The 60,948-nt window shown below is 42.2% G+C and overlaps 4 protein-coding genes across 5 annotated transcripts in view; 2 read left to right on the top strand and 2 right to left on the bottom strand.

Annotated features, from left to right (window-relative positions):
* Positions 1–776: 776 nt before the first annotated feature.
* On the top strand, positions 777–38,531 carry NMT2 (N-myristoyltransferase 2). Of its 2 annotated transcripts, XM_074157046.1 has the most exons (13): positions 777–977; positions 1,065–1,123; positions 14,596–14,731; positions 20,559–20,703; positions 24,170–24,288; positions 24,390–24,481; positions 24,588–24,704; positions 25,359–25,529; positions 26,694–26,802; positions 30,378–30,548; positions 32,363–32,530; positions 36,715–36,852; positions 37,064–38,531. In XM_074157046.1, exons 1-13 carry the CDS (start codon positions 972–974, stop codon positions 37,082–37,084), a joined length of 1,452 nt encoding a protein of 483 aa, XP_074013147.1. In that variant the 5' UTR covers positions 777–971; the 3' UTR covers positions 37,085–38,531. The 2 variants fall into 2 exon arrangements, with proteins under 2 accessions (XP_074013147.1, XP_074013146.1); XM_074157045.1 differs by lacking the exons at positions 777–977; positions 1,065–1,123 and adding an exon at positions 6,504–6,621.
* Positions 38,532–41,685: 3,154 nt separating this feature from the next.
* RPP38 (ribonuclease P/MRP subunit p38) lies at positions 41,686–42,701 on the bottom strand. The gene has a single exon (XM_074157521.1). It carries the CDS (start codon positions 42,699–42,701, stop codon positions 41,853–41,855), a length of 849 nt encoding a protein of 282 aa, XP_074013622.1. The 3' UTR covers positions 41,686–41,852.
* Positions 42,702–47,574: 4,873 nt separating this feature from the next.
* Positions 47,575–55,035, top strand: ACBD7 (acyl-CoA binding domain containing 7). The gene is made up of 4 exons (XM_074157306.1): positions 47,575–47,783; positions 54,374–54,491; positions 54,594–54,656; positions 54,745–55,035. The coding sequence occupies exons 1-4, from the start codon at positions 47,772–47,774 to the stop codon at positions 54,816–54,818; spliced, it is 267 nt and encodes an 88-aa protein (XP_074013407.1). The 5' UTR covers positions 47,575–47,771; the 3' UTR covers positions 54,819–55,035.
* Positions 55,036–55,398: 363 nt separating this feature from the next.
* The window catches only part of OLAH (oleoyl-ACP hydrolase), a 14,889-nt gene continuing 9,339 nt past the window's right edge, over positions 55,399–60,948 (bottom strand). Inside the window, exons 3-7 of the mRNA XM_074157523.1 lie at positions 59,319–59,457; positions 57,907–58,006; positions 56,720–56,895; positions 55,733–55,818; positions 55,399–55,532 (exon numbers count right to left, since the gene is read on the bottom strand). Coding sequence (XP_074013624.1) covers positions 55,399–55,532; positions 55,733–55,818; positions 56,720–56,895; positions 57,907–58,006; positions 59,319–59,457 — 635 coding nt within the window. The remainder of the gene's footprint in view (positions 55,533–55,732; positions 55,819–56,719; positions 56,896–57,906; positions 58,007–59,318; positions 59,458–60,948) is intronic.

Here is a 60,948-nt window from a genome sequence, read left to right as displayed (position 1 = left end):
GTTTCCTTCTCTGGACTAGAACTTTGAGAACTACCCTGGTCAATTTTCTTAAGGTTTCCAGGCTCTAGTCTCCATTTCAGGGTACCTAACAGTGCTAAATACCTCAGGGCAAACCAGACATGTGGGAGCACCCTAATAGTTCTAGTCTGTTACATATGCTCTGATCTGAGACTTAAAAGTCAGGCTGTAGCCTCTTTGCTCTAGCAGGAAAAGGTGTACATTTATCACGGGATAGAGACCCTTTCTGTCTAGGGATAAAGAGCTATCAAAAACAGACAAGAAGAAAACTCTGAAAAATTTCATTTTGGAAAAATACGGAAATGGTCAAGAGTTCAAGACTAATTCCTGTATCTACCACTCCCTCAAATCCAGAATCAGGGAAAGAAAGCATCTTGGGCTGTTCCTGCAGCCTCCCTGCAAAGAGGAGGAAACAGCAGGTGCATTGATATGGGGAGACTGGAAAAGGCTGATGGGAGAACTGATTTAGGAGATGATAGGAGTAAATTGGATTGATTTTGGATATTGGATGTGCAGAAGTAATTCCCAAGTATTGGTCAGAGCTCGTGCAGCACCAGTATCAACACCATCTTTGACAATAAATCTGTCACCACTAATCCTTATTCATATATATAGTTTGAGGAGGGTTTGAAAGAGCAAATAAATAGACATAGAAATGCAAAATATGTATATATTTGTAATAATCATTATTTAAGAGTCAGTTCTGTTTATTAAATATCTTTCTATGTAAAACGTGATTTATTTATTTTTTGCCTTTTGGGGCTAGAGACCCTAGTAACAGAGGAATCGCAGTGCTGGAACCAGTTTGAACCTGTGATTGATCAAGTCTTGTGTCCTGCTTCCAACAATCATCAAAAACAGATGCTTCAGAAAAATGGGGAAGAAATCTCTATCAGTGACAATAATCCCACAGGCTAGAAGTCTTCCTATCCTTATCACTTACACCCTTAAGCATGAGGGTTTGTATTTATCATACACATTTTTTAATGCTACAAAATGTTTTCACTATGCATGTAAATGTCTAACCACTTTTTAATGCTCTTTAGCCCACAGCCCTTGCCAACGCAGACACCAGCATGGAGAATCAGCTGCTTCAGTGCAAAAGGTAAGATGTAAATTAGAAGAGGTTCAGTGTCATTTGAATCTGTATCCTCTTACCCTTGCATCTCACTCAGGATTGAAGAAGGCAGTATTCAAGTTCTCAGCATAAAGAGCAGTCAGTTAAAAAAATCGTTGTGAGGTAGCACTAGTACTACCTCAAAGTCTAAGCGTGTTTGTTTGCTCCGTAACTTTTTTTTTTAATATTTATTAGGAGAATAGATAAAACACTAAACAATTAGCTAATTTTCAAATCGGATCAGTTTTGCTTCCAATTTACAAGATGACAGAAAGCTCACAGCAATTTGTTTATTATTATTATTACTTGCAATATCAAATCCATTTTAAATTATAAATGCCATGAATATTTCAATGGGATGTGTGAAGGTGGGAGCAGTGCTAAGGCTCCATGAATACTTCAGGCACTTTTCTTCTGCAGTGTTTAATACTCAGAACACACACTAATCAGATGATGCCAATAATCTGAATGCTGTATTATATATCACTAGCTCAGTGGGATGTAATTAATACATAGCGCTAGGCAGGTAAACAAGTCTGGATGATGGTTGGCTGCTTGAGGGAAATTGTTTCTGTGACTGGCTGGCTTTATTCAGTCGCGGAAGAGCAAAGAGAAGGTTATGACCCTGACCACGTACTAGACAGTCTCACTTGATGGTTAATCCAACAGGCGAGATCTGACAAACCCCTGTACAGGGGTGGGGGTGAAGGCTTCCCAGTCCTTGGTATTTCTTACCACCAAGCTTAGGTGGCTCCTCCCTCCCTAGCCTAGGCTGCTTCTGAAATCGGGCTTCGTTTTGAGTCCTGTATTTTGCTGTGGGAGTCAACTAGGGAAAAAGTTGAGCGTGGCAACAGCAAAGTGCATTTGTGGATCTAGTCCTGTACTCACAGGCTTACGTTCGAGCTGGCTCAAAGCCTCTCAGAACTGCAGGCACAGGTTCATTTTGTGCAGGCCCCCGACTGCATGTGTTACAGAGAGCAGAGAGACAGAACCTGGAAAAAGAAGTGGGATGGGGAAAGATCCAGCAAGCTGGAATGTGTGGTAGTGCAGAGGGTCCCATACACGCTGGTCTGTTTCTTGGTGGCTGACGGTGGTGGGAGCAGCTAGGCAGAGCTACGTCTGTAGAGTTTTATTGACCTACCTTTCTTCCTTTCTCCCAATTTGTTGCCATAAGCAACTGAGTATTTTGGCTACGTGTAGCAGCAAGCCTAGACTTATTACTAAAGCTTTAAGGAGACCTGTGAAAATAATCAACCAACAAATGAGTAATTCATCAGATTCTGGTATTATTTTAATTCATTTCATCATATGCTGTTTAGTATTAAGTGAAGTGTATCTCCTGATTAGGAAGCCTATTTTCCTTTATTATTCATATTTTAGCTTTTGTGTAAAATGACTATGCTTTCTTCTTTTTAATCTTCATTTTAAAAAAGGCTTTTATCTTCTGCATAATCTATGAAAAGGTCTTTTTAATCAATTAAAAACAGTAAATTCACACCTTCACAAACACAGGCTCTTCACCCAGTAAGTTTAAAATGAAACCTTTCTGGTAGCTTTGACAGTCTGCTTAGACTGGCATGAGTGTGTGGGTTGTATCTGCATCACTCCTATGCATCAGTTTGGGGAATTCCTGGACGTACCCCCCTGTGAAAACAGAGGTCTCGAAAGTACAGATGTCCCCAGGTAGCCTGTTCAGGCACATCAGGTGCCATCCATGCTGCTTAGTGTCCTAATGGCACATACTCCAACAACTCACTGTGGCTGAGCGTGTGGGATCCTGAAATTCCGGGGTATGCTTCTTCACCTTGTTGCCGTGTTTTGGGAAGATACCTATACGCGTGAGAGCCAACATCTACCAAGTGGCACAACTGCTGAGCAGTGTCTGTAGAGCAAATTTAAACACTCTGGCAACCTGCCTGGTAAATTCAGAAATGAGAAGCTACATCAGAAATACTGGGCACAGGACAAATGCTTCTGGGCAGCTTCTCTACTTGTGGTATAAACAAAAGTAGCACATTAGGTGCTGGAGCGGGTCCAGAGAAGGGCAACGGAGCCGGTGAGGGGTCAAGAGAACAAGTCTTATGAGGAGAGGCTGAGGGAGCTGGGGGTGTTCAGCCTGGAGAAAAGGAGGCTGAGGGGAGACCTTCTCGCTCTCTACAACTCCCTGAAAGGAGGGTGTAGCCGGGGGGGGGTCAGTCTCTTCTCCCAAGTCACAGGCAATGGGACAAGAGGAAATGGTCTCAAGTTGCTTCAGGGGAGGTTCAGATTGGATATTAGGAAAAATTTTTACACAGAAAGGGTTATTAAGGATTGGAATGGGCTGCCCAGGGAAGTGGTTGAGGCACCATCCCCGGAGGTTTTCAAAAGACGGGTTGACATGGTGCTTAGAGACATGGTTTAGTGATGTGGGGGTTCTTTTGTATGGTTTTGTTTTTTTATCAGAGCTAGGCTGATGGTTGGACTAGATGATCTTAAAGGTCCCTAGATGATTCTATGATTCATGAAACGCAAAGCACAGTGTTGTCATTTGGCCTTGTAATAGTCAAATCTGGAGTATAAATCTCAGTTGTGCTTTTCAGGAGGTAAACTGAATATCCACAAGGATATTCTTCACCCATGCTATGAAGTCGAAATAGCAGCTGTTCTGCAGCTATACTCCTCCTGATCCAGGGAGACTTTCTAGTAGGGGACAGCAAGTGGGAGCTTGCTGGGAGAGATTCATATTGCCTCCTTTATCATCACTGTGAACTGCAAAAAGAGTTAGGATCCAGGCTTCCTGCACTCCATTTGTCTCAACGAAGTGAAGAAAATTGTGCTAAAGGACAGAAGATGGTTAAACCCGTTTTCTCCAACACAATGATTCAATATTGCTGTTTAGTCATTGACATACTGTTCTTCACTTTCTCCTACACGTTATTACGAGGGGGAAAAATCATTAGTAATCACTGGATTAACTTCGCTACAGGCTGGGGCAGCTGTTTACAGCAATTGGGTTTTGTTGTTGAAAACTATGGGGTATTGTGCCTTTGTTTTGTAATTTCCCTTCTCTCATACACAGTACAACTTACTGAAGATTATACGTATACATGTACATATACATACACGGTACAACTGCCTGAAGGTTTGCTTCTAAAGGTCATTTCAAACTGTGGTAACATGGTAGGCACATTTCCCCTCTGAACTACAGCCATGGCTTGATAGTGGGAGGTCGGACTTGATCAAGCATTAATTACAGACTCCTTCAATTTTGCAATAGTTGAGGGTGGGTAGGCCACCTGTCTAGATTTTATTTTTTCTCCCTTTGGTCATTTCTGGAAGATCAACACCACCTTAACAATTTAGACATAATCAGGAACAACTGCTTGTTTTAAAGAATCATAGAATCATAGAATAGAGTTGGAAGGGACCTTAAAGATCATCCAGTTCCAACTCCCCTGCCATGGGCAGGGACACCTCCCACCAGACCAGGTTGCTCAAAGCCTCATCCAACCTCACCTTGAACACTTCCAGGGATGGGGCATCCTCAACTTCTCTGGGCAACCTGTTCCAGTGCCTCACCACCCTCACAGTAAAGAATTTCCTCCTAATATCTAATCTAAATCTCCCCTCTTCCGATTTAAAACCATTACCCCTTGTCCTGTCATAGACACATATGCTGTCAGGGTATATTTTATTTGGAATGTGCTGGTTGAATATTTTCCAGCCTTCTCAATTTAGTACCCGTGAATTTTCCAGTCACCACAGCTAGTATTTCAAAACTGTGGAGAGAGAAAACACCTGTCAAATGATGGAAGTCCAGCACAGATTGTAGTCACTGAAGATTTAAATGTAGTCATGAGACACCCGAGTGTACTGTGATAGACCACACATCTGATAAACCCATACTCCATTACCCGTTCACAATCATCTTTGCCTCCGACCTCTCAACAACAAAGGAGAAGGAACTCCCACAAGCCCACTTGCGGCAGGAAACAATTATTCAATGATTATTTGGTAGCACCAGGGTGGCACTTCCTGTGTGATACAACTGACTGCTTGGTTCTGCTGACCAAGAGAAGCCGGGAGACAGTTTAGGAGAACCTTTATAGATGAAGTACAGCTGGCAGGGTGACTTGAGCCTTTGATTTTTTTACCGTTGCGTTGTCTGCCAGTGACCTGTTGAGAATCTGATGCATTTGAATTACTAGCCCCTGTGGCAACTCGCGTGTTGTAAAGGACCAAGCACAGTAGGACCGAGTGGCCCAGAGCTGGTGCTTCATACATGGAGGTTCAGAGTTTGACAGGGGGCACAGCCGGAGGCACATCTAGCTGTCTTCTGCTTGGCCACTGAGATCTTTCACTTGACACGTCACCTGCAACATCTGATAAACATCACACCACCTTACATCAAAAATAGGAAAAAGTGATCAAAATCACCACCTTAAATTGAAATGGGAGGGAGTAATATCTTCCTCTCATTAAACGACTTTCAAGAGGGTGGTGGGAATAAAAAGAAATTACAACTGAGGCATACTATTCTTATATTTTAATGTGATGTTTGGCAGCTCTGCTAAACCAAGCACTCAGAAATTCTGAATCTCGTCCAGAAATCTTGATAGGACCCTGGAAAAGAGTTCAAACATTCAACGCTAGTTTCTTTTTTTTTTTTTTTTTTATTTACTGGGTTTGAATCATGATGGCTCCGACTCCCGTTTTTCTAGATCTAGATCTTGTGGAAACAAAAAGGTGCTGCCAGAGCCGGTGGCCACTGTCCCGCGGGGGTGTGTGTGTGTGTGTGTGTGTGGCCACGGTGGCCTCGGCAGCGCCTGACAGCAGCAACTTGGGCGTCTAAGTGTTTATGGTGCGAGAAGAGAACAGGGGGATCCGGCAGAACGGGCTCCCAGGCCGCTGAGGCCCGGCAGCCTCCGCCCCGCCCAGCGGCCCTGCAGGCCCCGACCCCGCGGCGCGGGGAAGCCCCCGCCGGGCCTGCGCCTCGGGCCTCCCCCGGCGGCGGGGGGACAGGGCCCCGGGCTGCGGGACCTCGCAGACCCGGTGCGGGGACCTGAGGCCCTGGGGAAGGCAGGGCAGGCGGGGTGGATGTCGGCTGTCGGGGGTCAGACGGCGGCCGGGCGCGGGGGAGGCGCCACCCGGGTGTGAGGGGCAGGGTGGGGCACGGCACCCAGATCCCTCCGGCCCAGCCGGGTTCGGTCCCCCGCGGGGCGGCGGGGGGCGGCGGCGAGCGGCTGAGCAGCGCCGGCGGCCTCCGCCGCCGGCGCGGGGGAGTACGGCAGCTAGAGGGAGCTCCTCCGCACTGCATCTACCCGTGCGCTCCGGTTCCTTTCATAGGCGCCCCCGCCTCCTCCCCTCCCCTTCCCTCCCCTCCCTCCTTCCCCCGTGATGGCGGAGGACAGCGAGTCTGCGGCCAGCCAGCAGAGCCTGGAGCTGGATGACCAGGACACCTGCGGCATAGACGGCGACAATGAAGAGGAGGCCGAGCACGCCAAGGGGTAGGGGAGCGCCGCGGGCCGGGCGGGCTGGCACAGCCCCGGGGAGGCAGCCTCCGCCTTTGCCGCCGCGGCAGCAGCGGGGCTGAAGGTGTCGCGGCGGCCGCTGCGTGGGCCGGGCCGGGCCGGGCTCCCCTCGCCCCCGCGGTGGGGGGCGGCGGAGCGGGGGGCGTGCGAGGGGGACTTCTGTCAGCCGGCGGGCGGCCTGCACGGCCCGGCCCGGCGCTCCTCAGCGGCGCCTGCGCCTGTGCCGCCCGCGGCCGAGGGGGCCCCGCCGGCGGCACCCCGCTCCCTCCTCCCGGGCCGCCTTCCTGCTGCAAGTCGGCAGCGGGCGAGCCTGGGAGGACCCCGCCGCCCCGCTGCGCGTGGGCTCGGCTCCCCTCGCCCCTTCCGGGAGCCGCCTCCGCCGAAGCGAGAGGCGGGGGACCGGGCCCCTGGCCTGGGGAGAGGGGGGTAGGGGGGCCGAGGCTTCCCCGGCGGTCACCGGCCTTGAAAGCGGGCCTTAAGAGGGAGGGTAAATCCTGTTTCGTTGTCCGTGCTTTTCCAGGATTTGGGGGCTTTTCTTGTTTGTTTTTTTTTAGTTGTTAGGAAGGCCCTGTAGCGGCTCACGGCGCTCTGGGGAAATGCCCCCGTGCTCCGGTACTTGTTTGGGCTGGTTCCAGCCCAGCGGGTCCCCGGGGTCACCTCCCGTGGCGGGCGCCTCGGCTCCTCTCCCCTCCCCGGCCTGGGGACTGCTCCAGGCACGGCCAGTGTCCCTCTGTCCTGCGGACGCTCCTCCCCATCACCTATTGTCCAAAAGGAAATATTAGCGCTCGATCCACACGCTGCGGAGAGCGGAGCACGCGTTTTACCAGAAGGCATTGGCCGGAGCGAAGGCTGTTGTTCTGGTTGTAGGTCCTTCTCCTCTAATCTCGCGTCTCAAGCCTTCCCACGCTGCGGATCGGTCTCCGGTGGCTCGGGGAGGTGACGGGGGAGGCAGTGGGGTAAATGCGGCCCCTTGCACCCGTCCGGTGTTGGACAGCCTGGCTCTCTCCGGGCACAAGGTGCCAACGGTCTGGCTTGCTCTGCAGCTGGGAGCTTTTGGGGCAGGGAAGTGGGAGGAACGCATTTTAAAAATCAACTTCATTTAAATTTACTTTTTTGGCTTTTTTGGGGGGAGGTTAGAAAACGTGATTGCAGAGAAAAAGCTTTGTTGTTGTAACTAGGAGTGGCTGGAGTAACCTAAAATAGAAATAGGTTAATCTGTACGCTGCTACAGAGATACCTTCCTCATGAATTTCTGATTCATCTGGTTGAGAGCGTTTCTGTAGGTGATTGATGTCTGGGGATGTATTCTGTTTGTCTTCTCCTGCCCCTAGGATTAGCTTGGCAACAAGCAGCTCTGCATCTTAAACAGGGCGAGAGACGTCTAAGAGACTTCGGCGACTGACTTTTCTAAAAGGCAGGAAAGGGGAGAACTTCCATGCTTGCTGCTCTGTTAGTGAATTCATGGTATGCATGCTAAAATTGTTGTGTCAAAAATAGTTGTAGCAATATAAATCTGGGGTATTAAAAAGGGACAAAATAGCTTTTAATTACCATGGAGCTTTTGTTACGTTTGTTTGCGCAAATATGCCACCATTGACGATTCCCGAATATGTAAAAGTAACACCGCTAAGATCAGAGAATCATTATTTATTGCTTTTTGCAGGAGCCGACCTGACGTGCCAGGCCAGATTGTTTGATGCCTGTCTAGAACTCATTCATACCTTATTCCTACTCCAGTTCCCTCTTCTGTTTGTGTGTGTGACCAAGCTGTAGCTGCCCTCTGCAGAGTAGCTAGGCTTGCGGCTATGTGCGCGGGCTGCTGTGACAGCAAGTGCAGAAGCAGCGTGTAAGAAACAGCTGGGGAACAAAGAATTGTGTTTTGGTGTGTTCTGAATCAAGCTCGCTGCTCTACTCCAACTTGGATCTCGCTGAGCTCTGAGGGACAACTGCTGTGGCTGCAGGCTGTATGCCATTCTCCCCAAAGCTTGTTTTTGTTGAATATCTCTGATGTATTTTAATGAATATTTCAAAGAAGCTGCTTTATTCGTCTTTGAATAAGAAAGCAAATGCTTCCAAGTTCTATTAAGTTTAATTAAATTAGTCATAGATCATTCCAGTAGAAAAATCTTCTAAATATTAGTATCAGTTTTCTGTCATTTTTCTGATGCATGAAGTCTAATATTGACTTTTGAATTTATTTTCCTATAATCTTTGAGAGTCTTGTTTGCTACTATTTGTCTGCAGGCTGAAGTATTCAAACAAATTCCGTCAAATGAAAAGAAAAATCTTACGTTAAACAAACACGAAGATCTACCCCTGATCTGGTAGACTGACCCATGGTAAAAGGAGCCTAATTATTCCCTGTTTTCTCCCTATCACAGTCTATTACATTTTGAGGTAGCTTTAAAGTTTGCTTTGAGCTGTGTCCCTCTGTCCTGCAGGTGCAGGATTTTGTATACCTAAGCAATTTATGAGCAGTCTTACTGAGACTATGACTCTGTCAACTGACTTGCTGAATTCTGAATGGTCTCCGTTGCTGCCGACCAGTATTTAATCTCATGCTATTTTAACCTTCACTTTTTTAGAGGGACGTAGAGTATGTGTTGCATCTCAATCCCTAGTAGGATTGCTGTGTAGATGAAGTTACTTTCAAGCTATTTCTAGGCATTTGAAAACAGGTCCTTGTAATACTGACCACAAAACCCCATGTTTTGTATATATATGACTTCAAATATATATATTTTAAATTTGCTATTTTTTTATGTGCTTGAGCACTGAATGACTGCTGCAGAAAATACCATTTCATAGCTCTTAACTGTGCAAATGTCTTTGTCCTCTGTTTCTGCTCCTGTTTTTTAGATGCAGGATTATGTATGTTGTGTGACTCATTGCTGTTCTCCTATTCTGTGTCTGCAGCTTGCTCCTGCTAGATGCATTATGCTGTACTTGTTCTGTTTCATAATAAAGTGTTGTTTACAAAATAGCTTTGTTAGTGTGTATGTAGAAAAAAATGTGTTTATTGCACCTGAATCCACCCTGCTGAGCCTAACTTTGTAAGGTCTTTCGGTTCATCCAAAATAGCTTCTTATGCTCCATGGGAGAAAGGCTTTGGCCACAGAACATTTAGTAAACAGATGAGGAAAAAGTATGACCTTTAAACAACTCCCCCTAGCCCTCACAAATTATTTGCTTTGCACGTTTTAGTAGTATATCCCTTTGATTATTGCTAAATGGCAGCTTTATAACCAGCACTAAATACTTCTAGATTTAAAATAAATATTTTAAGGTACAGGAGGCAGCACTTAGTTTTAGCAGGTGAGATTTACATCCTGCAGTACAGCCTCACAGACTTGAAGGGGGAGGCAGAGGAAACTCCGAGAACGTTGAGGAATGTCTGTTGGATTAGATTTTAAGGCATTACTGTAAGGTATTCATGCTCCAAAAACTTGCACTTCCAGGTACTGAAATGCATGCAAATGAAATCTTCATCCAAAGAGGTTGTAAGTAATGGCAGTTTGTTAGGAAGTGAAATTTGAAGGACATAAGCCCTTCTGGTCAGGACCTTCTTACTCTTGAAGTGGTGGTAGCTTAATACAGCAATGGAAAAGCCCTTTGCAGCTAAACCTCCATTTTCTTTATGAATCAAGGACAGCCTTAGTGTAAATAATACTACTTTGAAATTTTTTTGAGTCTTGCCCATATACATGACATCTGTTTTTTGTGATTAAAAAAGATCTATATAACATCTTCAGAAATGTAGTTTTACAACCTCACTTACTCACAGAGAGAGAAAAAATACTGTGAAGGCAAAAACCCGACACAGGCCTAGGCCTTTGCAGTTTAAAAATAAACATCTGAAGTACATGTTTGGTTTTAAAGTTGAGAAATTGCTAACTTAAAATTACCATTCCATGTAATTTAAAACAGATGTTGATCTTACAAAAAACTGTTTCTACTAAAGCAGAAATTAGTGCCCCAAAAGGCAATTAAAATAACAGTGACTAATATTCAGTGGGAAGGATAATCTCAAATTAAAACCAAGGGAGCTAAAACAGTTTCACCACCTGAGTAGGGTAACTGTCACGCTCTTCCTGATTCTTCCATCTCAGCTTTTCATGGTTTTGCTCAGAGCTCCACAAAGTAAGTTTCTCTGCCACACTCCTCCCCAAATGCAGTAAGTATCCCTATTTTTCAGTTAAAAAAAAAAACCAAAAAAAACCCCACAACATACGCAGGGAGAAGCAAAAGTCTTTTTTCACATTTATGCAAAACACCAGATGTGTGTACATAAGTGGAAAGGTATGTGGGTGGGATCATGGGCTTGCATTTGTAACTTGCAGACAGAATCATAAAACTGGGCCTAAGTGACCATCTCAGAGTCATATCCACAGCCTGTTTCTGTGGCAAGGCTAAGTCTTCTGGGGGGCAGAACAAGGTCTTTTGACTCTTCTTTTGCCTCAACCCAGTTTTGATTTGCACATCACTTTTGTGCTGGCCTTGCTCCATTCTTATTCATCAGACTGAAAAAACCGTCATTGTGGATGCAGTTAAAAATATCTTAGACCGCATCCACGCTTAGGTACGCCTCAGCCTCCGTGTGTAGGCTCGCCCTCCTGTCATTGAAGTGCTCCTGGTATAAGCTTGTCTCTATTCGACTGACACAGTCAAAATCTTCCCAAAGTCTAACGTTGACTGTTTTTCGTTGTCTAACCATCTGTGGTCTGTTTGGTGGGCTGGCCTGGGGCAGGTGTGTTGATCTGATGTGTGAAAAAGTTAACGTTTCCTGACCTGGCAGCTAGGCATAGCATCAACCTCAGTTGCGTATCCTTTTCCTGCTGCCTGTGTGGGACCTGTGCTCTGAGTTGTATTGCTTCACCAGCAGCAGGGTAGTTCAGAAAAAGAGATTTCACACTTAAAAGTCAGCGTTCACAGAAGTGGGAAACTTATGCCCCTCCGTCCCCTCCCCCCCAAAAAAAATTTCTAAGAATGAGATACATCTATGTGATGACGCCACAAAATGTGTCTGACCAGACAAAGAAGAACTTAGATCTTAGTCAGCATGCAAGATTGTTTAATTAAAACAAAAGCTTTTAATAGGAGCCTTTGCTTTTAATCTTGTTACCTTTGCATATCCTTTGTGCTGCTGTGTCCAGCGTGACTACTACAGGTTGGGCAACAGAGTTCCTCCCCTCCCAGTCATTCTCAATCCCAGCTTTGGAACGGTTCTTTTCAAGGCAGAGTACGAGAAGGACTACAAATCCTGAGATGTTTGGGTTTAGCTTTTGCCCTAATTTGCTTGGTATCTCCGGTTGTAACTTGCGTTGGACGAACCTGTTTACTCAGTAGAAATTTCTGCATACTGCCTGCTGCCAAATCTCTGGGTTGCAGGAGCGCCTAAGGAGTTGAAGGACAAGTGGTTCTCTCTTTAAATCCTCTTTCTGCATTCTGTAGACTGTAACAGTAAAAAAAGACTGACCCAGGCAGGAGACTGTGCATTAATAACTGCTCTTGAACAGTCCCTGGATAACCTGTCAGACAAAGATACCAGTATTTATTTTTTAAGAGGCAGTGTGAAAACTCTAAAATTGAAGGTCATAAGCCAAGGACTGGGATTTCGGAAGGTTTTAATAAAATAAGTGGTTTAAAACACCATCTGTATTTTACAGCAATTTAGTCCTGTTTTTCCTCTTTCCCAGCTAAAAAATAAGCATTTATATATGAAAAAGACCTTGAGCTGGTCAAAGAACAAATTAAGATTATCCTGGTAAAAGTACAGTTTAACTGGGGATAACATTAGTAAAGCTTGGCAAAACTACTTTTTCCCCCCTCGCTGCCAAGCTTTTTTTTGTTGTTTTTTGAGAACAGTCGTTCATTATTTCACCAAACTAAATAAAACATTGACCCTCAGGTAATCCCAGCGAGCAGAATTCCGCTGTGGTGTTAGTGGGGCCAGCTACTGTTGAAAGGCAAGAAGAGGAATGAGCTGCGCTGCCTCGGTACCTGCTGAAGGCATCTGCTGGGCAACGGTGTTTGCTGAAACTCTCTGTAGACTTAATGTTCAACAGAAAAGCCTTTGGGAGTCAGCACAAGGTCATAGTGGCATCATTGGGTTGCTGTATGTGAGATGGTAGAGGAAAGGTGGAAGCTTGTGGATAGTTCAAGGAAGCAGGAGAGTACCTCATTAAACGAATCTCGTCAGAGTTGAAATGGCTCTCCCTAGTATTTTTACCTCAGTTTTGCCAGAGGTGGCGAAGTCCTAGGTCTTGTACCTGTTTGGTTTTTTCACACTCTCGTATTCATAACCTCTTGCCAGGCCTCTGGGTCTGTTCTGTGTTTGGATTCTGTGCAAAGTGTCGGCTTGGTATACAGGCCTTCAAATAGATTTAAATTTGATGATTTTAAACAAGAGTATAGAAATTGTTAACAGAATTGTCTAGGTAACCTAGGTAATCAGGCAGTTTCTCCATTCTGCAACAGAAAATTTTCTCCCTGCCTCCCTTACACAGCTCTGTCTTTTGTTTCTGCAGACTTCTGGGAAGTACTACAAATTCTTTTCTCTCCCCCTGTGTGTTTGATCTGCCATGCTGTTATCCTTTGAGCATCCCAGAGAGTGCCGCGCTTATAACTCTCTGCCGTCTTTCTGGGAGCGTAACTTAACCCGATATACCTGTGAATGTTAAGGACTTCTTTGGGTTGATCTTTCAGTACTGGCTGTTGTAGAGAACAGTAATGATCTCGCCAAAGTGAGTCTCTGTTTAGTTGCATGTTTGATTAATTGCAGGCTTTTGCCCTCCCAGTTGGACATTTGGGTGTTTTCTTGCTGACTTCAGCTTGGACAATGTATAGATGCTGAGACTGGGCATCATAATCTTGAAAGTGAGCATGTTACAGTGAATAACATGGCCCTTGCAAACTTCTTAATATCTTTAGTATTGTTCTTACGAGGTTTTCTTTTGGTTTGCTGATATCATATCTGATTATTTTTTTCCCTTCCAGAATTAAAATAAACAATTGTTTGTTGCATTGACTTTTTTCCTTTCCAGTGAAAAATACCCAAGCCCCCCAAATCCTAACATCTGTCTTGAGCTCCATTATATATGTATGGTTTTGCTGGGAGATGAACCTGTTGAAGAGGATTCAGCATTAACTGACCCATTGCCTGCTTCTTTGCCTTCTGTCTGAGGGTTGCCAACACCTCCCACACTTCGCAAATTGTATTCTAATCTTAATTCTATATCTCGATTATTGGTAAAATTAGAATCTACTTAAAGAGGAATGACGTTGTATTATCAATAGCCAAAATATGTCAGAATCTGCAAGTGTAATATATACCTTGTTTTTTGGTTTTTTTTTAAATTAAAGTTGACTTATTGTTTTAGAGCACAAATATTTGGTTAGTGATGTGTTTTTTCTTGCTGAATTTTCAGCAAGACTTTAATCATTACTTAAGTTAGAAACAAAATTCCCTGAAAACTGAACATTTTTGTTTGGATTTTTCTCAAATTCAGAGGTGCCTGATGGGTGAGCAGGAAGGGAGAAAGTATTGGGCCACTAATAGTTGCTGAATTTCCAAGGAGGTTACTTTCCTCAGTTCCTGCACTTTCCTGAGTTCCTCCGAACTCTGTTGAATTTGGTCCTTTCATGTTTGTGCCAGGTAGTAGCCTGGAGAAGAGCACTGGCTGTTATACAGTGTCACAATTTGACATTGGTGTGTCAAAATGCCTGGTTGTGCTGGGGTCTGAGTATAACACAAATTAGAAAGCACTTGCAGGATTTTTCACCAATGCTGTCAGTTCCCCCCGCTTTCCTTTCCCCTGCCTTTTCTTCACATTCAAACTGTTGTTAGATTTTTCATACTAAAATGCTGGTTTTTCCATATTTAACTTTTTCTGAATTTTAAGCTCAGTGGTATTGATTTTTCTCATTGCACATTCTCTGAATCTCTGGCAGAAGTCCTGGAGGGGATTTGGGAGCGAAGAAAAAGAAAAAGAAGCAGAAGAGAAAAAAGGAGAAACCAAATTCTGGAGGCACCAAATCAGACTCTGCGTCTGACTCCCAGGAGATTAAAATTCAACAGCCTTCAAAAGTGAGAGCCTGGTTCTGTTTTAATTTGTGCTTGCTTTCTAATTTAATTTTGTGTTTTGCTTTTTTTGTAAAAGTGAGTTGTTAGTTCTGCCTTAACACGTCAGAATTAAGTAAATGGCTACTGTCCTGAATAGAGACAGAGGCAAGGTAAGACCTGGTGTTTGCAGACTGTGTGAAGTTAGCTGGGGAGTCCTCATCACCACCCTGCTGGTGTACTGCGAGAAAAGCAGAGGAGGAGGTGTTTTGCCTTTCTTTTCCAGCAGTTAGAACTCAGCCTAAGGACAGTTGGTTGCAGGGAGTCTTAATCTGCAGTGGTGATGCTTTTAAATAGATTTTGTATTTGATGAATTGCCTTTAGTTTAGCCACCATCTACCTTGGCTTAGTGCAGTTTCAGTAACTCATACGGCTTCCTGTTCTCTGATGGCACCCATGGGCAGTAGGAGGGAAGGTATACCTGCTGTGCTAACCAGCGTCCCGTTTGGGCAAACAAGCAGCATGTCATCTTAAATAAGATGCGATAATCTCTAGCATGGAGATACAGACTAAAGAAACTTTTTGCCATCTGAAGGGCCTCTGCTGTAAATAAGAATGCAAAATTACGTGACCGGATATACAATCTTTGTGGCCTTTGTGATAAAATAGCATTGTCTATCTGCTTTTGACTACCATGTTCTGAATGAATGGTGAATAATATGACATGGTGGCTTTTTAACAGCTTTTACCTCAAGAGAAATCTGAGCCTTAGAACTGAGGTTTACAACATGATGATAAGAAAGTTTATGGGCCATTGAGCATATTGAAGTAGTTATATTTGCTTTATCAGATTAACGTGGAGAAAGTTACACTGTTGTACCAGTAGTACTATTCATCCTGTAAGATTTGTCAAGTACGTTGGAGCTACCAAGTAGTATTGGGGAAAAAAATTGTGTTTCAGCTCATTAACACACTGATGGATTTTGTGTTGTCCCTTTAGATCTTCTTTGTGTCACCCCCATTGCTTTGAATGGGTACGTTTGGGACAGGGGACACTTTAAAATACGTAAGGAAATTAAAGCATTTTCTGATCTCGCCACACGTTTAGATCCTGTGTTTCTATAAAGCATGTGGCATGAATTGCTAATACAAGAGGACTTTGCAAACAATAACCAAGTAACCTCAAACTCTTTTGCAATCGGAGTGAGTTCAATTTTAATGTTAACATAAAGACATAGTTCACTGCTGCGGTATCCTGGGAGTTCCTTGGTTCCCTGCTGACCAAACTTACTGTTCCATATCTTGCCTCTAATTGCATTAAAAGGAAGCTGCTTCACTTGTTTTTCTCATGTGCAAGATTTTAGTCCTCAGCACCTGGCAGTTTTGCACACTGTTTCTCTGGCATGATGTGCTTTGCCAATGTGGAAGCCTATCCTTGTTCTAAGTTGTGTAGTTAGAGTGGCACTCTTTGTGATTATTTTACTGTCACAAGAAGTTTAGCCAGTTTTTTAGCAATGTTACGAAATTTTCTCTTTTATTGGCGTGAAAGAGAAGCTCTTCTTTAAGTCTTTCTCTTGAGCTCTAGGCAGCTAAACCATTTTACTATTCTTAGATGGCTTCCACTTTTCTCCAGTTGCAAATGCATCAGCATTGGTTGGGGTTCTCTTCGCTTTCTCTGCTGCGTTCCAGGGGTACACACTGAGAAGCAGATGAGTTTTTCTTGGACAACTTTCCTGTTTTAGATTTTTGAAAGCATCTTAGACTGCCTATCTGAATCAGTGTGGAGCAGTGTATTTATTTTCACTGTTACTCAAGTGATACTTAGATTTTATATTCCTTGTACTATGTGCCATATATTATAGAAAGAAGGCTTTTAGCGTTTGCTTGCTCTTGGTTGAAGAGAGGTTTACAAAATATTTCAGAGGAAAGTGCCAGTACACCTTACCTCTCAGAGAATGTATGCAGGATCACAGGGTATTACTCAGTGGGGCTTCTGAATTGATTGAAAATGATTTTGAAAAAAGATTTTGAGGTCAAGTGAGTTTGTAACAGCTGTACCAGTCTGTAGATGAGAAAAGCAGAACAGTAAGCCCCCGTGTCTTCTCCCTCTCTTATTTGTAATATTGGCCTTTTTGAACACTGGCATGAGTGTAACCACAGCAATAAATGCTTCTTAGCATTGCATGGTTATGATGATCTTTAGGGCACTTCACTGCCCATCTCACAAGATTTTAGTCTCTGCCCATTACAAGTCCTAATGATGTAGACTGTCCACATTGACGCAAATGAAACTTGCCAGATCTGCAATATTGTCAGTCATTATTGTAACCACCAACAGCCTACATAACATCTTCACAATGTAACTTAGATTGGAAGGGACCTCTGGAGGTGTTTTGACAAACCTCCTGCTTAGAGCAGAACCAACTAGGTCAGGTGGTTTGGTCTCAAGGATGGAAACTTAAAAACCTCTGCGGTTTGACTACACTTGTGGGTAAAAAAATAGTCATTCCTTATATCTAAATGGATTTTGCTGATTTGCAACTTGTGTCCGTGGTTTCGTGTCCTATCATTGTGTTCCTCTGAAAAGACTTGACTCAGTTTTCTGTACATCCTCCCATTAGGCAGCAGTAAGATTTCTCCTACTCCCTTAACCTTCTCTTCTTAAGGCTGAACTAACCAAGATCTCTCATCTTCTCCTTGTTTGTCATGTGCTTCAGCTCCCCCAGTCATCTTGGTGGCCCTCCATTGGACTCAGTCCACTATGTCAACGTTTTCCTTGGAATGGGGAACCCAAATTGTGAGATTTGATCTTGGGGTTCCATATAAAGGGGAAGGCTTGCTGGCCAGTGTTACTGGTACAACCCAGTATGCAGCTGTCCTTTGCTGGCCACCAAACTGCTGGCTCACATTCGGCTCTCTGCTTGCTATGACCTCCAAGTTCTTTTCTGCAAACCTGCTTCCTAGCCAGTCCGTGCTGGCCTCTGCCATTGTGGGGGCTTTTTATGTCCCAGATGCAGGACTTTGCATTTGCCTTTGTCAAACTCCATGAAGTTTGTTTGCAACCTGTCAAAGTAGCTTTGAATAGCAACTCTGTGGTCCAGCGTATCAGCCATTCTTCACAACTAGGTATCATCTGTGAACTTGCAGAGAAAGCACTCTTTGTCACGTTCAGATCATTAAACAGTATTGACTCCTGAGTTCTCAAAATCCTCCTCCTTGTCTTCTTGAAGATGAATGTGACGTTTCTCTTTTTCCAGGCATAAGAAACCTCCACTAATTGCTATAACCTTTTAAACTTGATAGATGCTAGTTGTAGTAACATCAGCCAGCTCCTTCAGCACCCTCAGGTGGGGAGGGGCGATCTGATCAATGCTTATAAATACTTAAAGGGAGGGTGTCAAGAGGATGGGGCCGGTCTTTTTTCAGTGGTGCCCAGCGATAGGACAAGAGGAAATGGGCACAAACTTGAATGTAAGAAGCTCCACCTAAACATGAGGAGGAACTTCTTTCCTGTGAGGGTGGCAGAGCCCTGGAACAGGCTGCCCAGGGGGGTGGTGGAGTCTCCTTCTCTGGAGACATTCGAAACCCACCTGGACACGTTCCTGTGCAACCTGCTCTGGGTGGGCCTGCTTTGGCAGGGGGATTGGACTAGATGATCTCCAGAGGTCCCTTCCAACCCCATAGCATTCTGTGATCTGGTCTGTTCTTAAGGTCACGTGCATGATTAGTTTGCTAAGTGATACCTAACTTTCTCTCCACTGTGGGTAGTGGGAGTCCCACAGACTCAGCTGCAAGGCTCAGGGACGTCAAAGGTCTGAGGTCAGATCTTGTCACCAAAACTGAGGCAAAAAAGCATTGTGTCCCTCAGCTCTGTTGCACAACAGTGCCGTCTTTATCTCCCCTAAACCTAAATGAAACAAAATCACTTTTTCTAAGTCCCGTGAAGTTCTGTGTAGGTTTTTCTTGCTTTCCTTTAAAGGAAAACAAAAAGGGTTGAAAGTAAACTTCTTAGCCAAGCTGATCTCTGAATGTGTTGAAAGGAAAGGAGGTTCCTCCTGATGTCCCTAACCATGTTGTGTTTGGTACCAGAACACGAACATTTTACTTTACATATGCTAGTAAGATCTTTTTAGAACCTAGTATCTTTTTTTTTTTTTTACATTTTCTGTTTTCTTCTTCTCCATGTAGAAAAAACATTAGACTTAAAATAAACATACAAAATAAAGTACTGTGTTAAAATATTTATGTATGATTTCATAATCTACTGATAAGATTTCAGAATTATCTAGTGGCATTAGAAGTATTTGTATGAGGCCAGTGTGTAATAGACATAGTGATTTTTTTAGTTGAGAAAAGTAAGTTATGTCACTGTAATCTGAATTTAGAAATAGGGTAGGTTTTTTACGCTGCAGTAGTGTTGTTCTAAAGTGTGTAAATGTGTTAATTCACGACTACTCAGATGACAGGTGTTTAAAGCGTGCTCACAGGTAAAATTTCGCAATATTTAAAATAACGAAAGAAATTGCATAATGTTTGGAGAGTACAAGTTTTTATTATAAATAGAAAATGATGGCCTGTGTGAGCTACAGGCAGGGAGATTTATTCCTTTTGTGATTGAGGGTATCTAAATGGAGCTTTACATCATTATTACGTGTATATATAGTGGTTTTTCAGCACATGAATCCTAGAAAGAGAATGAAATACAGAAGTAGTAATCCATTGATATTCAATAAAAAAACTATCTGGCTTGAAATCTCTATGCAGAATTGCTTAAAATTTTCCAATCCATTTGAGACTATTCCTTCAAATGTTTTCCAGGACTGCAGTGCAATAAATACCTGAGCACAAGTGTGCTGTTAGTATGCCTCAGAACAGGGCTTACCATTTGGGAGATAAAAAACCAAATAAATAGATTAAAAAGAGAGGGAGACAAAAGTCCCTGTAGATTTAGAAGTCTGTTACCGTTACTCCTCTGCACTTTGCTACGCAGGTAAAAATCTCGTTCCAGTTACACTTACTCAGAAAGATCAAAAGTGAGGGTTTAAGGTCTCAGTTAAGAAACACTTAGCCTTAGTTTTTATGCTTTTCAAATAAATTTTCTATAAAGATTTTTCAAGTTTTAAGTGGAGGGTTTGGGGTTTTTTATGTCTGTCTGCTTCTGTCAGTTAAAATTTTCCTTTGCTGTGAGCGTTGGCACACTTGGTGTTAGTGGCAAGATGGTCAACACACAGTTACAGAAAGGTACCTACTATAATATGTATAATATATATATACTATACAACGCGGAAAGGTACTTACTATAATAATTGCAAGCTAGTAGAAGGCAGATATAATATAACTAAGGTTAAAAAGTGGATATTTGTAGCAATACAATGTACCTGAAATACTGAACCACAGTGAATTTGTATATTATCTTATATTGTATGTGTTAAGCACAACTTCAAACATCTCCGTGTGTACCAGTGGTTATCTTTAGATTGTTAGATATCTAAACTGATCTGCTTTTTGCTGGTTTATTGTATTTTACTGGGGCTTGGGGCAGAGAATATAAGAAGCTTTTTATTTTGATACTGGTACCCTGCCTTAATGCTGCAGTATTTGTGTTAAAAACACAAATTGACTGAAGTCTCATGGTTAAGTGCAAGTGCTACTCAAAACTATTAAGTATTTTGTGAATCTGCTTGTCTGTTGCCCACCTAACTTTCCACCCTCCTGCCTCTGAAGGTTATACTTAAAGTGACCGTGATGAGAAGAGCACATGAATGAATACATAACAGTAAAATAAATGAACATGTTTGTACAACTAGTTGAAAGTAAATGTACTCAATGAGCTTCCTCTTCTGTTTGTGTGCAGAATCCGGCCATTCCAATGCAGAAGCTTCAAGACATTCAGAGAGCAATGGAGCTGCTCTCTGCATGCCAAGGCCCAGCAAAGAATATTGATGAGGCTACCAAACGTAAATACCAGTTTTGGGATACGCAACCTGTACCTAAACTTAGTAAGTTTAACTGGACCTGGGCATAAGATCTGTCTTGCTGACCACAGAAAGAAAGTGTGACAGCTGTGTGGCATGTTCTCTAAAATGGATATGAAGTTGGACTCTGTGCAGTAGAGATCCTTAATCTTTTGTGTAGTTTGTGTGAAATTCTTGATGTTCTCTGGGAAAGTGCTTGCCTTCCCTCCATGATATGCAACAAAATAATGGTGTCAATAAATCTTGTTCTGATATTCTCTATAAAAATGGTAAATGCTATTGAATATTTTTTCTCAATAGATAGTTTTCCTCGTTTTTTTCAATAGATAATTTTTTTTTTTCAATAGATAGATTTGCTCTCGCAGAGATAATGACTCTCCTGCTGTAGCTTACACTTTTTTCATGCAGCTTTAAGTGGATAATGGTCCTCTCATGCATGAACACTTTTACTGCTGTTCGCGTGCCACAACGTACACTACTTTGAAGACATGCTTTCTCAGAGACTGTTCTCTGTTTTTAGTACCAAGTGAGGTGGTGAGATGACCTCTCCTTGCCTTTAATTTTGTAAGGAATTTGTCAGATTACTTATTATACTGATCTGATCCCCGATAACACAGTTGGTAAATCTTAGTCTTTGTCGGAGAAGATAGTTGCTGACTCTCTTGCTTTCTCTGAATAGCTTTCTGAACCTCCTTCTTCCCCCTTCATTATCTTCATGTTAAGCAGTTGTAGCTCTTCAGGGCCAACAGAACTTGGGGACCCCACAAATAAAGCAGTCTCAGTGCAATAGCTGTCATTTTTCTGTTCTGCATTCTGCAGGTTTCTCTCCTTGGCATTGGAGACTGGTGTAGAATAAGCAGAAATAAGGTAGAGTCTAAAGCACAGGAGCTCTCTGCTCTCTCTCTCCACAGGGCAGCATTTCATTAATCCATTTCTGTAGCTTAATCCACAGTGATCTCATTTCTCCCTGACTTCCTTGCATAGAGAAGCCCAGAGCAGAATCCCTGGATGCAGTATTTTTCACTGGATTGAACTGACCTGCCCTGCTTCTTCTCCATACAAACTCTGTCTAGGTACCTCTGTAAACTAATGGTAGTAGTTGTCACAGTAATCCTTCCTAGGTGGAGAAAGAGCCTAGCTGAAAAAAGTTGATGTGTAAATCAATAGCCTGGCCATAACAAAGCTTTTTCAGGCTAATCCAGGTGTCTGCGCAGCAGTTCATTCTGGGAGTTCAGTTGAGGTTAGTCAATGTATCTTACAGCACTTCTATAGATGTGAGAGTCTGTTACTTGCCAGTCTAAAAGGACCAATATGTTGGCTCTAAAAATGATTTCTTAGTGTTGTTCAATAGAAATATTCTCTGTTGAATTTGGCCAGCAGAAGTTTTGTTCAACAGTGTTTATTAATTGCTTCTTGATCCTGTTGAACTGATGTTATTTTTTTTAAGCTTTTCCTTTATCTGCTGAATGAACATATTGGGAAGTCTTCACTATTTGATATGCTGGATATATTTAGGTGGAAAAAAATAATCTGTTGATTCAAGAAATAGCTGTAGGGATCTTTGTATTAAATTAACTTTAGAATCCTTCTGCCTTCTAGATAGGGTTGTTAGCAATAGGTCCTTCAGTTAGGCCAAGTCTGCCATGTAGTAGCAGTAACATTAAGCCTGTTGATACTTCCCAGAGTTTGTGTAAAGACGCTGGTAGTGATGACCTTCCAAACTGAATGGCAGGCCATAACTATTTGTCGGGATTGCGCATCATTGGGGAAGAGTTTGTACTACAAAGGAACATTTGACTGTCTAGAGCTTGATGATGGTGACGATAGGGTTGCAAGTTTATGGGTAAGAATCAGGGAGAAGGCCAACAAGGCAGATATCATGGTGGGAATCTGTTATAGACCACCCATCCAGGATGAAGAGGCAGCTGAAATATTCTATAAGCATCTGGGAGAAGTTTTACAGTTGCTAGCCTTGTTCTCATGGGGTACTTCAACTTACCAGCTGCCTGCTGAGCATACAATACAGCAGAGAGGAAACAGTCTAGGAGGTTCCTGGAATGTGTGGAAGAGAACTTCCTGACACAGCTGGTGAGTGAGCCAACTAGGGAAGGTGCATCACTAGACCTGTTGTTTGTCAACAGAGAAGGACTCGTGGGTGACGTGATAGTTGGAGGCCATCTTGGACACAGCGACCATGAAATGATAGAGTTTTCAATTATTGGCGAAGAACAGAGCGGGGTTGGCAGAACTGCTACCTTGGACTTCTAGAGGGCAGACTTTGCCCTGTTTAGGAGCTCCTCATAAGACTTGTTCTCTAGACCCTTCACCAGCTTCATTGCTCTTCTTTGGACACGCTCCAGCACCTTGTCTTTCTTGTAGTGAGGGGCCCAAAACTGAACACAGTATTTGAGGTGCTGTGTACAGGGCAATACTCACCTCCCTATTCCTGCTGGCCACATTATTTCTCATACAGGCCAGGATGTGGCTGATGGAACTGGGGTTGTTTAGCCCAAAGAAAAGGAGGTGGAGGGGAGACCTTATCGCACTCTACAACTACCTGAAAGGAGGTTGTAGAGAGGTGGGGGTTGGTCTCTTCTCACAAGTAACAAGTCATAGGATGAGATGAAACGGCCTCAAGTTGCACCAGCGGAAGTTTAGATTGGATATTAGGAAAAATTTCTTCACCAAAAGGGTTATCAGCATTGGAACAGGATTCCCAGGGAAGTGGTGGAATCACCATCCCTGGAGGTATTTAAAAGACGTGTAGATGTGGCACTGAAGGACATGGTTTACTGGTTGACTTGGCAGTGCTAGGTTAACAGTTGGACTGGATGATCTTAAAGGTCTTTTTCCAACCTAATGATTCTGTGATTTGGCAGGTGCTGCTCCACAGAAGAGCAACAGCTTCTGTTTATAGCTATTTACTGAGGGAACTGAGTTCTAAAGTAAGGGAGTAGAATCAAGCACACTTTCATGTAGGATTTTGGGAACAAGTTTCACATTTCACCATCATCCTTTAAATGCTCTGGCTTTGCCATGCCACTGCTCCTGAGTAATCCTGTTGAGTTCAGGTCTGTTCAAGTCAGTGGTAAACAGGATCTGAGCCATAGCTTGTTAGCTGTGAGTACAACATCTTGATCATGATGAGACCATTGATCTCATGGCTGTCCATGTGCTGATAAATTGCTGTTCTGTGTTACGGAATACTGGATAGCAGTTAACATAGAGTAGTTCTGTGCATGTCTATAGATACTCTGATGAGGTAGTCGAGAGTCTGAATGCAATCTGTGAGAATGAGAAGTAGTGTAAGCTAATAATACTGTTTTTTTCCAGCATTTTTTAAAAGCTTCACGTTCCTGTCACATAATTTTGAGAAAATAAATGATGTGAGTTAAATGCGGTTTTGAGAACTATCAGGAAAGCTAGCAAGTAACCCAAGTAACTGTTGGATTTTTTTGTGTTTTTTTTTCCCCTCCTCCTCTCTCAAAAGATGAAGTTATAACTTCACATGGTGCAATTGAACCAGATAAGGACAATGTCCGTGTAGAGCCATATTCTTTGCCACAGGGTTTTATGTGGGACACGTTGGATCTCAGCAACGCTGAAGTTGTAAGTAAAACAATTTTTATATGTACCTAAAATCACTAAAGTTCATTCTGATGGATGTGTGTGGATAAATCTGTGGATTTTTTTTTTGTGTATGTTTTCAGTTGAAGGAGTTATACACACTGTTAAATGAGAATTACGTAGAAGATGACGATAATATGTTTAGGTTTGATTATTCACCCGAATTTCTTCTGTGGTGAGTAGCAAGTTCCACATCCCGCTCTGGCTGGAGTGCAAAGAAGGGTGTTTTTATTACATCTTCTTAGGCAGTAATTTGTAATTATTTCTGTCATCAATTCTAGGGCGCTGCGTCCTCCAGGCTGGTTACCCCAGTGGCACTGTGGGGTTAGAGTGTCTTCAAACAAAAAACTGGTAGGATTCATAAGTGCCATTCCTGCAAATATTCGTATTTATGACAGGTAAAATGTGCCATTACTTTTGTATTTGTAAAAGAATAACACCATGAAACAAATCTTAAACTGGTATCCATTGCTGTAGAGAACGTAAGAGGAGAGAAGGGGGCTTACTGACCATAAAGAGTCAGAAGAATCCTGTGTATGTAGCAGAGTTTTACTAGATTTAATTTTTGCCTCACTCCTTTCCCTGCCTCCCACCCTCTTCCCCCCCCCCCAAAAAAAAAAAGAACTTGTGGGCTCCTTACAAGAATATTTAAGGAATTTTCTTATTGATGGACAATACAGACAATGACATAGAATTTTCTGACCCTGCTGGAAAGTATTTAAAGGATAGTGAGTCAGCTGGACTTTCTTGGCCAAGTCTTCATACACTGACAATTGTAAAGTGGTATCTGCATCATGAAGTAAAGCAATTGTTAAGTCTCGATAGAGCTCTGGAAAAGGAGTGTTGCAAGCACTTTAGACAGAGCTTGCGTATTGCACAACTTGCCATCGCAGTCGCAGGATCATAGATTAGTATTTGTTGCAGATGTACTTTGTCACAGGCCAATTTATTTTTTCCTCAAACTCTTCTGTCACAACATGGAAGACTACTGTTATGCAAGTGAAAATATACAATGTGCAACTCTAATTTTCCACTATTTGACGTCCTTTTAGTGTGAAGAAAATGGTAGAAATCAATTTTTTGTGTGTCCATAAGAAACTGAGATCTAAACGGGTAGCACCTGTACTGATTCGGGAAATAACCAGAAGAGTAAACCTGGAAGGAATTTTTCAGGCTGTTTACACTGCTGGAGTGATACTCCCCAAACCTGTGGCCACTTGCAGGTAACCTAGGTGATGTTCATAATAATACTGGTTCCTATAGTAATCATTTTAAAGAACATTTTATGTAACTTCCAAGAAACAATAAAAGCATACCGTTCAAAAAAATTAAACGTTGTGGCCTTGACTAACCTGAAGGCTTGAGGGCTTGTCAGGGTGGGTGGTTTTGGTTCTATTTTATTTTTTTCCTCCTTCCCTCCCAGTGCCTTGGATAAAACAGCTTCTCAGACTAAAATCTAATTTTGGGTTTGTTTATCATACCCCAAATAGACTAATAGATGTTTCTGTTGACCTTCTGGTGGAAGCCATGCTAGCAAAGACAACATTGAATACCTGTGTTTTTCAAGTGCCCTGTTCCCTTGCTGGGACACTTCCCTCTTGACCTGATTGTTTGCCAGAGATGGCAGAGCATTTCTGGGAATTGTATGATTTGCTTTTTTGAAATACTTTTATCTTTCGTGGAGAAAGTTTTCCCATTTTTTATCAAATGCCAATCAAGTCCTATCACATGAGAAGAGTTGTATGTAATTAAGTATAATTATACTTGATCCATTTGCTTGGAATGGATTTTATGTCTACTGGGAAAAGTTCTGTTCCAGCAGTATTAGTTCAGCTTTCTATCCTTCTGGAGAACATGGTACTTCTTGATTCGAAATTGTGTTTATAAGCATCAACACCAAAGATCCTGTAAGTTTCTGTAAGGAAGGATGGGGAAAAAAAAGCCCTGCTGTGTTAGAGTAACCAGGGATGTTCTGTTGCACAATGATGTCTTAGGAAGAGGCGATCTGGAGATCTCCTTCAACACACTGCTTAGACATGAGCAGAGGGTCCTGTCTGTACAAGAAAATAAATGTTACCATGTAAGTATGGTGAGATTGTCAGGGCTATGGCAAGTACAAAAATGGTTAGCCCTGTTACTACTTATTCTGTAGTAAAAAACATTTGCTTACATTCAAAATATGGTGATAGCAGGCCTGTTTAAAAGCTATTGCTTGGGTATAGCTTTTCCTTATCTTCTGTTGCTCAAGCTTCTTACAGACATAGTACGGGCTTGCTTAGAAACAAATTTGGAGAGGAGAATGAACAATGCAAGAAAGTAGGGAAATGGGTGCAAGTGAAGCTGATGCTTAAAATATTATTAGCTGTCATTATTAATTCTGTTTCCAGGTATTGGCATCGATCATTGAATCCCAGAAAACTGGTGGAGGTGAAATTTTCACATTTGAGTAGAAACATGACTCTACAAAGAACAATGAAGCTCTACAGACTTCCTGATGTAAGCAATATGACTTCTAGAGAATCCCCACAGTTACTGTGAAGCCCAAAATAACCTTCCATCTGTCTCTGACAGCACAGGCTTTTATGTGGAAAGGCAGTGTGTGCAGGACATTTTTTAAAAAAAAAATATCTCTGGTTGATGAAAAAGACCTTAAGGGCTATACTGAACAGAAGAGACTTGCTGAAAATGTAGATCTGTATATGGAGAAAATATAAATTTTGACCTAAAAGCCTTAAACAAACAAACAAAAAAAACCAAAAAAAAAACCAAAAACCAAAAAACCAAAGCCAAACCAGACACAATTACTTCATAAATGGGTGGGATTGAGTTGAAGATGCATGAAGACTATTTTCGATATGATTAATCTGATAAAAGATTACTGGAGCAGAAAATTAACAGTTCACGTCTTAAAATTCTCAGAGAAGTCCATCAGAAAGTTGGCTGAGTACAGTGGGATTGTTGATCCTACTCTAATTCACAACGTGTTCTGTTCTGTCAGAGAATGTTGTTGAATAGCTAGGTTAGTTAAAAATATTTGTCCTCATGTTTGCAGCTGATAGTTAGGCTGGCAAAAAGCCTTAAGATGCATTTCCATGACAGGGCAAGTCTACTACTGTCTGAGATGTACTATTAAAAAATCTCATTGCTGTAATTAATAGCCTATAGAAGCCAGTCTAAGCTTTATGACTGAAAACAGTTTCATTGTAAAAGACTACCTTTCAATTTGGAGGGATTGCAGAATATCCTTTAGCTGTACCATATCGGTAAACCTCTTTTTATTTACACAAACCCTTCTTTTGGTTAAAAAAAATACTTTTTTCCTTACTCGTAGTACTTTGTAATGATTTATCTGACTTCAGAGAATTGTGTCTGTTGGTTTTATTTATCTTGATGTTGCAGGCTCTCTTGCTACTTATATATTTGAGTAATATACTAAGCACTCCTTGGCATAAAGCATGTGCCATGGCTTGATCCGAACTCCTGCTGCTGTCAGAGAGACTTGTTTCCTGTGCTGCCTGCATGCTGCCCTTGACTGCACGTCAGGTTCTCCCTTGGGCCCAGGGCAGCAGTTTTCAGAGCTTAAGAATTAATAACCAAATTAATTAGGTTTTAATCTTGATGAGCTTAATATAGCTCTCATCAAATCTCGAAGATATTTTTTATAGTCTACAGAAGTGCAGTAGACAACTTCAAATATAGGTTTTGGTGGCAACTCTAGTGCTGTTTCTCATGGAAACAATATAGGAAAAGAATAGTTTAAAGAATAAGGATCTTACTTACAGTACAAAAAGTGTAACTACAGAGAATCATTAGAAACAGCAGCAGTTGTGCCTTGATCATCTTCCTTTATCATAAAACCCAGGTTTCAACAGAAAAATAAATTATGGAAAACAAAGCATACATCATATCTCATTCATAAAATATGACTAAGGCAAACATACTGTACAGAGACATGCAAATCGAAAATAGGTGCTTTGAAAATTCAACTTTACGTCAACTAAGTGACGTAGAAGTCCATACGCCTCAGCTGTTTATTTGCTTTTAGATTGGACTTGAGAGCTTCTCCCATGGAAAATAAAGATTTAATCTTTGTACTAATGTTTTCTCTTTAGATCTTGTGCTTTGGGTTTTACTGGAGTTTTTTTCCTAAAAAAGGGTTTAAGTCCTGTTGAGGATCTTCATCCTCAGTTTCAGGTTGTTATCATAAACAGTACTGTCACACAGATTGGTTTATTCAGACCACACCATCTGGTCCCTCAGCACCAAACATTGTTTCTTGCATTCTAACCTCTTTTGTTAGAGTCCTTAGAATATCATTGCCACTGGGAGCTCATCTCCCTTTAAGAGGAATTAATCATTCTTAATCACTTGAACACTCTGCATTAAAAAGGTATTCAGAAATAATAAATACTGTAATTAATAAATACCACCGTCACTGAAGGCTGTGTTTGTGCGTGTAACTATAGAAATCAAAAATACAGGTGGTTTTTTTTTTTCCTAAGTGTTCAATCTCTTGAGTGAGGAGTTTTCTGAAAGAGGTAAATTTTTACTGTGTCTAGAATAAGGATAGGAACAGGTTTGTCTCTGTATGTCTGTTCCTGACTGATTGAAATCCTGAGCCAGGATACTCACATGAATTTATACCCAGTGCAGCTTGATGTGCGGAGCAGAGAAACAAATTTTAGCGCAGTTCTGTACACTTGCCCTTACTTCTGGGGCTGCAAATAATCATTTACTGTTGGCTGTTCTGAGCATTGCTGGGGGTAAAGATGTTCCAGCCCAGCTGCTTTTCCTTTCATTCTGCTCCAGTATATGGCTTTAGAAACGGGACGAAGGCTTGGAGGGAGCTGAAATTAACCTTTCATATTGTAGTTCATAAGGAGATTATGAATGAAATACGTCATAGAAAGCGTTGTGTTGATGAGTCAGGTGAATACCCCTATGAATTCAGGGCATTTAAAAATCTGGATGATGTGCTGTTGTGGGGGCAAACCATAGTCCCAGGCCGCTCAGGAAAGACTAAAATGTAATACACAGGCCGTAGCTGTGACAAAACGTGCCTTCATTTTTTCATCTGGCTGCTTGCTCCTAGAGTATGGGAATAAATACCTCCCCCAGAATAACTCCTTCTGAGCAGAGCATAATCAGCTACACTAATTTCAGGCTTCCAGTAATCAAGTCTCTACCTGGCTGCTCTTGCAATTGACTTTGCTATGATTAATGTGATACGTGCCCAAGTATGTAGCTCAGACAGATGAAGTAGGATAAATGAGCTCTGAAGAGAACAAGCCTTAGCCTCCTTAAGAGGAAATACTCTGAGAAGCTAACAAAAGCTGAAGAGAAAACTTTAATCACCTTTTCTTGTTTAAACATTAATTGCATAGGGCTGGAAAGCAATTTTTTCCTCTTCTGTTGTTTAAAGTCAAACAAATAACTTTATTTGCTAAAATACTGTAGCTTTTTCATTTGAGGCAGGTGTTAAGATATGAGAAGCTTGTTAACACAACAGTTGTGACTATACAAAGTTCAGTTAGGAAGGGAGTTTGCAAATGTTAAGAATAGGTGGAATTTTTTTGTTAAATATTTCTAATTAAACTTTATCAGCTGTCTTTGGTTTATATTGACTGTAATATTCATAAATTTGAATTGCAAGTGTTCTTGCCTTCAGATTAACTTCTGATATGCCAGTTGCTTTATTTTTTGTTTCTGTGTCTGGGCCCTAGGTAGTTTAAAAGAAGCTAAGAAATACTGACCTAAAAATAAACAAAACCAAAATGCGTGAAGTCTAGGCTGTTGGCAATGGTATCTCTTCCTCTGGAGAAATGAAGTTGTTTCAATAATGAAATACAAAGACTGAAGTACCCCAGACTGTCTGAATAATTAGAAGAGAGGGAATTCTTATTGAAAGCTGTTTGTAAAATAGCATAATGAATTAGGTGGCTGGGTAAAGTAGGCTAATAATGAATGCATTATAGCAAGGGGAGTGACTCTGCAACCTACTTTCAACCTTTGCTGTGTATGCAGTTTTCCTTTCAAAATCTTAACATTTATTTTTCTTCTGTATCAATAAGGCCACAAAGACTTCAGGTTTGAGACCAATGGAACAAAAAGATACTAAAGCAGTACAAGAATTAATCAACACTTACTTGAAACAGTTTAATCTTGCTCCTGTGATGGATGAAGAAGAGGTAGCGCACTGGTTCCTGCCCCGGGATCATATTATTGATACTTACGTAGTAGAGGTAAAACGTGCCCTAATTACTTCATGAATGTCACTTAGAAAAGTTCACATCAGCATCAAATTTGTGAAATGCAGACAGTATGAAAAATGTGTGGTATAGGTGGAATTTGATATCATGATTCCAAGCTTTGTTCTTGGTATTGCATTCTGTTAACGTTTGGTTGTGATAAACTGCAGTGCTCGTATAACAGGATATTTTAAAGAATTTTGAAATATCAAAATATCACACACTGTTCCTGCACTGCAACATGACTTGGTGCAGGAGTCTCAGCTGAATTTAGAAATTCAGTGCTGCTGGAGATGAGAGGTCCTGCTTGTTGGTTGTCATTGTCCAAGCTTGGCTTCCTACTTACTGTGCAGTGGGTCTAGTTCTTGTTGGGCTCTTCCATGGCTTAATTTAATTTATTGTCCCTCTTATTTCTCCACCCCCTCCACTCCCCCCTGGGTTGGTTTTTGGCTTTGTTGGTGAGTTGAAGCCTACAGAAGAGTCCACAAGCACCAGGATCAGCATGAGTGTGCCACTGACAGTACCATTTTAACTGAACAGCAGAGTCTTCACTTGCTTGTTTTACACTGTCTCTTGAACTAGTTTTTCACTATACAAAGCATAGGTTTTTTAGTGCTTAAAATCGTTTAAGACCTGTGTGACCTGGAGAAGTTAGTGTCAGATTTTTAAGTCATCTTTGTAATCAGCAGAGCTGAAACCTTAAAATACTCTGTATAATTCCTGGGTTAATATTTTCATTCTCCTTACTGAATGTAGTGAGTGACTTAATAGCTTTTCTGTTACTTGTTGTTAGTTTGTCTCTACTACAGAATCTGTACCTGCTCTAGGACAACAGCTTTTTTGCATGTGGTGGGTTCAACTCTTACTTTTTACTGTAGAAGTACTATCTATCAATTTAAGGATCCATGTGAGGTCCATCATTGAGCTCAAAATAGCAGGCAACAGTCACTCAAAAATAAACAAGCAAGAACAAGCCTTTGTGTGTCTCCTTCGCCTTATCTTCTTGGCAGTATCAGGAGACCCATTCGGAATAGGAGGAGTGAAAATCTGGGTAGCTTTTTGTGCTCAGCGTGTCAGTCATAACCCATGTAATAATTATTTCCCATTTCCTATTAATCTACACTCTTGAAGATGGCTAAACTTCATTAGGTGTGTGAAATACTGAGAAAGTTTATGTAGGATGCTTTAGATTTCTGTACAAGTACCTTTTTTGATGACTACTGGTCTTATTAGAATTTCAATGTGATTTAGTGCTGTTGTCTAGCAAATGGATTGTGCTTCTTGATTAATAATCACTAGAGCTGATTGAAATATTCTTTGTGTACCAGCACAGTATATATATTTTTTCTGGTTTTAGAAAGTTGAAAAACATTATTCCTCAATGTGAACTTTGTCAGATTTAAAAATATTCTTTTAAAAATAAGTTCAATTGGAAAAAAAACCTTCTGTATTTTTTTTGGAAGTGTGCTTTGTTTATAGTAGGCTAAGCTTGGGAAACAAATTGAAATGCTTTGGCAATTGGTTGTCAAAATGTTAGTGGTGTAATAGACTAGAAAAACCTAAATGTTTGTTTCCTTTTCTGAAGTGACCATTGCAGGCTTCAGTCTCACTTGGATGTATAGGTACATTCTTGGCAAGAATTCAATTTCTTTAAATCTTAGCCAAGATTGCCTGTTATATACTACTGCACAGTGTGTAAAACTGTGCTGCATTTATTACTTAACTGTCTGTAGAACTGCCATGTTAGCCTAACCAATAACTGAGTGGTCACTTCTTATTAATTGACTTTTTTTTTTTTTTTTTTGTAGGGTTTACATGGTATTTTAACAGACTTCCTGAGTTTCTACACATTACCTTCAACAGTGATGCACCATCCTGTTCATAAAAGCCTCAAAGCTGCCTATTCTTTTTACAATATTCATACGGAGACCCCCCTCTTGGACTTAATGAATGATGCGCTCATTATAGCTAAATTGGTAAGTTGGGGGGGTTCTGCTTCTTTCAAAAAAGGATTCTTAGGAGTGGTGGCAAGGTAAGAACTGGCAGCAATTTATCCATGCCATTGCATTCTGTATTCTTTCACTGTCTATAGCATAGAGTACAGTTGATGAGACATACAATATATATATTAAAATGTAAAACACTATGCTTGTTTTTCCATTTTACTTTGAGTGATGCTAGGGAATGACAAGTTCATGAAGATCAAGTGTTTGCATTAGCTTGAAATATGTAAACGTCCAAGAGCACACTGATAACCATATTCACTAAGTAGTAGGAGAATTGGAAGTATCACTAAAATAGTTTCCCTTGGGGATGAGTTAATATGTTCTATTAAATACATTCTGGTTTTTTGTTCAAACTATTTTTTATTTCTACAAAATGTAAAAGTTCATTTGTGCGAGCTTTATCATTTTACCTTGTTACTAATTGCTGCCCATAAAGCTCTGTAGCTGATGTTCTGTTGTTGCTTTTAGGCACACCTTCATGCATGGAATGGCACTGATAGATGGTTTAGTTCAGTGGAAGGGAATAGACTATAAATGAACTTTTCAAACATCAGAATTGTAAGAACTTAGTGCTGTCTGCTGAAAAAATAATGCTCAGCCCTTACTCATCAGGGTTTCGTGGGAGTGCAAACACCCATGGCAGTGAAGTCTGTGGTACAGACCTGTGCAGGTGATGCACATCCCAGCACCCTGAATGAATTCTCAGAGACCTCTTTAGCCCTTCAGGGTCATCCAGTCCATGGCGTCCATTCTAGCAACCGTTCCCAACACGCTGCAGAGCACAGGCATGTTTTCTGCTCATGGTGCTTCAAGCTTGCCGCTGCCGGTGGAACTGTTGCTGCCACACTGCTTGTGGTATTGCATCTACTAGATGAGTGCTCAGTGCAAGCAAATGCCAGCTGCGCTCCAGCCAACTTCCTTCAGAGCTGTCTGCGCTGCATGTGGCACAAGGGTTTCTGTGTTGATCCTGTATGAAAACAGTGATGGTCTGCAAAGGCTGCATCTATTCAGACTTCAGGCTGCATGAAAGCAGCCACGTGGTCTTCAACTTGTCTGTCTCAACCATGTTCGTGCAACACTGCAGCTGAGCTGATAGGTAGAACAGGAACTGCTTGCTGAGGCTTGTTGAGCTATAAGCAGTATTGAGTTGAATAGCTATTTGGCAAGGAAAACTCCAGGATAGTCATGGGGAATATAGAACCTAATTATTCAGGCTCCAGAATAATACCAAAGGAAGTTCAGAGACAGACTTTGAAAGGTACTAAGATATATGAAGATACAGGAAGGTGGCTGGTATTATTTTGAGAAGTGGCTATAAATACTGGTGCTACTTATTCTTAAAAGTCAAAGTGGAAAAAGGTATAAAAGTTGGTCTCCATTTGAAGTGTGGCATAGGGAGCTGAGTGGCTGGCCATTCACTAAGCCACAGATGGAGCAGGTAAGGAAGCAGTTAGGTGGTCTCACCACAAGGCTTTGCACCTTCCCCTCTCTATATTTCTCTCTGAATGTGACATGTGATTCTTTTCTTTTAAATGGATCGTCATATAGTTAGAATACTGGGATTTAGATGCTTGTGGATTTCCAAAGTACCTGCTGGGCCTGTCTGCATCATTAGATGCCTAATTACATTTGCAGACCTGGCACTTGGACTTTCAGATGAGGAGAGGTGAGTCAAGGGAAGAGAAATGATAAATGCACTCCTGTTCACAAATGTACTGGGTCTGGCTGGGATGGAGTTATCTTTCTTCCTAGCAGCTCATATGGTGCTTCGCTTTGTATTTATAATTAAAACAGGGCTGATAACACACCAGTGTTCTGGCTGTTGCTGAACAGAGCTTGCACAGCCTCGGGGCTTTCTCTCTTTCAGCGCCAGTGAGTGCGCTGGGGTTGGGCGAGAAGCTGGCAGGGAACACAGCCAGGACAGCCGACCCCAACTGACCAACGGGGTGTGCTATACCATATGATGTTGTGCTTTGAAATAAAAGCTGAAGGAGAGGAGGAGGAAGGGGGGATGCTCCTGGTGATGGCATTTATATTCCCAAGTAACTATTAATGCTTGCTAGGACCTTGCTTTCCAGGAAGCGGCCTGACATTCACTGCCGTTGGGAAGTCGTGAATGAATTCCTCTTTTTTGCTTTGCTTGTGCAGCTTTTCCTTTCTCTATTAAACTATGATTATTTCAATGCACAAGTCACCTTGCCTTCCTTCTGTTTTCTCCCCATCCCATGGGAGCGGAGCGATCAAAAGGCTGGGTGGGTGTTTAGCTCTTGGCTGGGGACAACGCTCTACAGTCCCTTCTGCACTTTAGCTCCTAAAGAATGCATTTTGGAGGTACAAATTCAACTCAGCAAATTGCTTTCAGGGTTTGCGTGTCAGTTTAATGTTGTCAGTTTAATTTTTATCTTCATATTACACTATATAAAATTAGCTTAGAACTAAGTCTAGTAAAATCATGGCAATTATAGGACAAAATGCCTGACCTCTGAAGCACAACCCAAAAGTTGGAGTTACACACTTAGGTTCCATTTATTCTGCATGGAGACAGTGGGAGGATTTTGCAGCAGGATAATCTCTGCCAAATCCTGCGTATTTTATTGTTGAAGCTGACACTAAGTTTCTGGATCTAGAACAGGAGAGTGAGCTTATGAACAGGGAAGAAGCTCACTTCTGAGTCTGCTGTAATGGTCTAGCAGAGCTGTGGAGCAAGTATCTTCGACCAGGAACTTTTTTTATACCTCTCAGAAGGTATTAACCTGACCCTAATCTGCCAGTGTTTAGATTCTGAATTAAAACTATGTCTGTAGACTTTATCATTTACTTGAATTTTGGGTGCTTAATTACAGAGATTTATTAGTGTGTCTGTACCTACAGTGTGTCTCTATTCTCCCCCGCTTTCCTTCCTGCCTTCTGAGACTTCTGTTTCTGCCTGTTACTAATTTAGAGTATTTAAAAATTTTCTTTGGATGCCAAGTGTCACTGCCAGCTTATTTTTCTTGTTTCTGTGTGTTTTTTCACAGCAAATTTAACTTAGCATAGCTTCATCTGCAGACAGAATGATCTTTGTGTAAGGTAGTGGGGAACCTTATGAAACTCAGTCTGTGCTTTGTAACTTTCTTTTAAATAGTCCTAAACTGATGGAGAGCTTAAAATGCTCTTTTTCTTCAACTCCCTGTTTTTCTAATATGGCGTGCTTATTTAAAAGAAAAAAAAAAATACACCCAGTTTTTATACTGAGTAACGAATGTTCCTTACCATTTTCTTGTGCTTAAGTAACAACATTGTTTTGGAACTTATTTTTATCTAAGAGTATAGAAAGTCCTGCTGGCGCACTGCCTTTCTGCTGGTAAGACCCCAGGATCTTAGGTCAGACTGCCTTGTAGGGAATTGCAAATAAATGGGCTTTTATATCCAGACCCCCGAGCAAATTCAGCTGTTCATACCTGATGATTGTCACTGCGATGGCTTAACTGACCTTGTTTTTATGGGGCTTGTTAAGAGCTCGCAGTGAGTTGGAATTTGAGTATGTTTGTGTTGCTGTACACAGCCCTGAGACTAACTCGGCTACGTGGCTGTTCTGAGAGCAGGACGGCTCTTGGAGGGGTGAATTTGGGAGGATGATGGAAAGAGGAGTTGGTAGAGGGTGCATGAGTAGGGGAGGGAAGGTAACGTGAAAGATTGGAGTTCTATAAACAATGGCATTTCAGAAAAGGACTGAATCACAAAAATACAGTGTTTCTCATTAGCAGAATGATAAATAGCTGAAAAACACCTTAAGCTGTATTTATACAGCTTTAGCTGGAATAGGCGATGTGTGTCAAAACACTGTATGTGACTGCAGAAAATGCCTATCTATAAGGATAAAATAATGGATAATGCTTTAGGGACTCTTCAGACCTTCACCCCTGAAAGTAGCTTTAAAATTCCTACCCTTTTGGAGATAATCTTCAAGGAAAGTTGTGCCTTATACTTCACTTTTTATTGGGAAAATTTCTTTGTATGTGTACCTAATTAAAAGGCAAGATTTATTCCCTTGTCTTTTTTTCTACTTAATTAGCCCTGTCTCTTGGATATTGTATGCCACTGTGTAAAGTATCATTTGTGTGTTATTTGAAACTTTAAAAAGTAAAATTTAAAAAATGTTTTGCTATTGCCAGAAAGGATTTGATGTGTTCAATGCACTAGACTTAATGGAAAACAAAACATTCCTGGAAAAACTCAAGTTTGGGATTGGAGACGGAAATTTGCAGTATTATTTGTACAACTGGAGGTGTCCTGGCATGGAATCCGAAAAGGTAAGAGAGAAAGAGCGAGCTTCTGAATTCTGTTGGGTATAATGCTTCATTAATCTACACTAGTCTACATTAATCTAATGGGGAGAGATTTTTAAATAACTTTTTTTAATTGGTCATATTTAAAATCCGTAGTTGAGGTGCAGAAAACTAGTGATACCAGGATTTATTGCCATACCTGAACTAAAATACTGTATTTTTCTTCTTCCTTTAGGTTGGTCTTGTATTACAATGAGGACATTTATGTTTCTAGAACTCAGAGGTCATCGTTTGAGTTAATTTGATCTCCATAACTCTTGGAACGGTATTGTTCAAGAGGAGTAAAAGCACAACGTCAGTGATACTGAAATAGTCCATTAAACCTGAACAATGAAGACATCCATACGTGACCAAATTTATGCATTTTCAGATAGATCAGAAGGTCCATGAAACTCTTTTATTGTCTATGAAAAGAATAAAAGCACATTCATTTAAGTTTCAAAGCTTAGCTTGCACCTTGATGAGAAGAAGGTATTTTTTTCCCACTCTGTAGAAAAGACTGTTTTGTACAAACTGAACTTCAGTGGTGGATTAGGGTACAAAAATATTTGCTATTATGTGGACGAACTGCTGCATTTCTATTTATTAAGTGGTGGTGTATGTTTGTCAGTGTAACAGAATGAAGGATACAAACTTGAGTATCTTTGCTTATTTACTTCACGTGGATATCATCATTTGGGGGAAAATCATAAGTATGATACGTTTGTAGCTCTATGAAAGTCCTGGGTGTTTTTGTAACTGGAGCAGTATGACAATGTACTGGTTTAACTAGTGCATTTGTTTCTCCATAAGCAACGCTGCCAAATCAATAAAAATACAGATTTGTACTTTGATCTTCACCAGATCAGTGGATTGATTTAAACAGCATCGCACTGTTCAGTGCAGGTATTATCTATGTTGCCGGAATGATAATACATTACTGTACTTAATTTACAGTTGTGGCACAAAACCTTAGTTTTTCCTCAGTAGAATAACATCAGCCTGTGTGTAAAACTAAGAATTTTAGTAGTGCTATCAGGATATTTGTAGTTTGAATGTTTTCAACACTTCTGCGAAATTGCACATATTCCTTTGTCTACTTTGATTTCCTATGAAGTCTGTAATTCTAATGAAAAGTATCTTGTGTAAATACGTATTCATAAATTGTTCCAGGTAGTGTTTTTAACCCGACTTTGGAACAAGAGGTTTTGCTATATATATGCGACTGGTAAGCAAAAGAGAAATGCTCTGCCCTCAGTCCTTGGAAGTCTCTGTACTGCGCTTCCTGAAATGTAGGAGGGCTGATCTTTGCTGTTGAGGGGGAGCTGTTTTCATTCCCTCGAGAATGCTCGGCAACCAGAGTGGCTTCTGAAGCACTTTATATGCATTCCAGCGTAGCGTCACAGCTAGATATGATAGCAGTTCTGTCAGCTCACGGATGCTGCAGTAACACGAGCACTGAGAAAATCTGCAGTAAGAAACTGTTCTAGCTGAAAGTGCCAAACTGTGGTAGTGAAGCCTCTGTGCTGTGAGTATCTTTTGAATGTGATTTGAATATCTCATGAAATGCAAATGTCTAAACTTTCCTTCTAAACATGCCTGTAATTCTGATGGCAGATTTTGCTGAAAGTTGAATTCTGTACCTGAAAACATCAATTTAGACGAAGATAAATTTGTCTGTTCTTCATAACTGCCAGCCCTACCCACCTCCTTACAGCAGTGGGGTTTTTCTTTCTTCCCATTCCTTTTCAAAAGTGGGAATGGTTTTTGGTTTGGTTTCTTTTTCCTGTTGGATTGTGGTGAGGGGATTCTGCCTGAGAGACAGTGATAAATACCTAAGATCCCTTCCAACTCTAACCATTCTGTAATTCTGTGATTCCCTTACTGCATTATAGCTCTGCGATTAAAGCATTCAGCCTCCTTCAGACAAAGGAAGGGACTGACTGTGGTTTGTCTGACCCCTGGGTGTGCATCAGCTCAGGACCTCATGAATTTGAGGGCTTTAAAGGACGTCTTTCAGACATCGAATGGTGGAGTCAGGCTTTACAACTTCAGCCATCCTGACACCTGTCTGCCGGTAACAGTCACAGGAGAAGGTGCAGAGGGACTCCCTGTGGGAGGCCTGGAAATGCAATCGATGGTAGTGATACCTGAGGTAACAAGAAGGATTTAATCTCAATTCCTTAATTCATCAAAGACTTAAGATCTTAACTCCCAAAAGGCTGGAAGGTGCCTTCGTGGCTGGGCGTTTGCCTTGGAGCCCGCTGGGCTGAGGCTCAGTGCGTTCTGCTTCAGCTCTGAAGGCAGAGCCTCGGCGCTCCTCGCTGAGCTGCTGTCTGATGCGAAGTGGAACAGTGGGGCCTCGTTCTGTCCTCGTGCCTAAGGGACTTCCTTGCTAAGACATGATCACAGCCCAGCCCTCCCTAACGCGGGTGGGTGGTCTTCAATGCCAGGTGAATGTTCTCTGCCTTCCCTCACAAAAATGCAAGTGGAAGAAATGGGGGGGGCGCAGACATTTTCTTTTCTCCTCTCTTCTCCAAAATCAGAAGGCAAATCCTCCCCAGTACTGTTGTTTGGAAAAGCATTGAGGCCACGATAGGACCAAATGTGTGCAGGGAGAAGACAGACTTCAAACCTGGGTTTCCTGCAGCCTGGCTTTCTGCCCTAATCTTGGGGTAATTGTGCATGAAAGGAGGAGTGTGGCCACTCTCGTGGTGTCTTCTGGGGAAACAGTGCTATTTGCTTCTGAATCCGAGGGGGGAACTTCTCTGTCTTGTTTTCCGGCTTGTACAGCATGTTAACCGAGGGGAAGGAGGGCAGAGCCGTGCTCCTGTAGAAGCTGAGCACGCTGTGGCCAAGACAGAAAACTTACCAGGCCAGGCAGCGTGAGGGGAGCGGGTATCTGAGCCCAAGTGGCGGGGCAGTCCCTGGAGAGTCCTGTTCCTGAGCCTCTGTGTGTTACCCAACAGCTGTGTAATCCAACGTGGTCTCTTCTGTCCCTGGTGAGTGCTCAAGCCTTTTGACTAGCTGTGCTCTTCACCTCAAGCGCTTTGCTGAAGTATTACTGCATCAAGAGGGTGTGAGTCTCGAAGGTGTCCCAGCCTGCACCCAGGCAAGAGGAGAGTTGCTGAGGAGGTGGAAGTTGTGGAGGCTCACTCTGGCTTCCCAAGCAGGGGCTTGATGGCCGGGCATTATCTGTGCGGTGCCACAGTTGGCAGCTCAACGGGAGAGGCTTTTCTGGTGTTTCCTGAGTTGAAGCTGTCTGTGTGTTAGGCTTTGTCGTGGTGTGGGCTATGAACAACGGCTACCAGGTAAGACTCCTCAGAAACCTCACAGATGGCTTCACAGAGATTGGCAAACTTAAGGCTCACTTCCATCACCATTCCCACTAGGCTTTTGAAACATCTGCTATAATTTCTTCCCCAGAGTAACTTCCTATCTGTGGAGGGGACACAAATGCCTGAAGAGAGCTGTGGACCTGGGCAGGCAGCAAAGTGCTTGAAAGACGATTGCTGTGCTTATTCTTTACCAAAGCTAATCCTCATGCTCTGCTTAAAGGCTAAGACTTAATTGTTACAGTTAGCCAGCATGGGAATTAAATACACTAGTTCTAGCATGCCTTCAAAGTTTTATGTATCCAAAAAGCCAAAGCAAAGGACATGCATGAAGGACTATGAAGCAAGGCAAAGAAACCCTCACCTCTTCTTGCCACCCTCGGCCAGGGAGGGCAAAATTTTTGGCATGAAATGCCTTAATTTTTTTTTTTAAACTTCAGGGAGCATTGTGACTACAGAATCATTGCTACCCCCTCCCTTTGTAGTTGGTATCATAAACTCAGGTCCCTTCTAAATAAATCAAAAGTACAGATTAGCTGTCTCATGACGCTCACAGTCTGGATTAGCAAATTTCTGAAAACTACAATATGTAAATTCATTCTTTAAAGAACAGCAGAGTAACTCAAAGTATTTTACGCTTTCTTCTACAGTACTGTACTGGCTTTTGCTTAAAATATAGAGCACCAAGCAAACTCCTAGGCTGTTGGATTTGTTTGTCTGAATTGCAGGACTATTCCCTTTCCTTCCTACAACACAATTCTCTCATCAAGAAACTATTTGCAGTCCTCAGTAAAACTAAAGGAAACTCAGAAGTTTCATGGTATGTTTTCAGTCTTGTAGTGGTTACAGCTGTCATCTACTCCATATACACCAGTACACGGCTTACCTCAGCTTCCTAGGAAATAATTTCAGATTCCATTTAGAAATCAAATTGAGTTTAGATTTGTTTACATTTTCTCATGGGATATGTGTTAACAGTTTGCGTACAGAAGTCCTTTTTCAACATGCAGCAGTAGTAATTTGGTTTTGTTCTGTACTTTAATATAGTTTTTCCTTTAGCATATTGGACATGAGGTATCAGAGGGAACTCAAGTCCGCAAACATTCTTGACCAAAACAAGCTTATTGTTTAGGAGAGCAAACTGTGAAAGTTTCAAAGGGAACCACCCGTGCTATTACAGTTGTTTACTTGAAACAAGCATTGAACCAGCTTCAAGGAGAGTTATACTGGTATGAACCTTTGTTTAAATAAAACTTTAACTTTTGGTATTGATTTGTTTGAATAATTATACTTCATTCAAATCCATTTTGCTTGAAGCATGTTCATCTGTACAGAAATACAAAGTTTGTTTAACGCTTTGCATTGTTCCAAAGGTGTACTGACTATGTCTTAAATTATTTCAGCATACTTGTTATCGACTGTAACTCTGATCTCCAACTGCAAATGAAATATTTATTCCCAGGTAAAGACTCACATCCAAGTTTGAGCAATATTCTTTATTAAAGAAGAAAGTACCTCAACTGAATGCAACATAAAGTTCCCCTTGTATTCAGGTGCTTTACACTGTAAAGCCTAACAAAATAGCTGTTAGCTGCACTCCATATGGCATTAAAAAAATCAGTTTAATATGAAGAGCCAAACTAAAATCAGTTATGCAGAAAAGGCTTTTTTCTTTTTGCGAGGAGGTTTCTTCATCTTATTTGGATTTGGAACAAGTTTCTTGATTTTCAAAGGCTGCAAAATTACATTTGAAAGATCGAGCTGACTGCTTTCCGTACGCTTCCGCTTCTGGCTCGTGAGCTCATCCCCCAGGGCCTCTGCAAGCTGCTCCGGTTCCTCATTTTCTGAAGAATCTGTATGTGCGTGACCCACAGATTCTTCAGTTCTATACTGAAACCATGGCACTTCCAAAGCTGGTATCTTCGGTATTATTGCCTCTATTGCTTCAGTAAATTTGTCAGACTGCTTTTTAAAGCCTAGTGCTAAAATGGATGTTAAGCCGAGAAGTGGTGCCACCGTTTCGCTGAGACGGGGAACTTGGCCTGCTGGTGTGGCTCGACTGGCGCTCAGCTGAATAAGATGCGACGTGATCATGGCAGGTTTTGCAGACTTGCACACCAGCAAGAGAAGTAGTTCATTTTTTTCCAAGGCTTTTGTAACTTCATTAACTCCAATAGCAAGCTGTCTTCTGACACTTATGTCAGTCCAGCCTGCTTTCTGGTGATTGCCTTCTGTTTCCCCTTTAGGGAGTTCAGTGGTGCTAGCATCACACTTTCTTTCCATTTGTTTTTTTGTAAGGGAACGTTTTTTCTTTCTTGGCGTCTCAATCTTTTTAAGTCCAGTATGTTTAAGCCTTTCTTCTAAAGTCTGTAGTATAAAATGCATATCTTCTCCATCTATAGTTTTCCACTGAAAAACAAAGGGGTTATCCAAACATGTTTTTACAGTGATTTTCTTTGCTTTTCGAAGTGTCGCCGTCCCTTGCTGAATTACAGACATCCTGAGGTTCTTCTGTGTTTTGCCACCCTGGCTGTGAAGGGAAGAAAGAGGGGAAGTAAGCATTGGTTCAAATGCTGTACTGTTTGCTGTGGACGTTGCTACCAGAAGCTTCTCTTGGCAAGGCAGGAGAGAAACATCACATCTCAAAGTGACACTGGCAACTACCACCCTCCTCCCATTAGCTCAGTGCTAATCCTTAACAGGTCTCCTACAAGGCACGGGCTGTGCTCCTTTTATTTATTTTTTTTTTTTCTCTAAATAAATAAAAAAACCAGCAAACTGGACAGCAAGGTAACACCAGTGACAAGAGACCCTTCTAAAACTGAAGCAGCTGGAGGTACTACAGATATAAAAAAAAAATAACCAACACAAAACAAACCTAGAACCACAACTTGAAGGGACCACTCAATTTTAACTCTTGCGCAGCTGCACTGTAGTAGTATTATGAGATGGGGAAACACCTCTCCCCAGAAATTCACCCTAGTATGAAACAAGCTCCAGGTTCCTGAATTTATTTAGCTTTTTTTTTTAAATTTAATTTGCCTTTTTATTCTTTAATCCATACCTTAGAATCTACATCTACCTTAATCTATACCTTAGAAGGTATAACAGAAATCCGCAGACTCTATTAAATTTATGCTTTTAGGAAAGGAAGGCAATCCTCTACAGGCCTCCAGAAAGCTCAGAAGGGTCTTTTACTCGTGTGTCACCTACACCATGCCTCTAGGGATGAGAAAAATGAAACAGGAGCAGAGAAAGGATAATTGTTTTAGCTCTGATTGATCTAGTCCAGAGTCACAGTGAAGACAGGACAGCAGGCCCGATGCCAGGCCCTGGTAACCCCGGAAGACCCCGTAGTCCTGCCTGGATTACCATTCACCATCTCCTTGCTAACCTAGCAATATCTTCATTGCTGCACAGCCAAGCTTACAGAATGAGAGGAGCTCAGGCTTCAAATCAGGACAAATGTGACAGGACTCCTTCCTGGGTTTCCTAGTTGCCCAAGCAGGCATAGGGACAGCATTTATGTGCATCTCTCGAGCTGCAGCCTTTACATATTCATAAAACACCATTTTGCTAGTCCGACCCGTTCTCTGTGTACTGGCAGCAAGCTACCTTGATAAAAAAAGAAAAAGAAAATAAAAGACAAACCCTATCTTCACTGAAATTCCCCTGACAGTATGTACTGCCATAAAGGAGCATCGATCTGGAGGGATTTTCCCTCAGTTAAACTCTCATCCGGGAGCCAGCAGGAGAAACACATCGAAGGGAGCTGTATCCATGAAAGGGGAACTGCGAAGCTGTTATCCACAATGAGAGTCAAAACCATGGAAGACGTTTCCAGAGAAGGGTAAAACAAAGTCAGCATTTCAAATTACAACAAGGCACCGCTGCCTCCTCTCAGAAGAACCCACGAAACGCTCTGCAGGGCCACCCAGGCCACAGTCCATCCCGCTCCTTGGGGAGGCCATGGTGCCACCCTGCCCCTTTCCGTCCCCCCTTCCCCTCTGCTCCCGACACCCAGAGTGGGTGCCCTAGGGACGCAAGATGGACCAAACCTGCCACCTCGCTTGATTAGCCCTTTATGGGGCTACCCTGCGCACGGTTATCTAACCCCTTCAGCTTTCCAGCACAGTGGCCAACAACCAGAAAGTGGAAACAACTTAAGAATGGAAATGACGACTAGAAATCTTACATGTGCCTGGGTCAGAAACTGGAAGCTTATAACAGGTTAAAAAAGGTTTTGCCTATCATTTTTAAAACCTCTCTGTTTGCGATGCTCTGATGCCCTCTTATCAAGCAATCAGCGACAGAAAGGAGCAAAACATGAGAGATTTCACAGCTGAAAGATTGAATTTTTCTTTACAAAACGGGCACTAATGAGCAGAACGAGCATGCGGGAATCGGAAATAAAGCAACAAGGGAAAAAAAAAAAAAAAAAAAGGATGGGGTCATCTCCTCGACCTCGCAGCGCTGTCACCACCCCCGCCGCCTCCCGCCGCAGGAGAAGGGGGAAAGGCCGCCCGCCTCCCCCCGCGCCCGCCTCCCGCCGGCTCCGGACCGCGGCGAGCGACGGCGGGATGAACCAGCGGAACCCGCGGAAAAAGCACCGGCGGGTCGCTGAGGGAGAGGGCCCCGCCGCCTCCCCGCGGCCGCCGGGCCCATACCCGCCCGCGGAGCAGCTGCGGGCTGGGCTGGGCTGGGCCGGGCCCAGGTTGCCGCCGCGGGAGCGGGCCGGTCTCCCCCGCCCGACCGCACGGCCCGGGCCGCGACCGCCCTACCTCCAGCAAGGCCTCCGCCGGTCCCCGGGCGCACGCCGTCAGCCTCGGCGCCCAGCGCGGCCCCGCTCCGCCCCTCAGCGCCGCCCTGGGCCCGCCTCTGCGCCGGCGCGGCCCCACCTCCCTCCGGCTGTTCTCAGGCGGTCCTCCCGCCCCGGAGCGGGCCCGGCAGAGAGCGGCGGCGGAGGGGAGCGGGAAGGGAGGGGGGTCCGGGGGGTTCGCGGCCCGTCGCGGTGCGGACCAGAGCCGCCGACACCCGCGGCCCGGCGGGCGATGACAGGCGGGCTGGGCTCCACGGGAGGCCGCCCGTCACCGGGCAGAGAAAGGGCGCGGTGGTGAAAGGCGGCGTTAAAAGGCTGGTGGCGTTTCCTCGCTTTGCTGCCATAAATTGTTTTATAGGTAATAGCACATCTGCCTCATCGTGCGTCATCTAGTGAAATCGTGGCCAAGCCCGGTCAACAGATGCTCCATAGGGACTTCACAGCCACAGGGGTGTCTCTGGCTGCTGTTTAGTAGGTGACATGCTGTCCCTGTACACCGAATTCCACCGCCGGCAGTAAGGTGACGGGTAAGAACACTGGTTATGTTCAGTGCTTCCCACAATCTGCTGCGAGCCATTAACAAACCTTCACAAACACCTTCAGTTTCTGTATTCACCCTCGTGCGCAGCGGGGTCGCCTGCACTTGTACCTGAAAGAGCAGAGCTTCCCCAGCCCCAAACCTGCACTGCTGCTTCCTGGTTTTGGAGACAAGAGCTGATGGAGTTGCTTTCATTTTTTATTTTTTTTTAATCTCCTGTTATTTACCAAAATGTACTTGGTTTGTTTTCTAGCGTTTGTTTTCTCATTAATCATAGAATGGTTAGAATTGGAAGGGACCTTAAAGATCATCTAGTTCCAACACCCCCTGCCATGGGCAGGGACACCTCCCACCAGACCAGGTGGCTCAAAGCCCCATCCAGCCTGGCCTTGAACACCTCCAGGGATGGGGCGTCCACAGCTTCTCTGGGCAACCTGTTCCAGTGTCTCACCACCCTCACAGGAAAGAATTTCTTTCTGGTATCCAATCTAAATCTCCCCTCTTTCAATTTAAAACCATTACCCCTTGTCCTGTCACTACACTTCCTGACAAAGAGTCCCTCTCCGGCTCTCCTGTAGGCTCCCTTCAGATGTTGGAAGGCTGCTATGAGGCCTCCCCGGAGCCTTCACTTCTCCAGGCTGAACAGACCCAACTCTCTCAGCCTGTCTTCATAGGGGAGATGCTCCAGCCCTCTGATCATCTTCGTGGCCCTCCTCTGGACTCGTTCCAACAGGTGCATGTCCTTCCTGTGCTGAGGAATCCAAAGCTGGACACAGTATTCCAGGTGGGGTCTCACCAGAGCCCAGTAGAGGGGCAGAATCACCTGCGACCTGCTGGCCACACTTCTCTTGATGCAGCCCAGGATGCGGTTGGCTTTCTGGGCTGCCAGTGCACATTGCCGGCTCATGTTGAGCTTCTCATCCACCATCACCCTCAAGTCCTTCTCCTCAGGGCTGCTCTCCAGCCATTCTCCGCCCAACCTGTATTTGTGCCTGGGATTGCCACGTCCCAGGTGCAGGACCTTGCACTTGGCCTGGTTGAACTTCATGAAGTTTGCACGAGCCTACCTCTCAAGCCTGTCCACGTCCCTCTGGATGGCATCCCTTCCCTCCAGCGTGTTGACCGTGCCACTGAGCTTGGTGTCATCGGCAAACTTGCTGAGGGTGCACTCTATCCCACTGTCCATGTCTCCGACAAAGATCTTGAACAGCACTGGTCCCAGTACCAACCCCTGAGGAACTCGTCACTGGCCGCCAATTGGACATTGAGCCATTGACCGCAACCCTTTGCGTGCGGCTATCCGGCCAATTCCTGATCCACCGAGTAGTCCATCCATCGAATCCATGAGTTTCCAATTTTGAGACCAGGATTTCTGGTGTCAGTTACCTTAATTTAGGATGTAAGGTATCTGACATCCTAGGTAAGGTAAGGATGTAAGGTAACTGACACCCAGGATGTCAGTTACCTTAATTTAACCCAGACTTCACTTGAGGGGAAACACTCTTTTTACATGGGTTTATGGATGTTAATTGATTTTTAAATGCTGAAGCATATAGTATCGTAATTAAACCATGCTCAAGGAATGATGAGGCCACGTATGGAGGGTGAATATAAATAATTTATGAATTGATGTAATAGAATCATAGAATCGTCTAGGTTGGAAGGGACCTTTAAGATCATCAAGTCCAACCATCAAGAAAAGCATGGAAGCATTTTTTCCCTTTAATAGATAAGCATGGATGGATTTTTTTCCTTTAATGGTTACAGTTTTAGTTTATCCATTCATTTATTATTATTTTTTTTATTCTGTATTTAGTAGAGCAATTTAAAAATCAGCATTCCCAAGGTATTTTGTGTATGTAACTATGGAGTGTGGTATCCCTGGGGTGACCCGCATGTTTTTCAGAGCTGCAGCTGGAGGGTTTCTTCTTCCTGAAGAAACTAGTGTAGGCTCAATGCCCCCACCACCCCTTCCCCGGCATTTTGTAGTGGCTCAGTTGTCCCTGCAGGTCCCGAGAGGTGCAGGGGGAGCCAGCCCCCGCGTCCAGCCCCGGCGTCGTGGCTTTGCTGCGGCGGGCGAGCTGAGGTCACTCCTCGCCAGCCCATCGCGCTCCGCAGGGCACGTCCCCCAAGGGCCGCAGGAGCCGAGAGGCAGAAGCGCTGCGTCCCCGCCAGAGAAGGAGCGAGATTCCCTGGGCATCCTCGCAGCACCATGACTCTCCAGGTGAGCGGTTCTGCATCGGGTGGGACAGATGCCAGCAGAGGACGGGGAGGGGGACACTGTCCGTCCGTGCGGTGCCGTGTCGGAAGCAGCCGTGTTTCTGCAGCCATCAGGATTATTACTGCAAAATCAAGGTTACCTTGCGGCACGGGAAATTTGCCTAAGCCTCTGGAGATTAAATAATGCATTACTTTTTGCAAGTGGAGGGTGAGAGACATGCTGCTTATTTTGAACTGTTCATAGGTCATGTAATTTCTTTGAGCCTTACCTGTTTAGAGCATGCCTGAATTATTTTTTTTTTAATGTGTGCGTCTGAGTTTGCTAGGACTGGATTATGTATTGAAAGGTAGGTACATATTTCTTTTTTTTTAGGATCTTGCTAGTTACTTGGAGCTATAAAAGGAGGAGGGAAACTTCTAACACTGAAGCAGTGTTATATGTGCATTTGGAAAGCATGAATAATTTTTAAGGGAGTTGTGCGCATTTTTTTAAGATGTGTGCATCTTTGGGGTGGCACATTTTGATGGGCTTATGTTTGGGTAGGAAAGCTTCTCCTTTCCACCTTCTGGCTCAAGAGAGCTTCCTTCTACCTTCTCTCTGACTATAGATTTAAATAGTTCTGGAGGAAATTATCTTCATTGCTGGCTTTTAGCCTCCTACCTTTGTAGCAAACTATGAATACGTCCCTTGTCTTGCCCATGCTGTGACGGATTAGGTTGTTTTTCTTCATTAGGCTTTCTATTATCCCTTTCACTTCCAGATTTGCAAGCCCTTTTATCCCAGTCTCATTATAATGTCTGTCTCAGCTTAGTTAGTGTGCGCGTTTTGCAAAGAGTCAGCAACATAATGCCCTGACCTAGATGCAGGGAATGTATTGCCAGTAGCTCAGCAATTTTCTTCTGAGCTGCAATTATGTCGAACGGCACAGAGATTTCATTGTGGTGTTTTATAGCTAAGAGGAAGAATCCGATTTCTTCAGTGGGTCAGAATTGCCAAATCCCAAACATAACACCACCTTTGTTTAGTTAGTGATCACTGAATTCATAGCTTGTTTTATTCTGCCTTGAATTTGCTCTAGAAAATAAATTTATTAGCCTGATGATTTAGCAGAAAGAGGTGAGTGCAGTATAATGTGCCATTGCTGTCTACAGTTACACTTTCACACAAAATATTGTGATATCCTACACATTCTGCATTAGACGTTATAGAGGGTTTTTTTATCCATGATTGCTTTGGTTGACAGCTACCATCCGTATCCATAAAAATTCATTGAATCAAGCTCTACGGGAATGAGGATGAAATGAATACAATAATGTTTTCATTCGGGGGGGGGGGCTGTAAAAGATTTCTAAGTTTTGCAAACTGGTAAAATATTCTGCTGTAAATGAAGAATTCATTTGAGCTTTTTTCTTTGCAATAAGGGAGTATGTGATAATAGCCTGATGATTTGTGCATTTTTCTTTAATGCATGTGTGTATGTGAATGTTTATGTCTGTATATATTCTTATGCTCTTAATTTGAGGAGTTAAAGGGAATTTTATCGGCACATGATTAAAAAGGAATTATATTTTTATAGGCCACTCCTAAGCATGTTCTGTAAGCAAGCAAATCCTAAGCAACAGTCTGTGCACAATTATTGGCTAGAGGGAGATGAAGAAAGAAACATTTAGTATTTAAATTTCATTTCTGCATATTTCTTGCTGTGTAAGATACACATTTATGTATTTTTAAAACAGTTATCTTGTGATACTTGCCTATAGAACCAAATGGAATAAAAGTGTAGGAAGATAAGAAGCTTATTAACTTAATGGTTTCCTTTCTTAATTTTTTTTTTTTGGAGTTATCTTTTGTCTTGTACAAGCCTAATTCTTCATTCTTACTGTGAAGTTTAGATCAGAAAACAATTCAAGGCATGTGGAAGATTTCCACTGACTTGAACAGTCATTGTACGTCAGTGCTGGCCGAGGCTCACATGCAGTAGTGGCCACAGTATAAAGATGAAGATAAAGCTTATTTAAACTTTAACCTATTGTGGCAACTCAGTTATGTTTTATTATCGATATCACTTCTTAATCTTCCTGTTAACAGAGCCGGAATGCTGCTTTGTTTGTACGTGTATGGTAAATGTTAAGAGATGTCTGTGATGTAGGAGTCCCTGATAGGTATAGTCAAGAATGTCACATTGCTTTTAGGAGTGTCAAAGATGTACAGTGTGCTATTTTTAATTCAGTGATAAGTTAGTTGCACTGTTGATTTAGTTTCCCCTCGTTGAGCACTTCTCCATAATAAATGCTGTACATTTATCTTGTCAGTGCATATGTGGACATGTGTGTTTGCGTAATTAGGCTACAGTTTTGGTACCTGAGTATAAAAACTCCTTTGTGTCCTAATGCTATGGTGTCTGAAGCACTGGGCAGCAGCGTGGCATGTCTGGAGTGATGCTGGGGTAAGCCACAATGAAAATTCAGAGCACGTGAGTTCACTGAATTTTCACTGAATTTCACTGAATTTTTAGAGTTGGAAGGGACCATAAAGATCATCTAGTCCAACTCCCCTGCAGAAGCAGGATTGCCCAGAGCATGTCAGAGCATGTTACTCAGGACTGCATCCAGGTAGGTCTTGAAGATCTCCAGAGAAGGGGACTCCACAACCTCCCTGGGCAGCCTGTTCCAGGGCTCTGGCACCCTCACTGTGAAGAAGTTTTTTTCTCGTATTTGAGTGGAACCTCCCATGTTCCAACTTGTGCCCGTTGCCCCTCGTCCTTTCACTGGCAACCACTGAAAAGAGTCCGGCTCCATCCTCCTTCAACCCGCCCTTTAGGTACTTGTAAACATAGATAAGGTCTCCCCTCAGCCTTCTCTTCTCCAGACTAAAGAGTCCCAGCTCTCTCAGCCTTTCTTCATAAGGGAGATGCTCCAATCCTTGAATCATCCTCGTTGCCCTTCGCTGGACTCTCTCCAGTAGTTCCCTATCCCTCTTGAATTGGGGAGCCCAGAACTGGATGCAGTATTCCAGTTGTGGCCTCACCAGTGCAGAGTAGAGGGGGAGAATGACTTCCCTCGACCTACTAGCCACACTCTTCCCTATGCAGCCCAGGATTCCGTTGGCCTTCCTGGCCACAAGAGCACACTGCTTGCTCATTGTCATTTTGCTGTCTACCAGGACCCCCAGATCTTTCTCTTCAGAACTTGACTCCAGCAGGTCCACACCTAACCTGTATTGGTGCCTAAAATACCAATACAAGTTCCTCTGCAGGAAGTGCTCGTGTCCTTGCTCCTGCCCTGAGGTAAGCACAAAGTGGACAGGGCCTATTTTGATGGAGGGGCAAGCTACCTATCTGTCAAGGTACATGGCGAGGCAAAAAGTCATATGAACAGTCTCACAAGCACTGTGAGTTCAGACTCCTGTTTAGCTTACAGCAAGGTGTCCGTCTGCCCCTGTGCTCCCAGGCAGAAGGCACCCACGCTGTGCCTTAGGCACAGGGCAGCACCCTCGTGCCCCAAAGCCCCAAATTTGCTCCCTGCACTGTTGGAAACTTGCTGGTCTCAGATGCCTGTGTTCACCTTTCCGGTTTTGCTTCTGAAAGGAAGGTTATTGATATTTACTTACTTTCTATGACTCTTGGCAATTTTTGGTGAAAAATTAGAAATGAGTTTAACATCTAGAGTTGCTGAAATTCAGGTAGAGTTACCCTACAGAAGGAGAACAAAAGTACCGCATAAAAAGAAAAATAAAGATTGCAAGGCTTTCATGAAAGCAAATATTAATATTACAAATATAAGGAATTCCTCATAGTGAAGACTTTATTATATTGCTTGCAAGAAGCACATATGAACCATGTACTGTGATTAATAACTAAAACACTGTTCTTTTATTTTATGGCCAAAGATACTTCTCTTTTGAACATACAGGATAAACCAGAGAATGAATGGTACACGATGCAAAATATTTTTGTTTGCACCTAAGCTAGAAGCCATCAAAGCTTTCATTTCTGGAGAAAGAATATATTTCTCTAATCAGATTTGAGATTAGGATTTGCTTGTTTGTATGGATTTTTTCTTCTATGGCATCAAGAACATGTAGATGTAGAGAATATACCGTTTTCACATTAGCCTAACGGCTGATCCTAAGGGAAATACTGTTACAACTTGTGCTGTAAGCTTCATAAAGTCCAATGGAATTCTAATGCCAGACTTTACAGAGTAATTAGCAGGAGTTTCTTTGTACCCTTCTTTATTTAATTGCTGTTCAGCAGATTTAGTATTTAAAGAAAAAATTAAAATATCTGAAATACCTGTCTGTAGCCACACCTGTTGCAACTGTGGCAGTGCAGCCACGGTTAAAAAGATTTTTCAGCAGGAGTTCCTTAGGGATCTGATTGTACTACTGTGTGTGTCATGAAAACTTGGCCAGCTGACAGAAGATTTCTGAGTTTTTATCATTTAGTGATTTGACCTGAAATATAAGGGTTTTCATTCTTGTATAATTACATTCATAAAATATTTCTATATTTAAATATTTCCTTTTAACATCTGCAATTTAAAGGGGTTTTAGAAGAACAAAAATTAATTGACTTGCACTTTGTGGCAAATACTATAACTGTGTCTCCTGACCTATACATGGAGATATTTCACCACCGGCATGACAGCAAAACCCTTCATTCATGAATATACATATCTAGAGTTCTTATAAGTATTGAATCTACATCATTATTAATGCCCCTATTGCTAATCTAAAACATTAAATCAAACTGAAATTCTTTCGTTTAGCTAACTTGCCAGAGTGCTTTCCTCTTTTTTAAATTGCACAAGCTCCTACTCCACAGAGCTTATTACTTTAAGATAATTTCAAAATGTTTGTTTTACGGCAGTTTGTTTTAAGGCAGATACACCCTTTGCTGTCAGACTGCAAAACGCCACCCCGTACAGGTTAGAAAAGGCCTCTCAATGCTAGTATTTATGTAAAGGTCACTACATATTGTGAAGGTTGAGGATTCCGTGCATGCTATTTATCCTCCCCCTCTGCTCTGCCCTGGTGAGGCCCCATCTGGAGCACTGTGTCCAGTTCTGGGCTCCCCAGTTCAAGAAGGACAGGGACCTGCTGGAAAGGGTACAGCAGAGGGCTACGAAGATGATGAGGGGCCTGGAGCATCTCTCTTATGAGGAAAGGCTGAGTGACTTGGGTCTTTTTAGTCTGGAGAAGAGAAGGCTGAGGGGGCATCTGATCAATGTTATAAATCATAGAATGGTTCGGGTTGGAAGGGACCTTAAAGATCATCTAGTTCCAACCCCCCTGCCATGGGCAGGGACACCTCCCACCAGACCAGGTGGCTCAAAGCCCCATCCAGCCTGGCCTTGAACACCTCCAGGGATGGGGCGTCCACAGCTTCTCTGGGCAACCTGTTCCAGTGTCTCACCACCCTCACAGGAAAGAATTTCCTCCTAATATCTAATCTAAATCTCCCCTCTTCCAATTTAAAACCATTACCCCTTGTCCTGACACTACATTTCCTGACAAAGAGTCCCTCTCTGGCTCTCCTGTAGGCTCCCTTCAGATATTGGAAGGCTGCTATGAGGCCTCCCCGGAGCCTTCACTTCTCCAGGCTGAAGAACCCCAACTCTCTCAGCCTGTCTTCGTAGGAGAGGTGTTCTATTCCTCTGCTCATCTTCGTGGCCCTCTGCTGGACCCATTCCAACAGGTCCATGTCCTTTCCATGTTGAGGACTCCAAAGCTGAACACAGTACTCCAGGTGGGGTCTCACGAGTGCAGAGTAGAGAGGGACATTGCCAGGTCATGTTGAGCTTCTCATCAACCAACACCCCCAAGTCCTTCTCCTCGGGGCTGCTCTCAATCCATTCTCTGCCCACCCTGTATTTGTGCTTGGGATTGCCTTGACCCGGGTGTGGGATTTTGTACTTGGTCTTGTTGAACTTCATGATGTTCACACTGGCCCACCTCTCAAACCTGTCAAGGTCGCTCTGGATGGCATTCCCCACCCCCCACTGTGTCTAAGAGCTGGGTGTTGAAGGTGGTCCTGGCAGTAGCATTGCTCATCTCCGTGAGGTACGTCCGTGCTAGCTGTTGGTCACCTACTGCACTGTCAGCAGAGAAGTGGAAATGAAGGGGGAAATGGGCAGTACCCCCACAGGGTACTGAAACTCTGCCATGCAGTCAGGGCCAAAAGGGTTCAGAGATTACTGCTGGGCCGTGAACTTCAATGAACGCCTTCCTACCCCCAGTGTCACTGAAAGACATATCCACCACATTCATTGGATAGGCTGCTTGCATGAATGTATCTGTAGATATCCTGACACTGGACAGTCTGTAATGCTTCCAAGTGTTTAGATGTAAAACTGTTGGGAAAAAAGAGGTGTACTTATTTTAGCAGTGCTGACCCCATCAGCTACGAAGACCTAGTTCCTTTTCTAGTAACTTAAGGTTTTATTAAGCATCTTTCACCGGAAAATGCCTAGACTTGCTGCTAACCCCAGGTGAGTAGTAGTTGAGAGTACCTAATGATACTACTGTGTGTGCTATACTTCGTATTTTAAGCACACCCCTTGAGAAGAAAACATTTTTTTTTCTTTCATCAGGCTGACTTCGATGGTGCTGCAGAAGATGTAAAAAAACTAAAAACACGACCAACTGATGAAGAACTGAAGGAACTTTATGGATTCTACAAACAGGCTACTGTTGGAGATATTAACATTGGTATTCCTATATATACTTTGCATTTACTCCCATATCTTGATGAAATTAAGCAAATGTTGTGTAAATCTGCATGATAATCAAAGGTATGCATTTATTTTGCAGATTGTCCAGGAATGCTAGATTTGAAAGGCAAAGCCAAATGGGAGGCATGGAACCTGAAAAAAGGTGTTACGCCAATTAAATTTACATGATGTAGTCATGTTTATAAGGACGACAAATGAGGAAAGATAATGACTCCTACTTTTCTTTGCAGGTTTATCAAAGGAGGACGCCATGAATGCCTATATCTCTAAAGCAAAAGCAATGATAGAAAAATATGGGATCTAGCATACTCAAAATAGTTCCCACTAACAACTAACTCTTCAGGAGCTAATGCACTAACTCTGTGGAGAAAAATGCAGTACTAACTCCTTATTGTGTAGTCTGACAGTAAAATCTTTTAAGAATAAGCTGTTTGACTGTAAAGGGTATTTACATACCTACTCTATTTTTAGATTGTATCTTATTCTAAATAAACATGAACCTAATAAATTAACCTTTCTGTAAGAATTGTGGATTTTTGTGGGTATTAAATTATATTGAGCATTTTTACGGGAGCACACAAACAGAGAAGTAAAATAGTAAAAAGTAAAATAGTATAGCTGTCATTTTTTGCAAATGAGGTCTTGGAATGAAGTTTGTGCACATCCAAGATGAGAAAAGACAAAAACTTTTTTCAGAATGAAAGCCAATATTTATTTAAAAAAAAAAAAATCAGAAAATCTCTCCCTTTTAAAGGTTTACAGAGATCTGGAGGAACAGAGCAACTCTTAGGCACAACTGCACGCAGCTGTACAGAAAGAATGACTTATTATGAAGTGCTTTGGACTAATCTTACACCTTCTGCCATTAGAATAGAGGGAAATACTCATAGACCAGCATTTTCTATACATTTTGTTATGTGTTTTGTCAAGAAAATTTCATTAGAGGGTTCCAGCAGATAAAAGTGACCTCCAGGAAGCTCGTAAAAGGAGATATCTCCACTTGTTAGATCATGCCAGGCTGCAAAAGAGAGAAATGTCAACTACTGTGATCATTTTACTAACTATTTCAAAGTTATTATGAGGTAATTATTTTAAATCCCCTTGTTGATTTGTTTTATTTAAGAAGGAGATAAAAGACTCCAGAAAACTCTTCATTAACTGATTCAATACAACAGGAAAATATGTAAGTATAAGAGGAAAACCATTTAAGCAAAGTACCTTCTATATCATGTGATTTATCTTCAGACCCATTAAAGCAGGTGATATCGCAAGAGAAGGGGATATTCCTTTCTGCCTTCTCGAAACTGTGAACGCAAGAAGTAGTAATAAGACTTTCCATAAAATACCTATATTTGGGGTTTGCTTCCACATGCAAAATAGCTTGAAATATCCTCCAAAAGTGTAACAAACTTCAGGGATTAGATTGTGCAGAACATCAGGAGAAGGAATTACTGTAGCTGTAAGATTCTTAGCTCCTTACCCTACTGCAATTAGGTCTAAAATTTTAAAGAAAGAATGAGCCAACAGTTAGGAAAAAAAAAGAGCTTCAACCTGCAATGAAAATTTTCACCTACAACAAACGATTATGTTGTCTGCTTCTATTCCAGTTCTAACGTTTCAGGGCCTTATCAGCGTCAGGTTCCTATGGCCAAAGTGGGTCCCACATCCAAGAGTGTCCTTGTCTTCGCCAGGGTACAAAACCTAAAGCACTCAGCTACGTGAGCTGATGTGTAGCATCGGGTGGGGATGCAGTTAGGACAGAAGCAGCTCTCTAGATGCCTAGAACACAGGCATTCTTTGCTTCTGGTTGGGCTACGGGGCCTCGGATCAGGAGGCTGGATGCAGTCATCCTGAAGCATGATCAGTTGAGCTTATTAGTCTCAGAAAGAAAAGATGCAAGAATACGCTTTTTAGTGGCTACTGACTTTGGATCCTAAGTAGAACTGTAATGCTACCATGACATGTTCCCTGCTGTAATCACTGTAGTGGTTGCTACAGTAAGCAGTGTTTTCATCTAGGGCTTAAATCCCAGAATATAAATGGAAAAGCACACAAGGGAGAAAACGGCGATTACTGTTCCATATTCTTTTTATAACAGAAAAAAGAGCAAATTACAGAGAAAGAAAAAAGAAAACCTGAAATGATTGGACAGAAGTAAAACTATAAAATACAAATATAAACGTAATACAAAATTGTAAAACTTACGAAAGTGTCTGAAGAACTCTAAGGTCTTCTCTGAAAGTAAGTATCAGATGTTTCTTAACGTCTTCGTTTTGTAGAAGCTCAGAAGGAGTCCCTCCTAAAATTTCTATATATTTAAGAATGTCTTCATCTTTTGCATCAGATATGGATGCAGTTTTGATGGGAACAAATTCTTCAGACTGTCAGCACCGGACAAAACTGATCAGATGTTGTACATAATACACTTTAAACAGTATTTTCATTAAGAGTTGTTTTAGTAAAAAAATACAATGATTGTCTGTCTCCAAAATACACTGTCTGATTAGTTTAACATCCACAGAGAATACTTCTTGGAAAGGGTTAGTAGACTCTGCTGAAAATACAGATTCTGAGTAAGCCAAGTACCCTCAAGGTCTGAAACTTCTACAGACAAATAACCATTAATTAATTTTGTTCAGACTCTCACGATTGAAATACAACTAATAAAATAATCTGTTTAAGAGAAAGAGAAGCCTAGCAGTGGACACAAATCTGACTAATGTAGGATTGGAGAGACCAACCAGTTATGAAAATTTGCAGGAATAATAATTCCTTCCATGAAGTACTAGCTCGTACTTAGGATTTCTAAGAAGCTTCAGAAAGAGAAGAACGGAAATAGAAAATGATGACTGAGGACAGGAGGGCTGGGAAAAAGCCACTTCACTGTTGTTCTCCTGAGAAAGATTAGCAGAACCACCAGAACCTCAGAAGAAGCCAAGTATAGATTAAAAAGCCAACAAAGAATTAAGAGGGAAAGAAAGTACAAATGTACTGAGGGCTGGGGCAGGATGTTTGTGAAAGACGAGGTTAAGGCAGGTATTTCACCTTACAGAGCAGGGAGTGGCATTTCATATTTTGTTTTGATTACTTTTTAGTATTAAGACAAAGGCCATAGTAAATAATACAGCATTCAAAAAAGGTAGCATTAGCATAAGGAGACTGTTCTGCTGAGGCTGAGGTTAGCAGCAGGGAATATTCTGTAGCGTGAAATTCTCCGTCTGCCTTGGAATTTATTTCCTCTAAGAAAACAGAACATTCTTCTGCAGGTGTTCAGAAGCAGTGCTTGTTTTGTATTAAAGCCACTCTGCACACTATACTGTAAAAAAGTTATTTTTACTCTTGGTAGCTTATATACTGTTCTGTTTCGTGCTATTAATGATTCTGTAACTTACGTGTGGGGCATGTGCCCCTGATAGAAAAAGATGGAACGGCTCTAGTCCATACTTCTCTTTCAAGTGCAGTGCAACTGCAAAACTAATATAAGATCCAAAACTGCAGCAAAAAAGAGAAATTAAAGCAAAGTAAGCAAAAACAAATGTAAAAATTGGAAAATTTAAATATAATTTGAATTTCAGTGATAACTGGCTATCTTGAACAGTTACTGAAAGCATATATGACACGTAAATTATAGTGATATTAGCTAAATGACATGAAGTGTATTCCTATGCAGTCTAGTTTTACAAATCAGACCTTTTTTTAATCTCTTGGTCTTTTAGTAGTCTCCTCAATTTGCAGTAAGAACAGTTATTTTGAATACTTGGTTCTAAGTGATCTTAAAAATCTATGTGTTTTATGAATGTTTCACCTCCTGCATTCATACAGGGCAAGCACTGACACAAATATTAACAGTAAACACAATTATAATTTATCAGTGTAAAAAAAGAAAAGAAACACAACTCTGCCATTTTTAGAAGACATTGTGCCTGAAGCAATAAGTAAATAACCAGTCTTTGAGATCAACAGCATTTTTTAGGATGACTTGACAAAAGACCTTTGCAGAAGTGTATTTTCACAGAATCACATGGGGTTGGAAGGGACCTCTGGAGATCATGTAGTCCAATCCCCCTGCCAGAGCAGGTCCACCCAGAGCAGGTTGCACAGGAACGTGTCCAGGTGGGTTTGGAATGTCTCCAGAGAAGGAGACTCCACCACCTCCCTGGGCAGCCTCTTCCAGGGCTCTGCCACCCTCACAGGAAAGAAGTTCCTCCTCATGTTTAGGTGGAGCTTCTTATGTTCAAGTTTGTGCCCATTTCCTCTTGTCCTGTCCCTGGGCACCACTGAAAAAAGACTGGCCCCATCCTCTTGACACCCTTCCTTTAAGTATTTATAAACATTGATCAGATCCCCCCTCAGTCTTCTCTTCTCCAGACTAAAAAGACCCAAGTCCCTCAGCCTCTCCTCATAAGAGAAATGCTCCAGGCCCCTCATCATCTTCGTAGCCCTCTGCTGTACCCTCTCCAGCAGTTCCCTGTCCTTCTTGAACTGGGGAGCCCAGAACTGGACACAGTGCTCCAGATGGGGCCTCACCAGGGCAGAGCAGAGGGGGAGGATAACCTCTCTGATCTGCTGGTGACACTCCTCCTGATGCACCCCAGAATGCCATTGGCCTTCTTGGCCACAAGGGCACATTGTTGGCTGTGGTCATTGTGTAGTCCACCAGGACTCCTAGATCTTTCTCCTCAGAGCTGCTCTCCAGCAGGTCAGCCCCCAAAGTTTTTGCAAATAATGGGAAGAATTTATCCAGTCTGAGAGTTCAAAGATAAAGCTCCTTCACCAGGGTGTCTAAAGATGTATATATGTTTACCTGTGACCAAAAAATGCAAATGGTTTTTCCTGCAATTCTTCTAACAAAACACTTGAAAATTCATTAACTATGGTTGCCATGTCTTTCGCAAAAGGCTCCTTAAGACGAGATTCTCTTCCAGGAAGCCTTACAGAGGACACTGCAGAAGAGGTGGAGCAAGGGAGGGAAAAGAATAATAGTTATTTCAAATAGAAACAGTAAAAGAATTTTAAGTGTTTTTTTAATCTATTCTGCAGAATATAGAGACTATTTAAATTAATCCTTCTTGCAGCTGATACAATGTATTTGCTGTTGCTACTACTGTTTTTTAATCCTGTGTGAGATTAGGTTTCCATCCTTTCCTTTACTCACAAATGTTGCCTCTCAAATTGATCTGATTGATAAACTCCTTGTGTTAGAAATCCACAAGGTCCTGATCTCAGCTGAGGTTTCAAAGCAACTTTATTACTGTTAGTATTAATACCAGCCACAAATTCATTAATTTCAATAATAGTAAGTTTGAGGGTTGTGTAAAATATATCCCTCCAAGGGCAGCATTGGAAAGTTAAACCATATTAGAATCACACAGTCCCTGTTTTCTTCTTTGCAGGCTCTTCAGCACTGCACGGGGTAAAATGTGGAATAACAATATAAATTGATGGCAATTTGTATTTGTATGGAAGAGCATAGTACATGCTCTTATTATATTCCTTTCAAAATTGGGGATTTTCCTCTCACTGTTTAGATAAAGTAAGGAATTAATAGATCAGAAAAAATTGTTGATTTTCTAAAATCTCCTAAATCTAAAATCATCACATATACTGCCAGACTCACATGGAAGTAATAGGTCAGATGCAAAGTACTTAGAAGAGATTGAATAAACCACTACCTAATACCAAAGATAGCAGCGCAGAAATGTTTGCATCTCCTGCACTTCCTTTCTGCACAGAACATCTCAGGAAGAGCATGCTGCACTGTGATTTTATTCGTCTGTGTCTGCAGTCGCTCCTAGGCCACCTCCTCAGTAACTTTGTTGGAAGTAGTTCCAAGCTTTTTTTTTTTTTTATAAATTTCAAGGAAAATTTGATGTGACTTGTACAACTTTTTACAGAAAGCATTCACTCACTTAGGGGACTGGTACAATTGCGTTGGCAATGCTCTCTATAAATGCTACACTATTTTTTTTCTTTGTGGAAGGTCTGGAAAACAGCCTTTTTTCCTCTTCAAATAGTTCAGCGATGAATCTTTTTAGTGCTGATACAGCCTGATAGCAATAAGAATTACTTTGCACTGTAACTAAATCTCATTTCACTGTTATAAATCCATAGGTTAAACTTCAGTTTTGATGCAGGGAGTGCAAACCCAGGCAAACACTCCAGATAAAGGGAATGCATTCTGTGCAGCCTCTCAACATTAAAAATAGTTCTCATATCTTCATTGTTAACCCTGATGATGCTTTTTTTTTTTTTTAACGTTAACAATATGCCAGTATATTGCTGTTTCAATATAATTTGATCCCAAGTGATACAGAAACTTAGTAAACTCAGCACCTTAATGGGAATGCTAATTCCTAATGGAATTCCTTTCTGGATAAGACTCATTGGAGTAAGACTGCAGTGCTCTCAAGAACATTATACGCCATTCAAAAAAA

The sequence above is a fragment of the Numenius arquata genome, chromosome 12 (assembly GCF_964106895.1).
Source record: "Numenius arquata chromosome 12, bNumArq3.hap1.1, whole genome shotgun sequence".
In the NCBI taxonomy this organism is placed as follows: domain Eukaryota; kingdom Metazoa; phylum Chordata; class Aves; order Charadriiformes; family Scolopacidae; genus Numenius; species Numenius arquata.
This window is presented reverse-complemented; position numbering and strand designations above follow the sequence as displayed.

Coding starts and splice junctions, on each gene's coding strand:
- RPP38 (XM_074157521.1), bottom strand. CDS start 42,701: ATGTCTGTAATTCAGCAAGGGACGGCGACACTTCGAAAAGCAAAGAAA.
- NMT2 (XM_074157045.1), top strand. CDS start 6,512: ATGGCGGAGGACAGCGAGTCTGCGGCCAGCCAGCAGAGCCTGGAGCTG. Junction 6,622..14,595: donor GAGGCCGAGCACGCCAAGGG/GTAGGGGAGCGC, acceptor AATCTCTGGCAG/AAGTCCTGGAGGGGATTTGG. Junction 26,803..30,377: donor AGCTCTACAGACTTCCTGAT/GTAAGCAATATG, acceptor TGTATCAATAAG/GCCACAAAGACTTCAGGTTT.
- ACBD7 (XM_074157306.1), top strand. Junction 54,492..54,593: donor TGTTGGAGATATTAACATTG/GTATTCCTATAT, acceptor TTTATTTTGCAG/ATTGTCCAGGAATGCTAGAT. Junction 54,657..54,744: donor GGCATGGAACCTGAAAAAAG/GTGTTACGCCAA, acceptor TTTTCTTTGCAG/GTTTATCAAAGGAGGACGCC.